Source organism: Alligator mississippiensis, chromosome 11, assembly GCF_030867095.1.
Source record: "Alligator mississippiensis isolate rAllMis1 chromosome 11, rAllMis1, whole genome shotgun sequence".
NCBI classification, from domain to species: domain Eukaryota; kingdom Metazoa; phylum Chordata; order Crocodylia; family Alligatoridae; genus Alligator; species Alligator mississippiensis.
In genome coordinates, this window is record NC_081834.1 from 6,241,267 (window position 1) to 6,312,307 (window position 71,041).

Here is a 71,041-nt window from a genome sequence, read left to right on the forward strand (position 1 = left end):
CTGTTCTGAAAATACATTTTAGTTATGGACTCCAAGAAACCTGTATTTAAAACTGATGAAAATTTCAGCGTGGGAGCTCTCAAACATGTTTAAGTCTGCCAGAGAAATAAATGAGTAGCGTGTACGTGTGTCCATTGGGAAGGAAGAACTCTCTTTACCACACATCAAGGTAACTTGCAGTAGGTTTTACCTGTTTGATTGAGAAGTCCCCCTCTGCATTTCCTGAAGGGAAAGTATAGTTTCTCATGTGATGATGCAGGATGGATCACTTTTAAAATCACAGGGGTGGAGGGGAATATTTGGGCACAGTGATTGTAACAAAAACACTACGAAATAAAATAGCCACCCAAGTGAAAGGACCTGAAAGTTGTTCTAGATGCTTTACAGTAAGTGGATAATGGATACTGAGTGCGTGAGATCACTGTTCACTTCTGCACACCCTAATCAGCCTGTTATTTGAAGGGCTGCTCTGTATGTCCAGCAGGTTAAATTAAAGTTTAGGATTAACACAGAATTAGGTCATCTGCTACATCTCAGGTCAGACCTCATCTCCTATGCCAGCGAGAGAGAAGGGGCACGTCTGTGCCAGATTCACACTGCTGGCAGATCTCGCAGTGGCACTAGAGCCACTGGGCACATGTATTTGTACCGTGGCCTAAGGTAATTGCATGATGCTCTGGGATCTTCTCCACATACATACATATGGAGTCCTGTTCTGCATCTGTTTATGACATGGCAGTACCTGCAGTGGGAATGTACCCAACATTTTTTAACACAATATTGTAAAATACTAGAACATGACAGCCAAGTTAATCCTGCCAATTGTGTGAGGACAAAGCAATATCTGCCTTTGGGTTTTCTCTTGATAACTCACCACATGCACATCTCTAATGTATTTTCCAGTCTACATAATTCACCAGAAAGATTGGTTTTCCTCTTTCAGAACTATGACAGTTCCATTCCCCAGGACAGAGTTTCAGGCTTAATGCAAGTGCAGAAAACAGCAATTCACATTTTGCTTTGAACTGAAGTTATAGTTAGGGCATCCCAGTTACTGCTAGGGTGTATTTGAAAACAAAGCCTAAGTTTGTGCAAGTTGTCTCTTGCAGCTTGTTCTAAACATCAATGGGGGGATCCATCCCTGTCTGAACCGTATGTAAAGCTAGGGATGCATAAAGATGACAGACTGAAAACAACAACAAAAGAAATCTGTTGCGCATGTAATGACACTTGGAGTACACTTAAGGTCATTGTTTCTTTCCTGCTGAAGAGATCCTTTTAAAAGGGCAGACAAGGGACCTGGAAAACCCATATAATATAGCCTTAATATAGCCAAGTGTTGCAGGAAACATTATTTTAAAAAAGATTGCCCTGTCAGAAGCCAGATAACTTTTTCAATTAATCAGCTTCACACAAGTCAAATTGATAGTCGGTTTTATAAATGCTAGGGCAGCGGTTCCCAATCTGTGGTACGGGTACCACCAGTGGTACACAGACAACCTGTCAGTGGTATGTGTCAACACATTTATTATAATTATATGACAAAAGTTTGCTGGTGGTACTTAAGGTTGTATCATTTTAAATTGGTGGTGCACACTCTCTCCGAGTTTGGGAACTGCTGTGTGAAGGGGTTCTTTGATCTCCAGGTGTGAGCACAATAAAATTTGGTGAAGTGTAACACAGGTGGTAGATACAACCCTGGTTTTTAACTGCAGATTGAAGTATAGTGAGGTGATGCAAAGAGGAGACCCGTAGCTCTGTTCCAATGTAGCAGATTGCCTGTTAGCTTTGTTTGTGCCTAACAAGTCTAGTCATTTCAAAACCCATCCATCTTCCCACCTATGCTCTACAAAGGGCAATGAAACCAGCTTTGGCACCAACCTAGATAGGGGACACAACACAGGTTGCTAGGGAGTCAGGAGAGGGGTAAGCTGGCCTGCAGCCTACCCAGCTTAATCCCGATGACATTAGTGGCATTTGCTATCAACTGTTTACTGTGGTATGTCCTCACTTTTCAGGAGATAGTTTATATTCCATAACACTTCTTTAATAGGACCTAGGATCTGAAAGCATTTGGTGCTTAGGATGGAGCCTCACAGGAACATCACATAGAAAAGCAGCCTCACCATTTGATGCAATTAAGTCACTAGCCTAAAGTTATGCACCGAAGGCCTTTGGGAGTACAATCCAGGTCTTGACCCAGCATCGAGTTAGTCATGTACCCACTCTATCCCACACGCCTTTCCAGTGCTTGTGCTGTTCCTGTGTGTTGGATATAAACAGTAAGGTGGATACGTACAACTGCTTTGCAATGTACATGCCACAAAGCCCGTGTAGTAACGCTTCATTCATCCTAAAAGGAGTTGCTCATATAAATCTTATGTCAACAGTACTTGGTAGCATGCCACATGCTACGAGCTGAGGCCAATTTAAGTGACTAATTGGCAGTGTGATTGAACCCAAGTGCTCAGTGGGACAAGAATATTAATCAGCTGGAGAAAGGAACAGAACATCTCATCCCCTCAGTCAGTGGTTTTTATGGTCTCTACAACGTACAGCATGAAATTCTGCCCAGTCGCTTGTATAAGCCAACACTTGTGTGCAACTTTCCACATTAGATGAACTGGTAACTTTTACACAGGATAACAATGCTAGTCACAATCCCTATTTTGAACTGGGGATGCTACTTTTTCACACACTTCAAGGAGTTTATGGCCTGCGGTTTACCAATATAATTTGAACTCACAGCTCCAAGGGAGATCACATGAAAGGCTGGGGTAGAGAGTGGCTTAAACCCCTGCAAGATCCATATGTTCAAGCTTTACTGTGAACTTCTGTCAAAGACTGCTTCTCAACTGACCTAGCTGTGAAGTGGGTATATGGTCATTTTGACTGGGGTGCCAAAGATGCAATGCTGGCTATATCACCATCACCAGCTACAGGCTATTGTGCCTTCGCCATGCTAATTCAATGGGGTTCTAGGCATGTGTGGCTCTTTCACCGTGTGTGAGCATATTCATAAACCTACAAGTACCAGTCAGAAGGACAGCCATTGCTAAACAACACTACACAGACAGCATTCAGAACCTGCGAGGACTAGAATATGGTAATGGATTTTAAAATACAACTAGGTCCTATCCTCAAAACACACACCACAGGCTTTTTGATTTTTAATACACAAGTTATGGAGCATGGAAACGTTGCAGAGGGCATGTGATCAAGCCTAATAAAAAGCCTAGATTCAGAGATCCGCCATCTGGGCTTGGAGTGCACCCACAAATCCAGAGACTTGGTAGGGAAACCCTGCCAGTGGTATTCTGGTTGCTAACAGGACAAGGAAGCAGGAGGAGCATGAGCCCCTTTGCTGGAAAACTGGTAGTGTTTTGATTTGGTTTACAAACTTGTTGGTTAGGCCTTAATCCACACCAGAGTTCTGTAACGTACACAACGTAGGAAGGTGTGGGATGAGGCATGCAGAGGAAATCGCAAACACACCAAGTCACAGTCAAGGATTTCAAACGGGAAAGGAAACCACCTTGGTAAGAAGACACAGAGGGCATGTGTAGATGAAACGAGGGCCCTAAACTGAAGCGGTGGGTTTTTAAAAACACCTTCTCCCCAGATAATACTTTGTTACTTAACTGCCAGAAAGAAAAAGCTCATGCTCAGTCCATTCTAACTCCAGCCTCACAAATAGTTCATTTGCAACAGCCTCTTTTCTTGGTGGAAAGAACTAGAACCATTTATTCAGGTTAATTTCTCCATCAGAACACATTTATACACCGTACAGACTGCAAAGCAACGTTATCACTTAATTCAACATTGCCTATTGCAGGCCATTAAAAAAAGTATTCAGCATTGGAGCATGCAGCCATTCCTGAGCTCATGAAATGTGCTAGTTATAGAGTCAATTTGAAATTAAAAGGATATATGAATTCACAATTTGCTGTTCCACAGATTGGAGAACTGAAGCCTCTTATTTGCTCTTTAAAGAGCAGCTTACTCATTTCTGCCCTACAGAAGTTAGCTTTTTAGATCTCGTGCATTTGTCCAGTTCTCTGGCACGTATCCCTATTATTTAGGCATGCAGTGCCATAGCTGTATCTAGTGATTCACGGACAGATTGTGCGCCAGAGAACTGTCCCTGCTCACAGGAGTTTGTTACAGGCTAAAAAGCATGAGTTGATTCAACACACACAGTTTTGTCGCTAATAATCACAAGAGCTAGAACATCTTGCGGACCAGATGGGTGTTGTTGAAAGAAGAGGGAAGTTAAGTGATATTAATTGTGAGCTTGTTCCAGTGTAAAGAACTGGCACAAAAAATGGGAGTGAGCAATTAAGATGCAGAGACAAGGTGGGAAGAAATGCAGCAAGATTTTGGGGCCTCGCTGACTAGGGGCTCATGGGGAAGTTATTGCAGCGTGCAATGGTGGTCATTTAACACGTAACAGCTATTCCACACTGACTGCCCCTGCAGACACTTATTCAGCATAAAGAATGCATTTTTGCAGTACGGTTAATCCACTTGGAGGTAGGAAGAAGCGTGTCCATGCAGAGAAGGAATACAGAATAGGCATTCTGGGCTATTTCCCCATGGAGACAACTTCTTAAAACGTCTGGTTCTCTATGGGCTAGGCGATGACCTAGAACTGCCAATGAAACCAGTTGAATGGGTGCTGTGTCCTAGAAGGAAGCAAAAGGTCTTGTTTCCCCGTCAGGCAGAGCCTTGCGTTAGGAGTGCCTGAGCATTCATTTACTCCAACCCCTCTCAGGCAGAGAGCATCCCCGTCTGAACCAGTGCAACCAAGTGTCGTCTAACTTGCACTTAAACGTCCAGTGATGGAGAGTCCATGAAGCAGTTCAGGTGCTTTACTTCCATGGAGGATCTAACTTATCTATAAAACAGGGCTAACAAGACTGCCCTCCCTCAGACATGAAGAGAGACTACTTTGAAGATGTAGGTGCTTAGACCCTACCATCATGGGGGATGGATAAATAGGCGTTTGCACTCAAGGACCTTCATGCCACCATTGCCCACAGTCCATTGATTTCAGTGGTAGAAGAGGTGTATTACACCCACACAATGCTACTGGTATTATTGAACCTTGGGTTCCCATTGGCATAGTAACAGTTGGCTTCTTGAGGGGTAAACTGATGGAGGTTTTACAACAGGATGCGAGCTGGCTGAACGATGGCAGAGTCACCCAGGGCTATCATAGGATCAGAAAGAGTAGGGCTGGAAAGGCTGTCTGGAGGTTGTCTAGTCCAACCCCTTACTCAAGGCAGGAACATCTCATCCAAACCATCCCAAACAAGTGCTTGTCTAAGCCTATTCCTAAAACTACAGTCAAACCTATCGCACAGTGAACAAGACACAATGCTCCAAAATACCAGCAACGCCCTGAGCCATCACAGATGAAGCAGGAGGACGAGGGCACTGCCAACATCCCACCACTGCAAGGGTTGTTAAAATACCCTTGAGAGATCCAAGGAAGAAGGCCATGCCCCCAGCTCCAGAGGAAGGAAGAAACCTCTACAGCCCATGCTGATCTGACCATGGCCTACAAGCCCTGATATTCTGGCCTGGCAAAAACAAGAAAGAGGCGGCTTGGTGACTGTAGGAGATCTAACTATTTATCTATCTATTAAAATAGTCAGTACATTAATGAGTTGCATATTAAGAAAATATTGGCAAGACAGAGACCATCCATCAGATGCCTTTTCCCAGTATACATTTTTTTTTTTAATTCCTTTTTCCCCCCCCCCCAGTTAAAAAAGTTTTAAACTTAAGTCTACAGTCAGTGGCTTACTTTGTTTTATTGTAACAAAGCAGCAGGGATGTTGCCTGGTGACATCAGGATTCATTTTTGGAAAACAAGCATCGTTAGAAAGAAAATAGCCATGACACATCCTTGCTCTTAATAAAATTCTCCCAGAATTTCTCTAAAATGAAAAAGCCTGCAGCAGCCTTCTGGAAACCAACTAGAAGCAAACTTGAAACAAAACTGCTCTCCCTTCTCTTCCCATGCTAAAATAAATGCAAACAGATGCTATCAAAAAGAAGAAAGGTTATTTTAAAAACTGGACTTCAACAAATTTAGGTCTGGAGGAAAATTAAAAAAAAAAAAAATTAAAAAAAAATCCAGGTATTTTTAACCCAACTTCCTTCTTTTAAAGGCTCCTCAAAGGCGCAGTAATTTTTTCTCGAATTTGATTAAAAAAAGACAGGTATCACAGCATTAAGAAAGTTAAATGGGAAATCTTGATGCCAGTGATCATGCAGCAGTCTGTTATATTTTTCTAGACACCAGAGCCATTACCTTTGGAGGACACAGTGACACTAGAAAATGTCAGTCCAAAGCCTGCAAGAGTAACTTAGTAATTCACCAAAAGGGAAAAAAAGAAGATGATAGCAATAAGTGTTTAGCAGGATGTGTGTGCAAGGTAATCGTTTAGCAAACCCAAACTTCAGCACGGAGTTAAAAATCTATTGAATTGGATTCTGCTAAAAAAAAAAAAAAAAAAAAAAAAAAAAGCCATGTGACTGCCTTAAAAACAACAGAGTTATTTTATTTCCTTTCTGGTTTCTAAGACTTCAGACTTAGACCTCACATCCCATTCCAAGATTTCCCCTGAAAAGAGGGAGAGAAACTTCGAGTGAGACTGTGGAGTAATTGCTCAACTCAAGGCACAGGGGCTTTAAGGAAAGACACCAAGGGTCTTGAGATTCCCAGTACAACTGGGAGAGATGACAGGTCTGATGGCACGCACCACTAAGTGTTTCTAGGAGTTTCAGGCCCGTTGCTCTTCGGTGGTAGTGGACATGGACAGTCTGAAGTTGGGTTGTGCTCTGCAGCAGCTCTGCTCTCTGACTTGTCACCTGCCAGCTAGACTGCCGCTTCCCTCAACCATCGCCTCCAAGTCCCACTCCCTTGCTACCCCACTAGCCACCCTTGTTCCCTCCCTGCTCGGAGCATCACGGTAAGGGTCACCAGAGTCTGGAACGGGCTCCCAAGGGAGGTGGTGCTCTTCCCTACCCTGGGGGTCTTCGAGAAGAGACCGGACAAGCACCTGGCTGGGGTCGTCTGACTCCAGTACTTTTTCCTGCCCAGGGCAAGGGGTCAGACTCGATGATCTGCCAAGGTCCCTTCTGACCCTAAAAATCTATGAAATCTTTATCTCCATCCATTTTGCCTGTAGAAAAATCAGCAATACATTTCAGCTGGCCAGAGGCTTGTGAGCATTTTCAACTCCTAGCTATTCAAGGCACTGGAGATGGGACTCAAAGACACCTGGCTCCGTTCCTGTGCCAGGACCAAAGCCTTAATTTAGTAACACACTTCCAGCGTATTACCTGCAGCAGGATAAGAGCCCTTGTTTAGCTGTGTAACCAAAAAGCGATGCAACTCAACTTAAAGTTAAATGAAGGTTTAATCCGAGTTGCTGAACTCAGGGCAGGATTTGTCGATTAGAAGGCAAGGAAGGAACATTGTAATAGCCTAGTTTTGCAGGAAGTCAGACATTAACCACAAAGCGTCACTAAATCAATCCTTATTTTGCGAGGGCAAGGGGGTGGAAAAGTTGATTTTAACAAGGCCCGTACTGGAGAATCCGTGATAACCCTCGGTACGTAGGGTCCAGGCCATTTAGAGCTTTATAAAAAGTCAACTCCCACACCATCCTTCTCAGCCACCACCACAGGACCAGTTGCACCAGTGCCATAAAACACAGGTAAATGCAACCTCCGGTTCCTACTCAGTCCACTAATACACACCCAAGAAACATTTGCTTCTTGGATTATGGAAGGAAATGGTCAAACGTGCACACACAACGCATCCCCCCACAACCTTCTCAATAAAAAGCTGCAGCGGTATAAATGCTGGTGATACAGTGATGGTGAGTGAGGGTGGCTGGACCCAAAGATTTCATAAGGTCCCTTCCAGCCCTAAACTTCGGTGAATCTGTGCATTAAGTTTGTGACTCCTTATCGGCCTAGAGATTTGTCAGATGCTTTTTGAGGACAAAAAACCACTAACCAAAACACATTCTAGCAAGGCAAAGCTAAGAAATCTAGCAGAAAAGATGAAAATACTTTCCAGCAGCAGAGCTGAAACTGTAGAGACTCGCGGTTGCTATTCTTTTAAGAGGGAGCAATTTAAAGCACTTAAATGCAGCTCAGCCCTGAACTAAGAGATTTTACTGGGACACAGAATGACTTTGGGTCAAGGAACTACTTAAGGATATTAATCAAATATATATCTGGAATAGATTATGTTTGAAGCCACTTAGTTGCTTTAAAAAGAACAGTCTTCAAAAACAGAGATGATACTTTATAGGCGGTTTACCAACGGAGCACAACATACAACAAACCCCATTTTCCGGTTCCAGATGACCGACACAAATGTCAAGAGGACTGAGACCGAGGGACGGGGTTGTGGGGGTTTTGTTCGTTTTTAACTGTGAGTCTGGCAAAATAAGTCGTATTTGCTTTACTGAAGCGAGATTGATTCTGAAAGAGAATTAAAACTTGGATTAAAGAGGCAGCGGAGTACCCCGGAAGAAATGAGTTTGGTTCCATCGCTCATCACGACGAGGACCTCGTCCTGCAAAAATGGATTTTAATCGCATCTGACAGGAGAATTGGATCCGATAAGACGATAAGGGATTGCTTGCTCAGTCATCACCTCTAGATTTTCTTGCTACATTGTAGGCAATTAATTGGGAGGGATTCAAAAGCAGTCATTGAGCCAGATACTCGACATCTTGGGTAGACGGTCCTTCCGATCAGTTCAGCTTCATTTGAACACATGGCAAGTCATGCTGAGACTTCCCCTTTTTTGTAACTTTTTGGGGAAGTGGCAAAACTTTGCTTTCCTAAAGGGAGCCACATTTGTACCGTACAACAGCCTGGGCTTTGCAGAGTTCATTCTTGGGTCTTGCTAGGTGAAAATTGAGGGAAAACATCCCAACTCTGGGATGACAAGACACTGCTACTTCCTATTATTTTACATGTATATGTAAACCTGGTACAAACGCTGAGATCCAAGCAAGATCCCAATAAGGATCCATGGAATAACTCTCAGTCTGGGTGCCGCACACGTGTTCATGAGTCTCAGCAAAGCTACCATGTTCCCGGGAGGCCATAGGATTTTGCACTCCTCGGAGACCCACTACGTACTTCAGCTCATTCATCAGCACAGCAGATATGATCTCTTACAACTGAAATGTGTCAGGACCAGGTCTTCAAAAGCGATGGCAGAAGGAGGTGCCATTCTGAACTGGATGCAGGTTAGGTTAGGGTAGATGCTAGAGGTCAAAGCAGGCTTAGGATGTGTGGGTGCAGGGGTGCATTCAAAGGTGCCAAGATCTTGAGGGCAGATCTCAGTGGCAGGACCTAGGCATGGGTTCACAAAAGCAACCCAGACCCAGGTACAGACCCCAGAAGAAATCCAACACCACTGCAAAACCTGAGCCAGGCCTGGCCTTTCTCCATCTTCTAGAGCAACGTGTTATCCAAGCTGGATGAAGACGCAGCTAGTCCCTGGAAAGTCATCCTCCTTCGGGCTCTGCTCCATTTCTACACTGTGCCAGGTGTGGGGGCCATTTGGCAATGCGTTATTTTGGTGCCATTTACTTTCCATCGTGAAAGCTGTCTCTTCAGGCTCCCTGCCTACACCCCAGCCTTCCTGCAACGCATAAATGTCACACTGGAGCCCAAGAGAAAACAACAAGGAGGAGCATAAAAAAAGCCTAGAGATGATAGAGGGAACAAGAGAGAAACAACCGATGGAAGGAAAGGAGCTGTTACTGCCTACAGACGAGTGGTGCCATCGTGAACCAGAACCACCGAGCCAGGAGCCTGGGCTTCAGTGAATTTGAGTCACATCTAGCAGAAAAGATGACAATACTTTCCAGCAGCAGAGCTGAAACTGTAGAGAGACTCGTGGTTGCTATTCTTTTAAGATGGAGCAATTTAAAGCACTTAAATGCAGCTCAGCCCCATTGAATTGTGAGCTCTGCAACCTGCCGGAGCACTTATACCTGACTCAAGCACCTTTTTGTGATTCTCGCCCCAAATTACTTGAGCAGCGGCAGTGGAGATGGCAGATATATCTTCTAAAAATAGAGGTCTATAGATGAACCAGAAAGCTGCCAGCACCACCTGTGGGGAGCAGCTGGCTGTGCTTCACACTCAATTTTAGACTCCGCTTTGCAGCGACCAAGGAAGGGAAAATTGCGGGGAGTTCTCACTGTTTTGGCAGGAGGTTTTATGTGCTGTCGCAGTGCCCCGCTGGTTGCTGACCCACCGGTCACAGCGGTGCAAAGTATTACTTTAGCATGAAAAGCAAACGCAGGCAAAAAAAGGTCACCCTCTCATAAAGCCTCAGCAGGGTGGTAGAGAAACAAGTCGCTTGAATGCAGAGTCAGTCGTCTACTCCCCACATCCAGAGGCAAGGAAGGGAAGAATGAAGGGGGTCCTTCAACTTAACCTGACTTATGCTCAAGGAGGAAAACAAGACTACCGTGATGAGATGGGAAAGGAAGGGAGCAAAGCCCAGGGACTCACCTCTGCAGACACGGAAGGTCTTCCCCAAAGAAGGACAAGAAGAGACCCAGGGAAGGCTGAAACAGGCCCTGATAGTCCTAGGGTAGGCATGCAGGTGGGCTGCTTGGTAAGGAGGGCTGCCACATCCAAAGGGTCCCTTGCATGTCTTGGTGTCCCAAACAAATGTTTTTGTTCTGCTCTGGCTTCGACGCTGGTGTGGCCCAGACATCCGGACTCCGCGACCCTGGGTGGGACATCATGCTAACAAAGCTATACTGCTCCCGGTACCCGACTTGGCTCATTTAGAGCCATCTCTACATGGCGCTGCTTTGTGCCACTGGCATGCCCACAATTTCTAAAGCACGTATCCACAGAACGCACCTGCAAGACAGGGAGCTGCTTTTATCCCCCTTCACAGCTGGGGAGCGGATGGTCATACAGGCAGTTTGCAGGGACGGATGGAGCTGAGCTCGCCCTGCCCCCCCGTCATCCGCCACCTCCGACGGGCTGTTGGAGAGTCGCAGTCCTTCCCATTTCTGCAGGGAGGCAAACCCAACAGCCCCAAACCCCCGCAAGACTTTTCCAGGCCTCTTCCAGCCCTTTTTATGTGTCAGGCTGGTGCAGAAACACTAAGAACAAGCCTGGTAACTAGAATAGACATGCCCTGAAGGCAAGGAGCCTGTATTTCACAGGCACATTACTTCATGCACATCAGGTCTTCTCTGTGAAGTTCTCTACCTCCTCTCTCCAACATGGAAATCCAGCATCACGCCTCAAAAGCTGCATTTTGTTGGCAGCGTTGTGTAGTTTTGGCAGGAGTGTAGTTTTGATGCGCTGAAACACCACCGTTCTGCTAGCCCAGTCATGTCCAAGTTTCACTCACTGCTTGAATGGACATCTTTTCATTTTTCCCTTCAGTTGCTTTCATACACTGATTTTTTGTTAAAAAAAAAAAAAAAATCTCCTGCAACTGCCTCAACATTTTCTTTTACTGCACTATATGTATCTATAAAGACAGCCGCTGCTCTAGGCCTCTTTTCTGAAGATCGCATTGAAAAAACTCCCTCATTTTCTAGACAAAAGGAAAGGTTTGTTGTTTGACTTCTCTTTTGTTTGGCTTTACATACATTTCACGTGTCTTTATAAAAGAATAAAACAGCAGTATTCGACTGCATTGCTTTTTCTCATTTCTCTTTCTAAGATCACTGTAAACAACAGGAGCAAATAAAAAAAAACAAACCAACAAACAAACCAATATTTTTCTATATTAACTTATTAGGCAAAGAAGAGGCAAGGTATTGATTGGTTCCAGATTCCTAGCAATAAATTACTGGAGGGGTGGATATCCACACTGACATTTTTGAAGCCACTTGTGGATGCTGGAGAGTAGGGAAATGAGCCTCCCGTATTTACACAAATTGAAGATGACCCTGAATTTAAGAAGACGCCCCAGCAATTAGATTCGATACAGGCAGTCCTCGACTTACAACGTGTCGCACTCACAACATTATAAATGGACACCCCGTTTCAACTTTCTGACGTCAGTTTTGACTTTACGATGCTTCATCCAACGTGATGCCATGCCAGTGAACAAGTTTGCTGCATCGCCCATCTCCCTGGAGAGCGTCTGTCCAAAATGCCTCGGACACTTTCTTTAAGAAAGCAGACAGGACTGCAGAAAAACCTGCAGCCAGGACTCCTGAGAAGACTCCAGCCAAGAACCCTTCAAAACACCCAGCAAAGTCTCCTCAAAGAAGTCCTTCCAAATCAATGTGATTGCCTTTTAAGATATCAATATATTCATGTAGCTATATTACTCATCTATAATTGATCAAGTACAAAATTCTGGGGTATTTTTGGTGAAAACAGGGTATCGAGCCTTGGTCCAGGAACCAACCCCCCATTTATGACATTGTTTCTTATGAGAAAATTGGTTTTGAGCTACAACGTTTCAACTTAAGGCAAGGTTTTCAGGAACCAATTGTGTTGTAAGTCCAAGGACTGCCTGTATATGGAAAATTTATAGATTGGTTATAATTTTTCAGGTCTAGGATCTAAGTATCAGAGGGTTGTCGCACGTGCACGCGTGCGTGTGTACTGTTATAGCAGGGAAAGTTGCGGCAGGGAGGAAAATTGGGGCCAGGTGCCCCCCCCTTGCCCTCTGCCCCTCCACACATCTTCATCCTGCAGCCTTCCTTCCCCCCTTGTCGTCTGCATCTCCCGCACCCCTCACTCCCCCCCAGTTGCTGCCTCTTCTCCCCCATTCCTGTCTCTACCTCTTGTCCCATATGCCCCATGCCTGGGAGAGAATCCAGCCCAGCCAGAGCCAAGCTGCCCCTGACAATAGGGGTGGGGGGGGGGGGGGGGGCAAAAGCTGCAGACGACAAGCTGAGCAGGGGCAGATAGCTGTTGCAGGTCCGACTTTGGCTTTAACTATGGTCCTGAGCAAAAGTTGGAGCTGCAGCAGCTGCCTGCCCTCACCCCGCTCCACTTCACACGCAAATCTAAGATGAGGGCATTTCCCCCATCGCTGATTGGAGGAGGTGGGGGGGATCCTCGTCTTAGATTTGATTAAATATAGTATAAAGGGTGCTGGAAACTTTTCCGTCAAAACTAGATTGTCAGAGAGATTGTTTTAAATACTTTTTTTTCCTCTATTAAAAAATTCAAATTTTCCATTGCAAACCCAGATGCCAGAACATTTCTGTTGGGCTATCCTGTCCTGCGGCTTCATGAGACTTGTTGGGTTTCCTCACATCCTCCTTGTACATGATCCAACAGGGATTCAAACCAGGCTTCCTTTCCCAAAATGCAGCTCAGATCTGGCCACTTCCCCTCGCTCCGAGGAGAGACCATGCGCTCACCGGGGAGCCTGGGCTGCTGAGACAAATCACTACAGCACCCTTTCTTAATAGAAAGGTTTCATTCCTCAGTGAGAAAATGCTGAGTTTTGTCACCAAAAGGCACAGCTTTTCCACCGGAAGTGCTATCAACATTTCCTCAACAAAAAGCAGCCCAGTTTTCTCATCAGATTTGCTAATATTTCAGGTCTTTGAAAAGAAAACAAGAGTGGGATCCTACTGTAATCCTATAGGGACCCAAGCCATCATGGCCATGCAATGAAAGGAAACTATTTTAGTAATCAAATGGCAAAGGCAAGTAGACAAAAGTGGCTTGCAATCAAGGATGATAACTTTATGACAACAGGACACTGGCAAGTTATTTCAATCATACAGTAAATGGAGGCAGGATATTGGTGGTGTTGCCAACTTGTTTTGCTGTATTGGAACAACAGGGCACATTAAAAGTTGAGCCATGATTCAAGGGCTGGATCTGAATAGTGGGAATAACTGTTTCTGGTCAGCAATCAGCTCCGCTTTTTGGTCTTCTCCATAAACTGTCCCTCTAGGAAGTCTTCAGGGGAGCAGGGGCAAGGGAAGAGATGCACTCTGCTTCCCACTCCACACCTAGCTCCCCCAATACTTGCAATAGCCCTACTTCCTTTGAAGTCTGTGGCAAAAACACCATCACGCACTAGACAAGAAGAAAACCGCAACAGCTAATGCTGCCCAGCCAGGAGTGATGCATGTCCTAGGCTAGTTATTTATTGTCTCGTCTCCTCCTGCCCACCTTGCCCTCTTTGTTCATCTCATCCACCTGCAGGCCTTGTCCCCTAGGCTGTAAACTTGATGCGGTCAGCCAGTATTGAGCCAAGCAGTGTTTAAATAGATCAGTACCCAACGCTAAGGTAAAATGCTGGCTATGCTGAGGTTAACAGTTTTGCCCTAGGGCCAAGATCTCACCCAAGGTCTCCAGCTGAACACAACTGGGATTGATATTACTAATGCTAATCCCTTGGTCTCAGACAGCCCTTCTCACCTGCAGGTCTCAGAGCTACTAACCAAGGAGGTTAGTACTGTTATCCCCATTTTATAGATAAAGAAAGGCACTAAAGAGCAGTGAAGTGACTTGCCCAGCATGACCCAGCAAACCAAGCGACAGAGCCCAGATCACCAGTTCGGGCCAGTCCACTACACTGTAACTCCTCCCTTTTCCAGCACTGCCCACCTAACCTATGCATGAGGCACTGGACTCTAAGGTAGCTGAAATCAAAATTATCTGCATTGAAGGTGCCCCTTCTTGGCTGTGCAGATGGAAGAGAGTTGTGCTGAGGAGCAGCCTTTTAGCGGAAATATTACTTTACTATGATTAACTCCTAATAGACTTTTATTACCTCCCCCCGCCCAGGTTTCTAACCTCAGTATTTTGTTGTAAAGCAGAGTTCACAGTGAAGCTTGGTGCCCATTATTTGCTTCCTAATTAAAAGCAGCAGGGAAATGGAGAATTACATTAATGAAGGACATAACTCTACAGCCTTCCAGTGAACTTTTTTTTTTTTTTTTTTTTTTGCAGTTAAGGGCCAGATTCAAGCCTGCTGAAGTCAGTGGAAGGACTCTGAACCCACTAAATCTCTCTCAGCAAGTTGGCCTTATATTTCAGCTGGTTGTCTTAGTAGCTCAAACTTTGAAATGAATGGGAAACGCAGGAGATTTACTAGTAGTGCTGTCATTTGGAAGGACTTATCGGAATAACCCCCCCCAGAAGATTTGTGATGTTAGCAGCAGAATAAAGCAAAAGCTAAGCTTCGAAGGAGGGTGTGAAACAAGAATCCCCTTTCAATAGAACAGACCGAGTCCAGGGATGCAGTGATGGAAATGTAAGGCAGGGAAGAGAGAAGACAGGTTAATGCATAGTAAACCACTTCTGATGACAAACTATTGACCAGAAGAGCAATCTGGCATATGCCTCTTCTTCAGTGGAATAAAAAAAATCACTACCCAGATATAACCCTCAGAGTTTATGGAAGCCCCAGCTCACCTCATTTGATGGGGTCTAGCACACTCACTTGTCTCAATTCCCGGTAAAAATCGGGCACATACTCACACGCACATTTTGGTGGAGATGATGGAAGAGACTGATGACTCTTGCAGGCACTTTTCATTCCGAGTTATGAATTGCTTTGTCTCCCACACACTTTTATTAACATTGCTTTGGTGCCAAGTCCTCCAGGAAAAGTCCCAGTGTTGCAGAGCAAGCGTGACTAAGCGTGTTAGGAAGATGGACCAAAAAGAAACACAAAACAAGAAGGGACGAGATGCAGCCATTATTATGTAGATAACTGGCCATCAGGCAGACGGAGAGCATCAACTCTTAGTCACTAGCTACTGACTTGACTTGCATTTGAGCCACTGCAAGTCTCCCTATCTCCCCACTTGTAGCCTCTTGGGTGGCTCTGCTCTGTTCTCCCAGCCCGCCAGGTTGTAACGTTTGTGCCTCGTGTAGTTATTCGGCAACACGGTCAAACAATCAAGAGCCAGTTGGCGGTAAAGCCCCAACCTTTGCTGCTCTCGCACCAACATTTCCAGACAAATCCAGCAGCGCGTTAGCTTTCCTGTGGCAGAAGTCACTTAGCAGCTTGCTCTGTGCATAAATAGCTGTCTGTCGCTTTTGGCCGCAGGTGGCGAAGGACGAGTTCTCCTACCAACCTATGGTTTGTCACAGTCCTGACAACCAGCCCACCCTAAAAAAGCAGCCCAAGAGGAACAAGAGAGCCAGGGGGAGCCCGCTTGCAGGGCAGGGGCCATGCACACAGACACAGCTGGAATGAGAGCCAGTCCTTTTAGTCTTAAAGCCAGCTGACCTCTCACCAAGCCAAGCTTTGAACATCAGGAACAAGGCTGGTGCCTTCCACCAGGTCTGATCAGAGCCAGTCTACCGTGAGCTAGCTTTGGTAGCTGAATATGCCAAGTTATGGGGGCTTATTCTTCCCAGGTATATTAAAAAAACCCCAACAGTGTTGGCACCGCAATCTCTTACGCTGACACCCCTGAAAATGCAACTCGGCCCTGACCCCTGGAGCCCTTCAGTGCCCCGTGTCAAGTCAGAGCGGCGAGGCAAGCCCAGCTCACAAGGACAGAAGGCAAAAGAGGGTTTCCACCAGGATCCTTCCCCTCCCACACAGCCCCATCCAGCCAGTCCCAGGGGGATGGAGACGAGGCTGACCAAAAGCAGAGGCCGATCCAGCCAGCAGTTCAACTGCCCAAGGCACCCGGTGACCCCCAGGAAACTGTTGGGAAGTCCATGCTGTTCCTTACAGACTTCCAGTCCATGTCATGCCCCTCAAAAGAGAAGAAAGAATAGAAGGGAAGAGGGAAGCTATTCAGCAAGGACAGAGGCCAAGGTGGGGAATCCCTATTCCCCTCAGGTCCTTGGGGCATGAAGTTTGCACCCCTTGGCACTACCCAAAGTCCACGACACCCTGTGTCCCGAGGGAAATTGCCCAGAGAGGTGTTTCAGAGCTCAAGAGTGGGCAGAATCAGTCCAATGCATAACTTGCATTCTTCACACCTACTAGCAAGTGGGCAGGGAGTCACTGCAGGAGATAGAGGCAACCTGTGCCTCTTGGCAGCTGGTTGGAAAACCTACAGACCGTAACAGCTTCTCTCCCATGATGTAACCTAAGTGATTAAAACAGCTGGAGGACAGGAGAGTCCAATGAAGTCATTATCACACTCATGTCACAAACTGCTCCCATCACCTCTGAGAAATTCTCATTTGCATGGGTCAAGGCAAGCCGGCCTGTGGTAGTTAGTGGTGCTCCCCATTAGCTTTGTGTAATTAACCTTTACAAGAATAAGCCCAGGAAAGCAGAGCGTTAATTATGCATCGCACTGGAGTTTGGGAGAACTTTAAACGAGCTCAGATGAACCCGTATGAGCCAAAGACGGCTCCTGCAGCAGCGACTGAGATTCTGCATTGTCCAGGAAATGCAGTATTGCTCTGAGATCAGCACGGGGAAAAGCTACGGTTGTGACAAGAGCTCTCACCAGCCCACCCACAACAACATAACAAATGGGCCGCAAGCCGTTTCTAAAGTGAAATAGTTCAATAAGCCCACACCAGTGTTTTATTTTTCAATATTTTCAGTGTATGAGGTTGCAGGTTCGCAGAGTAATTCAGGAGGCGGAAGCTGTTCAAGACCTGGGTAAAATTACTGTCAAACAAACAAAAAGTTATTTCTAGCCATTGCTACTCACCAGTTTGCAGCCAGTCGGGTGCAGCTCTTCCTTTCAGTACAGTCTTAACCCGACTCCATCTTTCTGTCCCTGGAGCAGCAATCAGATCTCTGCTAGGACAGACTCAGTCAGGATCAGCTTGTTCAGAAACTCTCCCAAATCTCCACGTCCTTCCCACTTCAGGTGGCTGTGCTGGCTGACAGTCTCCAGATCATGCCAAATACAACTGAGGACCTCGTGAACATATTTCTAATACCGAGTAACTCCCCTGCTACTAACACACAGCAGCCACTTGAGCTCTCAGCATGTGCAGTGGGTTAATGCAGGTCCTTTTGGGCAACAGGTGACTCCTATTGTGTTAATTTTAATGAGATAAATGAGCCCAAGAGTCAGGTGTTGGGCTGACTCAATTGCTAATGAGTCAAGCAAGGCTGAGGTTTCAAGAACGGAGACCTTGGCCTGCTTAGTTCTGTAACAAACACTCACCACTGAACATTTGAAAAACAATCTTTTATTAAAATCACAGCAAAAAGGCAAAATAAAACCAAAAAGCTTTGAAGTGCAAAGCATTTAAGTAAGGCTTTTCTGTTTATACCATTCCCCTCTTCCCTTTCCCTTTAGCTGAGAAGAGTTTCATAAGGTAACACCACTTGGGCAGTCCTGTACAGAGTATCACCGGCGGTGTTAACTATCCTTCGGGGCGGGGGGAAGAGAATATGTTCGTGTAGGCTGGCAGGAGCTGCTGTGGTTTGAATATAATCCCATTCTCCTGAGGACAAAAGATACAACACACGATGAGGAGAGGGGGAAGAAAAATCAACAGAGAAAGAAGCAGCATCTGTGGTTTTGAAGACTGACTCGCCGCCTTGGAATTAGAGACAAGACCACACGCTGTTCTTGCAGCTGCTGAGACCTGGCACGCTCGTAGCAGTGCCGGGCTGCTTAAGACCTTGCTTTTGGATGGTGAACCTTTTTGATCACGGGCTCACAGCGGTGCTGCAGAAGATGGGATTGTTAAGCAGAAAGAAATAGAGAGAGCTAGCGAAGAAGAGAAATAAGGTGGGGAATGAAACGAGGGTGGAAGGGAGCTGGAGGCAGAAAGGACCCGAGTCTCCTATTCCAGGCAGTGTTGGGGAGATAGCTGAAACTGCTGGAGGTGGCCAAGTCACCTAGCTCCATCCTTCTGGTTTGGCCTGGTCAGGATTTGTCTTACCATCAGGGCAATAGATCTGTTGCTTTCCACCCCTGCCCCAGACGTGATCTCAGCACAGGCCTTGGGGGACATCTGTGGGCCTTTAGTTTGGTCTAATCTGGTGGGTTTCTCTTTGACTTTTCCTGGCTCGTGTAACGGTCACGTCACGTGCTCAGTTGGAGTCTTGTTACCTTGCACAGTCGTGAGCCCACGCAGTGCTTTGAGAAAGGGCCTCTCCCTCTCTCCATGTGTAGTTGGCAACCATCGATCCTTCTGGATCATGGTGTATGCACAAGAGGTCACCAGGACCTTTGATGCGTGCTACACCTAGGTCGGAGTATGGAGGAGCGGAGGCTGCCCAGACTGTCCTTCCCCGCTTTAGGGCACTGAGACAAAATCCAAAGGCCAGACCCTGTCCGGACGTTCGGTGCCTCGAGGGCTGCAGTTACATGTGCGTCCAGGAGCCAAACCCAGGTCTCCCACGTGACAGGTGAGGAGTCAACCACTGAACCACAACAGTGGGTCCCTCCATGAGTAATACAGCCATAACAGCATTTCCCAGCTTGGGAATTGTAGGCAATTCTGTTTTTCCTCCCATTTCTCCTCTCCCATTTCTCATCTTTTTTACTGGGTTTTTTTCCTTCCTTTTTAGCACAGCTATTATTCTGTTCCTTTTACCTATTCCTCCTCTTACCACACCTTCCCCTTCTCTATTCCCTTGGTTTAAGTGAGGCTCTAATGGTGAACAGACCTAATTCTCACCCTTGGGGTTGTCACTGGCAAATGGGTTGGGCCTCAGTTTACCCTTCTGTCTCGGAGGAGTGTAGGCCGGGGAGTCGTTGCAGAGGTCACTGGAGGCAGGTACAAGTACAGTGTTACCGTTCACCTCACCTGCATTTTCCAGAGGGGAATCAGACTCCAAAAGACTTCTTCACCCATTGTATTTCCAGAGACATGTACTTTCCCCTCTGCTTCCCTCGTGTTTGCCAAGCTTCTGCAGATCCCGCGTGACTGGAGTTTCCTGGGTGGGGGTGCTGCTGTTTGAGAAGGGGAACAGTCTGATCATCTTCCCTCTGTTTGAACCCTCTGGGTGTGAAAAGTGCAAAGTTAGAAGTGACTTCGCACGAGCAGGACGCAGGAACGTGGCTGAGGAGCACAGGACAACGATGCCATCCCAAGGGCCTTCCTCTGATGGGAACCAAGGCCAGTGAGAACTCAAGGAAGGGCGGATGACATGGGATTAAGGAGCCTGGGGTTTGGACCATTATGCTCCTGGCAGAAGGAGATGGGGCGGTCTGTCCGTGCTCCCAGGGCCTTGCAGTGTGATTGCAATATTAGGTTCCCAGCTTGCACCCCTTTCGGCAAAGTCACGTCCATCCCTACCGACTCCTTTGACTTTGCCAGCGGCAATTTTGCCTGAGTAAGGATTGCAGTCTGGGGCCCCATTCTTTTCATCTGAATCTCTGCATCCTGAGTACGGACAAAAGAAAGTCAAGCACAGATGTCCAAATGTCAGACTAGAATATGGCTCTTATTGTCCTAAACTGATGCAATTATTCCTGCTTAGCTATGCTTTGGGCACCAGTCCTGGCGCTGGCTGGTGGGAGACTACCCTGAAACAAGGCACCACCGATACAAGCCGGGTAGTTGTGGCTGAAAGTTAGAGCACAGACACTGAAGGCATGCTAAGATTTCATTTGGCCCCATCCTGGCGGAGGGATAGGGAGAAAGGATGTTCCCCTGCCCTGCCTGGACGGAAAACCAGAAGTCTCGACAATCCTCAGATTGGTACCTTTGCTTTCGAGTCAGGCCAGCCCAAAGCAAGCATCTCTGAGGGGCACAGGTGCACTGCACAAATACTGGAAAGGCCTTCCCACAAACCAACTGGGGACAATTTATTTGTACCACACACGTTTCCAAAGCGAGCTGCCCCGTTATGGCACTTCCCAGGGAACAAAACAGTCACAGAACGGCAGTCACCGCAAGGTAACATTTATGCACGTTTAACACTGGATGGGTGTAGCAGCAGATGAGTTTGAGTCTGTGGAGCTGGGGAGGAGGCTGCGTGGGGAGACAAGGGAAAAAAACCTTAAATGTCCCATCCCATTTTGGTCTGGACAATCAGACCCATGAGAATTACAGCCTGATTCTGCAAAGACCTGCACTACTGAGTAACTTGAATCACGGGCATAACCCAGCAGGACTCGAAGGAAAAGCCGCTGCCTGGAAAACCGAGCCCTTCCTCTACGGTTTTCAGAAGCTACTAGACGTCCTCCGGAAAAGCAGCTGTTGGCAGATGCCCGATCCTAGGATCGCTGCAATGGCTTCTCAATCTCACCCAGCCGCAGAGCAGCATGAAACGGTCAAGGAGGAAACAGCCCCAATGAAACACCCAGGGTACAAAGGCTTCCCAGCCTCCGCACAACCGCTGGATGAGCAGGACGCAGGCCCCTCCGAACCCCTCCGGTCGTCCCGGGCGTGCTTGGTAACCAGACCCAGAACATGAGGGTACCTGTGAGTGCACTTACAAAGCCAGGGTGTTGCCCCTATCTGTGAAAGTAGCAGGTGTGCTACTGGTGTGTGGTCCATCCTGACTGAGTTCAGGAGATGCAAAGGACTCGATAACACATGGGCAACTATTGCGGGGTGGAAAATGAGTGTCCTTGGCCATCTCCACCATGCAACGCCCTCAGTTCCTTTCCTCCTCTGGGATGATTCCCCTTAGCAAACCGTGTGGACGGTCGTCCCATTGGACCCACCCGAAGCTGCCCCACCGTTTGCAACGTAGTCTTTGAAATTCACCTCAGAACTGGAGATGGGCTTGTGTCTCTCCTGCCCGGTGAACACAGTTTCAATTCCTCTCAGACACATCTTCATGTCCTCCCGGAAGGAAGGGGTATAGAGCCCATAGATCACGGGGTCGGTGCACGTGTGCAGCAAGCCGAAGAGGAAGAGGCTGTGGTTGATGTACTCTGGCATCCTCTGAATCATGTCTGGCTGAAACCAGTACCACAAGCCCAGGAGGTAATAAGGGGTCCAGCAGATAATGAAGGTGGCGACGATCACAATGGTCATCTTGAGAGTCTTCATTCGTGCCTTGGAGATGTGGTCGTCTTTGCTTCTTGCCAGACCTGTCAGGAGGAGTCAATGGAGTATTTATATATGCAGAAAACCAAGAAGAGACCAACATTCGTGGCCGTGCTTGCATCAGGGCTGGGCTGCAAGGCAATGGCTCTGATCCCAACAGAGCTGGGCACTCGCAGGAAGAATCGCGGTGGGCCTCTCGTTGCCTGGTGCCACTTGAAGGTCAAGGCGGGAAGGGGGATGTGCAATGGCCTCTTGTGGGACATGGGGGACAGCCCCACCATTCAGGCCAGTCCTGGAAAATTCGGGACAGCTGCTCCTTTCAGCTCAGTTCTGGCCCTCCCCATCTGGGCATATTCCCTCTCCAAGCGCTTCAGGGGGCCTCCCCCTGGGATGGACCGAAACAGGTGGTAGCCCGCAAGACCAGCACCCTTCACCAGTAGGGGCCTATTTAAATCATGGCGAGACAAAGGGATTTTTGTGTCCCACTCGTGCTGCGGGGAGCCAATTTCACGGGTATTTTATGCAGCCCCGCCCCTTGGTGTTGATTGGCAGATAGGCCCCACCCCTCCATGCTGATTGGTAGGAAGGCTGTGGGGGGGCGGAGTGAGGGACAAAGGGGTGGCTGCTGTTTTGATTGCTGGCTGCCCTTTGTTTCGCCCCACCATCCAGCGCCTTCCTCTCCCTGCAGTGAATACCGCTGGCTCCCACTGCGGAGCCAGCATTTTATTTTTATTAAGTTTTTTTGTCTGATTTTGCAGACAGTCCTGGATTGCATGCAAAACGTGTGAATTAAGCAGATCCATATTACTCATCATACATTACAGCCTGGCCATACACAGCCAGGAACAGTTATGGAGATGCTGTCTTTTCTCATCACCTTGTGCAGCCTTCCCACATCTCGAAGGCCCGGGGGATGCCTGCCTCACACCCTTGCCCCGTGGTCCAAGCCAGAGGAGGGAGATGTTTTATAGTCTAAGCCCTCTTCTTTACCTCCTGTATCATATCCCATCCCCCGGCACCTAGACGTTTGCCATTTTCCGTCAAGTCCCCCGTAAAGTGGTCGCTGAGCCTTGTACAGCCTCAGAGATGTCAGGCAATTAGGTTAATTAGACAAGCTAATTCTGTGACATCTGAAGACTTGGGCAGTGGAAATAACAGAGCGTTAAAGGGTGCCCATAAGATCCTGGGGAGGAGCGCCGAACGCTAGGTAAATGCCCCCTGCTCACCCTTGTTGATCTTCAGTTGCTTGCTGATTTCCCATATGATGCGGATGTAGCACACGATGATGACACTCAGCGGGGTGACGTAGAGGGTGGTGAAGGTGAACATGTTGTAGGCCGTTTCTTCCCAGTGTTCCCGGAAGCTCCCGTGGGTCACGCACTGGGTGAAGTTGACCCCGGGGACGGTGTGCAGGTGGAAAAGAAAAAGCTGAAACCAAGCATGAGACAAGCATTCAGAGATCTGCGTCGCGGGGACACGATCCAAATGGAAATGGGCTTACCTGTGGAACCAAAAGCGCCCTCCTGCAATCATGCTGCCTGGATAGCATTTTTAAGGAGGCCTAGTTGGGTACAGGATCCGCTGGCTGGGCTGGGTTGGGAGCAGCAATCCCTACTGGGGTCCCCTGGCCTACCATGGCTAACAACAGAGGAGTCGTAGGGAAGGGCAAGAACCCCATGGCGGGCAGACCTAGGATAATGTGACTCCACAGTGACTCTCAGCTTGGTCTCTAGAAACAGCCCGAAGCCTGGAGACGTGAGGCTGCATATTGACCGTGCTTGGTATCAGGCATGCTGTTTGCTTGCTCAGTGCCTCGCTCAGCTAGGAATTTAAACTAGACTGGTCTGTCAGAGCTGATTCCGGTGTCGAGGAGGTATGCGCTAGGACAACGCGGTGACATCTAGGCTGTGTTGAGTGCCAAGAGAAAGCAGACTGCGTCAGAATTAAGACTAACTGTTAGCATAATTTCCTCCAGTGGCTCGACAGCCAAACCCGGGCATTGTTTTAATTATTTCTCGCTATGTGCCAGAAGACAAAATTGTATTGTGTGCTGAATATTAACAAAAATGTTAATGATTCCCACAGCAGATTCTTAGAAATACAACTGTGATAAAGTCTCTGATACAAGGCAGGCTTTTCTGAGCTTTTTGAGAATGACAGTATTGTCTTCCAGGAAGAAAATTATTCCACCAACAAAAATTGACTTGGTTTATTAAGAAACATAGCCCTGAACAAGCTCTTCAGCAGATTTTTTTAAACACAGTGGTAGTTGGATAGATTCAGTAGGTGGCCAAGGAATGATTTATCCTTGTCAGAAACTTGGAATACACTCATATCGCTACAGCACTGTAGAGTAGGGACATGGGGCTGGAAAATGATCTCTGGGGTCACCACATCCAGTCCTCCAGTACTGGAGACAGGAGGGGATATTGCAGTCTAGCTAGAAACCCATCACCTTCTCCATCTGTCTTATGCTAGTGATTATTTCCTCCTGGGTTTTCAATTTTCAATGACCATACTGATAGAACGACTGAACTGAGAAGAGGAGCAGCTTCAAGCGGTGGCAGAAGCCGAGGAAAGAAGAGGCTGACAGTTCATTCTGGCCTTTTGGATCCAGTCTAGTCTACAGCATCTGTAGTAATAGTGCTTGTAGCTGTTCGCCAAGCTGGCTGTAGCCCAGTACAACTATAGCATGGCCTATATCTAGATCTGGGAACCAAATAACTCTACAGGTACCTGGAACAGCACTCTGTAGAGCTGGCCTTGCTGGGCTTTTCCTACCCAAACTTTTCACTGCTGTTACTGGCATTTCATTTCTCCGGGTAACATTTGGGAGTTTAAGGGCTTTGGGGAGCTGACGGTATTTGAATGACCATGCTGTTTGAATACGTGCTGGAGCAGGTCTCCCCAACACGATGGCTTAAGGATATCATTGACATCTTGTCCACAAAAGTGCATCCAGTGCTGCTAGCCCCAGTGGCAATAATTGTGGGAAATAATTGGCCAAATAGCCCAGTGCGGGCAAGACTGATTATGCAATCTGAGGCAGCAGGGTATTACAAATATAATCCCTGCGCCCACTGGATGGGGGAATCGGGATTGGTTTGATGGGGGTGCTCAAGGGCAGGATCTTCGGTGCCTCAGGCTTGTTCCAGGTGCAGAAGAGGGAGGGAAGGAGTTGTGCTGATGGAAAATGGTAGAGACAGAGACTCTCCTTTTGCTTCCCTTCACCCAGTCCCTCAGCATTAAGTGATGGCACTCCCAGCAGTTGCCTTCTAACAGTGGGCGCGGACACACAACACTACCATGGAGCCACCCCACTACTCCAGAGGAGAAGTGGAGCAGGCACTTAATGCCTTAGATGGGTTTAAGTCACCCCATGGTGGGGTGAAGTCAACCCTCAGCAAGTGAGGAGTGACTATACACCAGTATAAGTTACACCAGCGTACTGGCCATGTGTCTGCTCTTGTTAGCAACGTCACACTGAGGCAGTCTTTTGCTCAATGCAAACTGATTTCCCTGTCACTCGGTGGCCCGGCACTGGCATGGCACATACAGGAGGCAGGCAGCTTGGGAGTGGCTTGTGCGTCCTTGCCTTGCTACAGTCATTTTACTCCGGAGTGAAATTCTGGGCAAATCACGCTGCAGGATGCGTGTTGTGTCTCTGCTCTGTTTCAAAGGCATGTTTTACTTGCAGGTCGCAAAATAACCTGCCTTTCTCAGTTAAACAAGACATTGCAGCTGCTACCAATCATTTGATCAACCTCGTCATGCAGCTAACAACCTAAAAGCCATTGGACCAAATTCTGCTCTCAGACACATCTGAATAACCGACTGGTTTCAATGAAGAGGGTTGTCTGGCCATAAATGAATGCAGAATCTGAAGTGTCTGAGCTGTGAGGGTGATTAGCTCCTGTATGACTGGGCCTTTGTATCGGTACCGAATATGCACATAGCTCGGTTAAGTGAATTTCCTTGGGCAGGGAAGAAAGGTGCAGCTGGCCACTGAGAGAGGTTTTGCAATAGCAGATCCATCCCATTGAAATCTGAGGCCAAAGCCTCAGCTGGTATAAATCACTACAACTCCACAACATTAGGTCTGACCAAAAACCCCATAGGAAGAAGAGATTTCCATAGCAAATATATATTCCCATTTAAATGAAGAGAATTCCTTAGCCAAAGCCTCCCCATGGAAAGAAGGGAATTCAGGAGTTAATGAATTCCTATTGAAAACAGCTGACTCCAGGAGCTGACACCACCAACGCCAAGCTCAGCGGAGGTTTCAATTACCATTTCCTAACAGCTCCACACCACAGCATCACACGGCTTAACTCGCTCCTCTTCAGAAGCTGGAACAATGAAAGAGCGACAGGGAACAAGGGAGCATTGATCTGATCCTTCACACCAGCTGCCTGCGGGATGTGCTAAGCATAGAGTTTGGAGATGCTAGACTCGCAAGGGGATTTGGGTCAGCAAACAGGCATACAGTATTGGAGTCACAGCCAGAAACTCAAGTTGTAGTCCTAGCTTCTAAGACTGTTTCCTCCAGGGCTCTGCGACTTCATCTCCTGCATCTCACCTTCCTCGTGTGTAAGATGAAGGTCATCCCATTCACCACTTGCACCAGGAGTGGTGAAATTAGAAGAAATAACCTCCATAACCTGCTTCATCAATCCCCACGTTCTTACGACTAACTTGAGCATAGACAGGCTGGGCTTTGTCCAGTCTGAATGCTTCCCCATGTTCTAGGATGTGTTTTTACACAGACCAAGCTACAATTTTGACGGGATGATACGGTGCCACTTCTAAGATCTCATCTGTTTAGATTAAACGCTTCAACGTTCAGCAACAAGCTAAGACTGGGGTTAAGGTTGGAGAGTGCTGGACAAAAGACTGATGAAATACATTATTGTAGGCAGTTTTATGACCCCCATTCCCACAGCATCCAAGCACCTCACCTTCTTTAATGGACTTAACATCATGGCGCAGCTATAGGGCATGCAAATCCTTTTATCCTCATTTTATAGTACTCCCTGTTCCCAATTTTATCCCCATATATGGGCATAGAGGGACTAAGTAATTTGACCAACATTACAGGGAAAGCCTGTGGCAGAGGGGATGCCAGGTTTCCCAAGCATCATCCCAGTACTCTCCCCACCACACCACCCATCCATGGCTATCAGGCAGATCAGTCACTCTGCCCAAGCTGGGAATACCCGTTAACTTACTCTGAAGCCCAACGCTTCCCACTGTGAATGAGCACAGCTTTGGAAAGGTGTTGAATTCCTACCTGGGGTGAAGCCAGGAAAAGACTCATGACCCAAGCGACACATAGCATGAGTCTATTGCGCCGACTGGAACTGGCGAAGGTGAAGGGGTGGAGGATGGCCGAGTGCCGGTCAATGCTGATCACCACCAGCACCAGGGCTGCGGAGTACATGGCGAAGAGCTTGAGGAAGTTCAGCAATTTACACAACAAGTCTCCGGCGTACCACTGAACCGTCACGTTCCACACCGCGTCCAGGGGCATGACCGTGAAGGTCACCAGCAGATCCGCTGCCGTTAAGCTCAGGATCAGCAACTTGACATGGGACTTCCTCCGCTTCCTCAGGATGCTGTACAGAACGGCCGAGTTGCTGCACACAGCTACCAGGAAGAAGCAGATGGTGATGATCACCCGGACCCTTGCTGCTAGGGTGAAAGTGGGCTCGATCCAGGTCTCAGAGCAGCTGGAAATGGAGACGTTTTCTTCCATGGCGCCAGTGGCCTGAAGAGTTGCCCAGAGGTGCTGTTCTTCAGTCATTCCCTAGAGGAGAACAAACAGCAAACTCAATCAAAGAAGCAAAATTGCTGTCGGGTACCCATTTAGAGTGGTACATGAAGAAGGAGATGGCTCAGTGAGTTGACCAAAGGATTCATAAATGTTGTTGTTATTAAACAAACAACAGCAAAGCCATATACCAAAAGCCCAGTCCAATTTTTCCCAGTTTCCACAGTGTGGAGCACCTCTTCATAGATGGATCATCTTGGCAGGTCCTTGTCCCCTTCCATTGACAACTGCACAGACTGTGTTTTCCTCCCCTTCACAACCGCACATCATCCCGGTGGTAACTATAGCAATCGCCCACATGGTTGTGTATTTTTAGTGGTTTTCAATGTAATTCCACCATTGGGAACAAGGGGGAGTAGCCAGTACCATCTGACTGGCCAACTGTGCAGCTCATGCCCCACACACCTGCGTGGATGGACTTAATGGTCCTTAGACCACTATTACAGCCACTCTGTCCCAAAGAGAGCTGCAACTGGACCCCAAATACCCTAGAGCCAGGGTCTTCTACTGGCTGAAGTGGATGGATGCATTGAGTTTTAAGATATTTTACTGGTAAGAATGGTCTTTCTGGTAGGACTTAAAAAAATGGGGCACCTGACTATCTTCTATAATCTTTAAAGACTATGTGGTAGTTCTAGGTACAGCAGGGATGTTAAACTAAGAGTCCTTGAAAAGTCTTCCCTCTCCTGGTGTTGAGCAGTGCTTTTGGATCTGTAGTTTCTGGAAACAGGAACTACTTGTTGCACCATGGTATGGGGGGATAGGTGGAGAAGAGGCCATTCCTCAACCAAATGTCCCCAAGAGAGCTCCAAGAAGAGGAGCTAAGGAGTCTTCCTTCCTCTCCAGACCAAAATAGCTACATACATGCACCATGAAGGTGCGATACCTCAATCATGTCCACATGGCTCTTTCAGATACGAGTAATAATACAGTGGCTCAACTGCAAGGACTCAGCCTTCACCTTGGGGAACAAGCAGGAGGAACATGCACTCCTGCTTGCAAGCAACAACTTCAACCTGGTTGAATTAACTGAAACCTGGCGGGACCCTACTCATGATTGGGCAGTGGGCATTGAGGGCTACAGGTTGTACAGATGGGATATAGTGGGGGAAAAAGGGGGCGGTGTTGCTTTCTATGTTAAAGAACAGTATACATCCTCTGTAATCAAGATGGGATCAGAGGAGGGCCAAACCGAGGTCCTGCGGGTCAGGATACAAGGAGGTCCAGGGGAAAAGGACTTGGCGGTGGGGGTCTATTACAGACCGCCACACCAGGAGGATGAGCTGGACCTGGAATTCTCCAGGCAGCTCTCAGAGGCCATATGGTCACGGGATATGGCTGTCATGGGTGACCTAAACTACCCAGACATCTGCTGGGAGGAGCAGCCAGGCAAATCTAACCGCTCACATAGGTTCTTAACCTGCCTATAGGACCCCCAGCTACCGCAGGAGGGATACGGTCCCACTAGGGGAAACGCCTTGCTGGACTTGGTGTTAGCTACAGGGGAGGACCTGGTGGAGGATCTGCAGGTACAAGGTAACCTAGGGTATAGTGACCATCGGTGGATTGAATTCACTATCCGGTGCAGGGTGGGTAAATTAACCAGCAGGGCTGAAGTGCTAGACTTCAGAAAGGCGAAATTCAATGTGCTCAGGAGATTAGTTATTGAGGCGTTAAAACTCATGAGCATTGGTGAAATGGGGGTCCAGGAAGGGTGGTCGTTCCTCAAGGGAACAATCCTATGGGTGCAGAAGGAGACAATCCCATTGCACATAAAAGGGGGCAAAGGGGCCAAGAAGCCCTCTTGGCTGAACAGGGAAGTCCAGGAAAGCCTAAGAGCAAAGCGAGAGGGATACAGGCTGTGGAAACTGGGGGTAGCTACCAAGGAGGAATATACCTCCCTGGCTCGCACTTGCAGGGAATCAGTTAGGAAAGCCAAAGCAGGATTAGCACTTAGGCTGGCAACAAAAAATAAGGACAACAAAAAGTCCTTCTTCAGGTATATAGGGAGCAAAAGGGAGGTGCAGGATAGCATAGGACCCCAACAGGACAAACTATGGCATTGGTGACAGAGTGGGGACAAAGCTGAGCTCTTCAATGAGTTCTTTGCATCTGTATTCCTAGACACAGACCAAGACAAATCTCCCAGTTGGATTGCAGATAGACACAGGAGGGACACCAGCCCACCAGCTGTTAGCACAGACTTAGTGAAGGGGCTCTTGGAGGGGCTGGGTGTGTTCAAATCAGCGGGCCTGGATGAACTTCATCCAAGGGTGCTGAAGGAACTGGCCAGTGTCATAGCAGAGCCACTGGCACGGCTGTTTGAGCACTCGTGGTGCTCCAGTCAGGTCCCAGGGGACTGGAAAAGGGCCAACGTGGTCCCCATTTTCAAGAAGGGGAGGAGGGAGGAACCAGGAAACTATAGGTGAGTTAGTCTCCCTTCTATCCTTGGGAAACCTCTCAAAAAAATCATTAAGGATCACGTTTGTGGGAGCCCAGCAGGGGAAATAATGCTAAGAGGAAATCAGCACAGGTTCATCGCAGATAGATTCTGCCTGACTAACCTTGTTTCTTTTTATGACCAGGTCACAAAATGTCTAGATGCAGGAGTCGAGGTAGATGTCATCTACCTAGACTTTAAGAAGGTCTTCGATACGGTATTGCATCCTGTTCTCATAAGTAAACTGGCAGGCGGTGATGTAGATGATTACGTGGTCTGATGGGTGGCAATTGGCTTAGGGGTCGCATCCAGAGAGTGGTGGTGGACGGGTCGGTATCAACCTGGAAAGATGTGGGCAGTGGAGTCCCGCAAGGCTCGGTCCTTGGACCAGTGCTATTCAATGTCTTCTTCAGTGACTTGGACAAAGGCATGGAGGGCACCCTGTCCAAGTTCACAGATGATACTAACTTACGGGGCAAAGTTAACACACCAGAGGGCAAGGAACGGATCCACGTGGAACTGGATAGATTGGAAAAATGGGCAGAACAAAATGGGATGCAGTTCAACAAAGACAAGTGCAAAGCGCTGCACCTGGGGAGAAGGAGTCTCCAACACAGTGACAGGCTGGGGGACAACCTTCTCAGCAGCACAGCAGTGGAAAGGGATCTTGGAGTCATAGTTGTTGACTCCAAGATGAACACGAGGCGTCAATGTGACGAAGTGATCAACAAGGCTAACCGCACTTTATCGTGCATTAGCAGGTGCATGGCGAACAGGTCCAGGGAGGTGATGCTTCCCCTCTATGCAGCACTGGTCAAGCCGCAGTTGGAGTACTGCGTCCAGTTTTGGGTGCTGTGCTTCAAGAGGGATGTGGACATCCTCGAGAGGGTTCAGAGGAGGCCACTTGTATGGTTAGGGGGCTGCAGGCAAGGCCCTACGAGGAGAGACTGAGGGACCTAGATCTCTTCAGCCTTCACAAGAGAAGGCTGAGAGGGGATCTTGTGACCACCTACAAATTCATCAGGGGAGGGCAGCAGGGACTAGGAGATGCTCTATTTACTAGGGCACCCCTGGAGTAACTAGGAACAATGGCCACAAACTGATGGAGAGCAGATTTAGGTTGGACATTAGAAAAAACTTCTTCATGGTGACGGTTGCCAGAATCTGGAATGGGCGTCCAAGGGAGGTGGTGCTCGCCCCTACCTTGGGGGTTTTCAAGAGGAGACTGGACATGCACCTAGCTGGGGTTGTCTGACCCCAGTACTCTTTCCTACCCAGGGCAGGGGGTCAGATTCAATGACCTACTGAGGTCCCTTCTGACCCAAACATCTATGAATCTATGTCCACAGAAATGCCTAACAAACAGAGCCAAGGACCTATTTCAAGATGGTCATTTGCAGCTAGTGAGTCCCATTGAACAAGAGCATTGAGATGGGTTAACCCAATGAAGACAACACTCACAAGAGTTAAACACGGCAGTCCACTTTTGAGACGAACCCCTGCAGCTAGCTGACATTGCACCAGGAATTCATTGGGTCCAAGGTGTACTTTGAAAACTGATCCAGATCCAGTTCCTGCTCAGGGGAGATGGAGCTTTGATCTGAGTCCTCTGAACTCTGTACGGCCCACTAAAATGGGCCTTGTGCTGAACCACACAGGGTTTTCAGACCCCTCAAGGAGAAGGCTTAAAAGACCCAGCCCAGGCTGACCTTGCCCTTTCCTGTCTGCAATAGAGAGATGAGGACTAGAAGGAGTTAAGCAAATCCCTCCTTGTACAGAGATGCTCAAACACCGTCCCTGAGTACTTTGCATTTTGACAGAATAAGGTCTCACACTGAATCCCTCCTGGTTTGGGATCTGGTTTTGCAAAACACAAACCAGATGGATAAGGTTCTTCCAACCCCAACCAGCTCTGGATTTTTCCCCTTCTCTCTTGTCAAGATTCATGTCCCTTTTCTCAGCTCTTGTGAATCCAATCCCCAGGGCTGTATTTACATTTTCAGTGCAAACAAACCCACAGACCTCAGCTGCTGCTTCGTGGAACCCGGACACACTGCACAGCTCTGACACAAGTGAGTAAAGGATGTAAAAATTGGGAAAAACAGTTCTCTTTTTTTCCTCTGCTCATAACACACACACACACACAAATTACTCACAGATGTGGAGAAAGAAGCACATGCACTCCCACAGCTTTCCTTAGCCTTGACGGTGAAATGTGAAGTCACCCTCCCGTCAGCAAATACAACCGTCCCTACGCATGTTTAAATGTCTATTTTTTTAATCTAGAGAAAAGACGTGCCTCACACAGTAATGCAGTTAAGATGCTTTCCCAGGTAACTCTCCAGCCCCCAGAGCCACCTGGCAGGTGAGCCCTTGAAACAGCCTCTTGCTCCACAAGAGAAACCTATTGTGAATAAAGCACATTTCAAGGGCAAAGATTTTACAAAGTTGGGGGACCCCAAGGCACAAATACTGCTCGATGCTAGTTGCTCGGAAGCAGCCAAGGATTCTTTGTAGTTTCATGTGCACAGAAGCACTGCACTTTCCCTGGCTGATGATACTGAAATAAGGCAATCAGCCCAGATCTAAGCTATATCACATGGCTGCAGCTAATTTAACGTTATTATACACCTACACCTGCCAGTCCCCCTTGCCCTTAACATGGTTTGCTCTGTAATCCTTGCCTACTTAAAGCTCTTCTCTTCACTGCCCCTCCACTCACAAAGTAAGCGCAAATATTTTCAGATTCTTAAAGCAAAGCCAAAAAGCAAGAAAACAACTACAGAAATACCATAAAAAATACCAAATGGGTTGTTCCTCTTCTTATTACCAAGACGGAGACACGCTATTGAAAGATGCTTAGTATCTATGTTGATTGGAGGTGTTGATTCAGTCCATCAGATGGGCGCTCACCTGGAATATACATGCCCTAAAGGAAAAGAAAAATGCTCCTTTTTTGTTATCCCTCTGCTAAGTGCCAAAAAATTCAGCCTGCTCCTCTGCAGCATTTAGCCAAGAGCCTCCTGATGCAAATCTGTCTCCCAGTAAAGAGAAGATGTGGAAAGATAGCAGGGTGGATGGGAGCAGCGTGAGACTGCTTTGTCTATGCAAAACAGGAGTGCCATTCAAATCAGAGTCTCCCTGCTCCTGTGATGATGAGACAGACTCCTGCACCCGGTGTCATTCAGCTGCGCTGAGCCAGGCTTCAGCAAGCGGCAAGAAAGTTGCTTTGATCAGAGCACTGTGTGGGAAGAGGGGAGCGCGGTTCCTCAGATCCAGTGTACCTGGGGTTAAATATTGTATTCTATGAGAGTGCCTCTGCACTGGGACGGGTGCTCTCTACATTGCATTATCATTGTAGCTTGGTGGCTAGTGCCAGAGAGGTCATGCACTGTATTAATTAATCTGATCCTGATACAAATTGCTTCAAAGCGGCAGGACGCCCTGGGCCAAATCTTGAGCCTTTTACTCCATCTCTACCTGGTCCACACACAGGCGAAACGTGTAAGAACAGAATAAGGACTTCCTGTTTTACAGGTATCAGGCAATGAATGTCTAGGCACCGTTGTGTGTTCAGTAAGGAATTGGTACCCAGAAATAAAGCTGGACAATGTGTTGAATTCATGCATGCAGGAGCTTTTGATTTGCAACCATTAATGACTCCATTGGCATCCCTTTCCTTCTGGACTTAATGAGCTACCCACTAATGAGAGGCAGACAGAGACAATGACAGATTTGCTGTATTCCAGGAAGTGGCCAAATTACACTGTTGCACCTACCAGCGCGGCTGGATTTGGCCTCATCAAGGATCACATCACCCTAGTGCTGCATCCGTTTTCTATAAATACAGAAAAATGAGTAATTATCACTGGAATTTGTGTTGGACGTGCGGTTGCTTAGACAACTGTACAACGTGCGCACAAGGACACCCACCCACCCCTCTATATACACGCACATACGTAGGCATTTATGTGTACATGGCAATGCTCCTGGATCAGACACTGCTGTATTACTCTACCTGGTTGGGATTTGTTAGGAGAGGATGGATTTAGAGTGGAAGGCCATTCACTGGGGATGTAAAGAGGGAAAAGGAAGGTAAGAATAAAAAGTCTTGGGGAAATTTTGCAAAAGATCCCAAGAACCAGATCCTATTTCACCCATTGGATATCTACATGGTACTTCAGCATCTCAGTGCATTTCCATCCCACCCTACTCGAGTCGCTCGAGAAATATTAATACTCTTCTTTGTTCTGAGCCATCACATTAACCGTGGGACGAAATAGCAAAAAAGCAGCAAAGAGGAGCACCCATGCACCTTTTGCATGAATGGAGTAGGACTGCACGTAGATGCCTAAATCTGCTTAGACACCTAATACATGCAATAGGATCTAGCTGTAAGTTCCCCCAAAGTCCATTTTCAAAAGTGACTTGCAAGGAGATGTAGGTTTCTAACCCACTTAGGCAATGTTTTTTAAATAATATACCTTACCAGCTCCTATGTTCCTTTTCTTTACTTTTTTTTGGGGGGGGTTATATTATAATAGCACCTAAGGGCTCCAGTCAAGAATAAGGCTTGATTGTGCTAGGGGCTGTGCAGGCACTTTAAGGGCGAGATCGTGCCTGCCCTTAAAAATGTGGAGCTGTTTAGAAGATGGAGCTTCTAAACTAAGGAGTGGGATTGAGAGCTGCAAGCCCTGCTCTCCTGGAGCAGGGGGGGAAGAGGTACTGTAAAGAGAAATGAGGAAAAGAACCACTGTGAGAAGCCAGGCAATTATATCCCCGTGGGTCATTGTAAATCCAATGCACGTGCCTGCCGAAAAGGGTCAGTGCTAAGAAGGAATCGGTGCTGCCCTCGACAGTCGCGTGAGCCTCCACCAGATGGCATGTCCGAGCAGCCAGCAGGAGATGGTTCAGCTGTCTGCACGGGTCAACCCTTTGCAACAACACCTGCGATGGACTGATGCTCACATACTTCCAGGCTTCAGTGCAAGCCTCAAATGTAGGCCAGGCTTGCTGAGATCCTGAGACCTGGGACGTACTAGGGAAACCCAGGCTGCGTGATGGCTGCAAACGGGCAGCAGAACAAGGTTGTTTCATGCAAAACAAAGCAGCTTTCACCTGCGGGTTAGACAAAATATGGTTGGCCAGGTTTCAGTGTTGTTTCTGTTTTGTTTTTGCTTTTATTAATTTTGTGTCTCAGGCCAAATTAGCCAAATCAGGTCCAAATTCCACCGACTGAGCAGAGCTCAATCGTTCAAGTTTGCATGGCACTACCACCAGCAAGTAGCCTACCGCCCAGACTCTTCAGCTTGGGGCTTCGGATACTCCCAAATACATGGCACTGGCAGGCATCCTACATGCAAGCCCCAAGACTGGAGGCCCTGGAGTTCAGATGCCCCCTAGTCTCGCTTGCCCCTAGCCCAAAGGCCAACGAAGCAAGCTAAAGGGAAAGCCCATGAGCCATCCCCCATCACCATAAATTGTGTAGCCCACATCTCCACATTGGGAGGACATAGCAGACTCCTGCAGAGGTGCCTGCCCGCAGTGCAGTGGACAGGTCTCTACCCTCATCTACACCAAGTCATTCAAGAATGGGAAGAATGGGATCTCCCCTTTCAGGTACGTAAAACCACCTGGACTGACACAATCATCATGGTGTCTCCCCTGCCAGGTTTCAGCGTTATGGACCAGGTGATTAATTCAAACCTGCACGTCAAAGCAAACCACAGGTGTGCAAGCCCCATGCAAAGGGCTCTGCCTGCTTGCCCTGTGAGCAAGCACAGAATTGCAAGCTTGATCCAAACACACAGGCAAAGTCCCATTCCTATGAGAGCAAAGGGTGCTGTTCTCACCTGTCTCCATGGGAGCAGGAGCAGGTCGAGTCATTTTCCTGTATTATGAGATGAAAGCGGAGACCTTTAGAGGAGCTGCTGCAATACCAAGGAGAAGAGGAAATGATCATGCTTATGTACACCCACCACCGCAGCACCAGCAACCCAACACAAAATGTTCCCCTCCAAGGAGGCCTGTAACTGGGTCATATGCAAAACTGCACATATGAATGGAGGAAATAATAGTGAGGAAGCTGTACTGTGTGTGTAAAATGCACCTATATTTGCACACCAAATGCATGCATGGACATACTGCAGCTGTGGCCATGAATTGGGTAGTGGTATGGCAATGCTTTGGGGCATTTTGCTAGGCTTGTGGACAAAAGCATGGTTAATTGCCCATACAAACCTGTGAAGAAAGGAGCAGGGGGAAAGAAACATCTGCGAGAAAAAAATGAATAGCCCACCCACCAGGCATAATGACCCATTTTGAATACAGGCTATTCTGCACCACAGGCCATACCGTTATCACTTGAGCCTCATTAACAGGAGAAGGCTGTTGGCTTCTACATAAGGCAATCGTGACAGGGAGTCCGAACACGCATGCGACAGGCATGCTAACCATTCAGAGACGCATACTTAGAGTCACTGAAGCATAGAAATCGAGTTGGAAGGGACCTCAGGAGGTCACATCTCATCCAACACCCTGCTCCAAGCAGGACCAGCCCCAACTACATCATCCCAGCCAGGGCTTTGTCTACCTGGGTCTCAACAACCTCCAAGGATGGAGATCCCACCACCTTTCTGGGTAATCTGTTCAACTGCTTTATTAAGATCCTCATGAGAAAGTTTTTTATAATATCTAACCTCAGCTTCCCTTGCTGCAACTTCAGACCATTGCTCAATTATTATAATTGCTCAAATAATAATTGTACTATTATCAGCTTAGCTTTGTACGGGCAGAAGAGGCATTCATCGGGGAGCTCTCTAACTGCCTTGTGCTTTTTAGAACCAAATCACCCTTGAAAACATTAAAGCTCCTCTCCTGACAGAGATCAGCAAACTGGAAGTAGTGGCACGACACTACCCTCACATCCCCACCCCCAGTAGTGGGAGCCCCCCTCCCATTGAGAGGGTAGCTCACCCAAGTTCGATTCAGGCGACTGTCCAGAAAGGCTCCACGTGCTCACTCCCGGGTACAAAGACCAATCCTAGCCTGACCTCCCATTTTTAAAGGGTGTTACATTTAGCTGGATGACAACAGCACTGAATGGACTGGAAGTGACTGGCCCTAGAGGCAGCAGCCTCTGGAATCGCATGGAAAATGTGACCTTAGCGTTTCCAACAGCACCAAGCAAAGCAGGGAAGAAGCCAGGCTGGTGCCCTGTGAATACACCGCGCAGCACATGGCGCCTGGGCAGAACGGAAAAAGCAACCAAGCCAGGGAGATACCAATATTGACCTAAGTGAGAAAGTGTCTCTTGCTAGAGGAAAGGGAAGAGAGAGCCAGCAAGCTGGGAGAAGTGAGCACCACCGGAGGGGCTGCAACCAGGGATGGAAACATCTCTCTGGAGCCACACTGAAATGCCTAGAAAAACAGGTCTCTGCCAGACCTCCCTCCCCATGTGCCTTGGGACAGCCTGGGCATCACGCTCTTCTCACGCACACGCAGGCAACCTCACTGAGCTCAAGACAGGAGCAGAACGAGACCCATTGCTACCAGCATGACCGCTCCAAATGTCCTGGGGCTTACGTCCAGAGGGCCCGACCTGGTGTAGGGGACAGATGAATCAAGCAACTGGAAAATGGAAGTCAGGGATGCCGAAAGGAAGCTGCTGAGCGCCGTGGAGCAGGATGAGCTGTGGCGGGGGGGTGGGAAGTGAGAAATACGAAGGAGAAACCAAAGGAAGCAGAGTTTCCGAGGTGGCTCCGTGACAACCAGCATCCATCGCTACCAACCCTTGCCACCAAGCCAGCTAGAGGACGTGCTGTGGAAGATGTGCAGGATCTTGTTAAACCAAGGAGAGGTTTGCCAGCTTGGGGCATGTCTACACTGGGTCCCCAGCACTGCGGGGAGGAGAGGCTCTTGAGTATGCCCCTCACAACCACTTCTTTTTCTGAGGTCTTTGTCATGAACTAGATGTTTTTCCAGAATCGTGCATAAGCGATGGCTCTTTCCATTGCTGAAGTGAGGTCCTTTTCCATACTGCTGTCACCAAGCAGGCGCTCCATGGTCTACAGTTCACTGCACTCGCACGTATTCATGTCATTAGAGTCGCTCCGTTTGATCGTGTGTGTTTCTGATCTTCCAGTTTGCACGCGCAGACGTTTCAGGCACTGCCGTGTTGACCAGTCTGTAGCAGCACCTCTGGGAAGGTCGGCTCCAGGCCCATTTCAGGGCATCTGGTCGCACATAATCTTTCCTTCCACATCACAACGACTGAGCTGGGAAACGAGGCAGGGAAGCTGTGCCAGGACTGCTCCCAAGCTTGATGCACAGAGATCTTTAGAGCAGCCCCAGCGCCAGTCTCACCCCTGCATTTCTGCACTCGGTGAGTGCAAGCGGGAGCGCTCCTCTCCCCTTAGCATTAACTTTGCTTTGCCTTGGTCCTCAAGAGCTTGGATTTGCGGTGTAGACTTGAAGGCTGTGGTTGAGACGGCAGACAGAAAGTTCATGCAGCAGGCTCACCTTTCAGAGCTTGGGTTGAGTCCCAGGCTTGAGATCCTGCCGTTTTGATTGGAGGAGCCCATCCACCAATCAGGAGGCAGCATGAGGAGGGAAGTCACGCCCCTTTCCTGAGGGGAGGGGCAGAGGAGCACATCCGGACCTGATTGCAGACTGCGACACTGTCAGGTCCGGAAGTCTGCAGGGGCGGAGCCCTGGAGCGTATAAAAGGAGCTGCGTGCCCAGCACGGGGGAGATGCATTGGGGACAGACAAGAGGGAAGAGCAGGGCTTAGAAGAGCCAAGGAGAGCTGCTCAGCACGGTGAAGCAGTAGCCCGTAAGTGCCCCTGAAGCAGGGGACAGCTCCAGTGGTCAGACTCTCGGTGCACAGCATGGCACATGGCGTCCAGACCCTGGGAGCTGCGTGAGGCGGCTCGGGTCTGCAACCTCTGGCGTGTGGCCAGAGACACGGTGCACAGGCTGGTGCACGGAGCTGGATCTTTGGAGCCCCTGGGGCGGCTCAGGTCTTCAACCCCCGGAACGAGGCTGAGAGCTCGGTGCAGGAGGTGCTGCGTGGAGGGTGAGAGACCCTGGGAGCCGCTTGAGGTGGCTTGGGTCTACAGCTGCTGGCACGGGGCAGCGGCTCAGTGCAGACAACACTGCACAGAGGGCCCAGAAGCAGATGGAGCCCCGGTGCTGCACAAGGCTGTCCTGGCCTCCAACCCCGAGCACAAGGTGAAGCACCCACTACACACAGCAGTGCATGTGGCCCTAAGCCAGGATGGTGGCAGCAGAGTCCGGCAGCAGGAAAACCTGGCGGGGAACAGAGCTTGACCTGGAGAACAAGAGGCAACCCTCTGGGACAGTGGAGTAGAGGGTCCTCACAGGGGAGGGACCTCCGAGGGTTGCGGAGAGGCACTATGTGGGCTGCTCCTGGGTGAGAGCGGGGAAGCTTAGGAGTCTTTGAGGTCTTCCGGTCCTTTTTCTTTCCCTCCACCTCCTTTCCTATAGTGGTGCCTTGGGAGCAGGGCCCCCGCCCTGGAGGGCACCCAGGTAGTCTAAGGACTGCTGATTATATTTGTGGACTGTGCCTTACAGTTTATGTGAATAATTTAAAGTAAGGGTTTGTATATGAATAGAGTTATAATGTTGCCCAATCAATATCCTTTGGTCTGGTTTGTTCTATTGTTTATCTGTATTTTTAAATGATAACTGGGTGCGTGTATATATATATATATATATATATATATATATATATGGTATAGGGTTTATTCTTTTGTAAATTTGTACGTATATATATAATCTATGTCCTTACCCTTTAATGGTTTTGCTGTAATAATAAATCTATATATAGTTAAGTAATTGATTGAATGGACCTGACTCTATAGGGGATGGAAGCGGCTGCTGGGCTGTTGTGTTCCTCTGCAGCACACTGCCCTGCCAATAATCCCCTCAACTGGAGAGGGAAGTACAAGCCTGTGTACACCCAGGCTACATTCATAAAACAAGAGCCCTGCCAGCAATGAGTATTTGGGTGTTTTGGCTACCTTGCAGCTTTTCAGTTGCTTTGCATGCAAAGAAAGAGAAGCGCGCTCTATGACTTCAGGGTCAGGTTCTGCATTACTGCATGCAATACTGTAAATTGGAAGGAGCTGCATTGAAAATTGCCGGAGTTGCTCACAAATTCCACAATTGGAGCTGAGATCAGAAATTGTGCCCTAGAACGGCAGAGGATTCCTACTGGCTCGTCACCAGTGCAGTCTGCAAGTAGCTAGATCCTGGGCTGAGCAATGCTCCATCACCAAAGGATACCAGATCCAAACACTCTGCTCACTAACCCTGATGGTGATTGGGTTTTACACTTACTCTGCACAGGAGTAAACAGCAACACAGGATGAAAGACTATGGAGACTCAGATCCATGGCTCTGGTTCATATCAGAGCTGGAATCAAAATGGACGAGTATGAGTGAGTTTAGACTTAAACCTGCAGAATCAAATCCAAAAGCAGCAGCAGCAGCAAAACCCCTGTTGAAGTGAAAGGTCTGTATCCTGATCACAATCTTCACGTGTGTCTGCCTCCAGACTGACACAAGCAAAACTCCCTGCTGGATCTTGGTTGGGTACTTCAGGGCTTGGTTTGTCTGTGCTTCATTTCATGCTGATTTCCCTTCTCATATTATCTTCCTGGAAATGTCGTTTTGTACAAACTGGGGACATAACTGTCTGGTACCTAAGGGACTACCTTCTAGGGCTGTGCGAAATCTCGCTGGCTGTTTCAATTCAACAATGTTTCGACTCATTTCAAGCTCAAAACAGAGAAATCAAATCAAAACGAAGGGCTTCAAAACAGCCTCGAAACAAAACAAGGCTGGTCAAAATGTTTCGAAAGTTTCAAAACGTTTCAAGTTTCGAAGCAGCCAGCAGTGAGGTGGTGGGAGACAGGGGAGAACCAGGGCTGTGCCCCCAGCAGCCAGGAAAGCAGCCCTGGCTCTCCCTGTCTTCTGCCACTGGGCTGTGGGAAGCCGATCACAGCACAGGGGAAGGGAACTGAGCCTGGGCTCAGTTCCCCTCCCAAGCACTGTGATCGGGCTGGGAAAAGGAACTGAGCCCGATTGCTCAGTTCCCCTCCCCAGCCTTACGATCAGGCTGGGGATGGGAAGTCAGCCCAGCTGGGCTGAGTTCTCATCCCCCCCCACACTATGATTGGGCTGGGGATGGGAAGTCAGCCCAGCTGGGCTGAGTTCCTTTCCCCAACATGATGGTCGGGCGAAACATCAAAACAGCCTCACTGTTTCGATGAAGCGAAACGGAAGAGCTGTTTCAACTCAAAATGAAATTTGAAACAAAATGCTGTTCTGTCCAAACCTTGAAACTCGAGTCGAAATGGAACAGTGCCATTTTGCACAGCCCTACTGCCTTCTCCTTTTTACTCCTAAGGCGATTACTAAGGTCCCTTGAGAACAACCTGCTGCTAGGACCATCAGTACACCAAGCCCATCTGGCAGAAACGCATGGAAGGTCTTTCTCAGCAGTTGCTCCTTAACTCTGGGACCCGCTCCAATTGTGAGGCCCACCACAGCCCAAGACTGGACGTCTTTCAAAGCACTGTGAGACCTTCCTATTTAGGCAGGCATTTAGCATGTAAAGTGAAGTTGAGAAATTTTGGGGGGGGGCCTCTATTTGATGTTGATTATCTAGTTCCCTTTTCAGCTTTTTTGTTCTCTTGTCACTCTCCTGTGCTGGAAGTTATTCTGTCCTCTCATTGTAAGCCACCCTGAGCCTTGGCTGGGAAGAGCAGAATAAAAATCAAACGTGTAAATATTTGACTATACCCCCATTCACACCAGAGCTGTACTCCAGAGAAGGCAAGGCTTCCTGAAGGTAGCTGCGGAAGTGGCCTTCTTCCCACTCACAATATAACCTGCTTTCCTCAGAAAGATAAATACATGCAGAACTCATTCAGGAGATTAGATAAAATAGCCCACACGTGGCCCCTCTGTTTTCATTAGTGTCAAAGGTGTTTGGCTTTCTGGATTGGAAAATTGTTACCATATTTCACTCTGGAGGGCCTTTTTATTTGCATTACATGTGGGGGAAAGGCCAGGCATTCCTGCAACGTTATTTTGGGCAGCTATAATTTATGCATCATAAAGGACTTCAGTCATACTGGGCCAATGCAGTAGGCTCCTTGGTCACCAAAGAATTACGAAAAGATATGCTGAGTTAACAAAACCTAATCATAACACACACCTCTGTTTCCCCCCAACACTTCTTTTGGAGGAGGCACACATCAAGATTTCTAGTGGGAATGATGACTTCTCATGCAAATCACTGGGATTCAGGATGGCAGTCTTGAATACAAAGAGCTACTTGGAAGCAGCTGGCACTCAGATACGGTCCCAGTGATAGGTTGTTTGTATGCCTGTGTGGTGATTTCTTTTATTGAACCAACAGTCTACTTGGGAGGGATGTTAGACAAGCTTTCAGGCACAAAATGCCCGTCCTCAGACACTGGAAAGAAACAGATGCCACCTAAGCTAAGCCCCAGGGAGAACAAATACTTTTCTTTAACTCCATTATGCAAGTGAAATAGTCACGGTCATCTTATGGAAGATGCCTGTGCATGATTTCTTTTACTATGGACACTGTGCTTGCACATGGTTCTTGACAGACTAGGACCATAATCCAATGGCAAGGAGGCCAAGACATTTGGAGAGCTTGTCTTGCTGCAGCCTTCGTCTGCCTTCGCAGCCATTGAGATTCTAATGTCTTTTTCCTCCTGCTCCACCATTGAGGACTTGTAGACCCATGGCTAGGGGCTGGGCAGACTTATTATAATGGTAACCTGTACTCGCCATGTCACAGCACCGTCAAAGGATATACGTGGCTTTTCAGCAAGGAAAGCATTGCCTCAGCTGCCCCGTTACGTCCTGGTGGTGCTGCTACTGCTTGGTCCAGGACTGCTTATTTGTCAGAGTTACCCCTGCTTATTTCGCAGCTAACCTTCCCTGAAGGTCATTCCTCTATCCGCCACCTGTGGATGCACTGGGTAAAAGTGCAGCTCTTCCACAAGGTTATGCCACTCAAACTGGCTCCCAAATGATGGCTGCAGTAGAAGCAATGCCAATGGAAGATCAGTGTTGAAGGACTCAAGGACCCAATCAAACAAGACTTCTTCCACCAGTGCCTCAATGAAAAACCGATGAAATCCAATCAAAATCACCTCGCTGTCCACCAGAGGAAAGATCATTGAGCGAACCCTCCTGAGCCATCTCCTTCCACTTGCTGAAGAGGTCCTCCCAGAATCTCAGTGTGGGTTTAGGGCATCCAAAGTCACAACTGATGTGATCTTCACATCTCACCAGCTGCAGGAAAAATGCCAGGACCAACATATATCTCTTGACATGGCCTTCTTTAACCTCATGAAAGCTTTTGACTGTCAACCAAGAAGCATTGCGGAGGATCCTTCTGAAGTACGGATGCCCACCAAAATTCATCACCCTTCTTTGTCTGCTCCATGATGGTATATGAGTGGTAGTTCTCCGTAATGGATCTATCACAGATCCCTTTGAGATTAAGACAGAAGTTAAGTAAGGCTGCATCATCACTCTGACACTCTTCTTGATATTCCTAACTGTGATGCTACATCTAACCACCAACAAGCTTCCAGTTGCAGTGGCGCCAAACCACTGAAAGAATTTGTAAGATGTTTAATTTCAGCTGACTCTGAGCCAAAACCAAGGCCGCCCCAGCATCAACCATTGAGCTCCGGTATGCTGATGATGCTGTATCCTGTGCTTACTTGGAAGCAGACCTTCAGGCATTCATCGACCTCTTTACCAAGGCATACAAGAAAATGGGGCTGACAATATTCAGAAGACTGAGGTCCTCCATCAACGAGCTCTTAACAAGCAGTCCCCAGCTCCAGTAATTTAGATTCATGATGAAACTCTGGAGAAGGTTGAGTACTTCCCGTACCTCAGAAGCCATCTCTTGCAGAAGGCTGTCATCAACAAAGAAATCCAACATCACCTCAAACGTGCATGTGCAGCCTTCAGATACCTGAGGAAATGGGCAACATTAGATCTGAAACCAGGCTCAGGATTTATCAAGCGGCTGTGGTCCCCACCAGACTGTATGGAGCTGAGATGTGGACAACATACAGGAAACACCTCAAGTCATTGGAGAAGTACCATCAATGCTGCCTGTGGAAAAGCCTTTGAATCCAATGGGAAGACAGGCACACCAACGTTAGCTTCCTCTTGCAAGCAAATACCATGGGCACTGAGGCAATGATCTTCCAACATCAACTTTTCTGGGCTGGCCATATCATTAAGATGTCCGACTCCAGACTCCCAAAGTAAGTTTTATGCTCCCAGCTCAATCATGCCATACACTCAAGAGGAGGGCAGAGAAAGCACTTCAAGGACATCCTCCAGGTCAACTGGAAAAAATGCAACATAGACATCAACTCATGGGAGAGTAGCACCCAGGACCACTCAAAATGGGGAGTCTGCTGCAAGGATCTCAGTACTTTGAAACTTTAAGATGACAACAGGAGATGGAAAAACAGGAGCAGCAGAAACAGTGTGTCATGGATTGAATCAAGAATCCAGAGCCACCCACCCCGCATGAAAACACGTACCCAATTTGCAATAGTTGGTTGATCCCGGATCAGCCTCATCAGCCATCTTTGGACCCACAGATAAGACAAACATGGAAGACGATGATCCTCGACTGCGAGGGAGTGCGGAAGAAGAAAAATGAAATGATCACTTAAAAAGGGGAAAGAGAGTAGTGAACTTGTGGAGCAAAGGGACGGTAGCAAAAGTAGCTACAGAGCATGGAAAGGGCAGTTGAAATAAATAAACCTAACTTTGTAAAAGGTTATGTAAGAGCTTTCAGTTCTCTCACTCTCCTCTCTGCTCCTCCATGGCGGCAGGGGAGAGGGAGGGGAGAGCTAACGGCCTAGCGGGAGGGTTCGTTGAGGCTGTGAGCACTGGACTGAGGTCCCATGGAAGTGATGCTTGTAGTACTGGTGAGGATACCCTTCCACATCCATATGTGACCAGCTGTATAAATACAGTGAAAACATCTACTCGGGGTGAAATGCAGCCCCGGAGAATTTATGGAGAGAGGCTCACAAGTGCCAGTGGCAGATGCAGCCTGTGCACAGACCGCGTGTGTGCACCCAGGAACAAGCCCTAGGACACAGTCAAGGGGTCCCACAGACAAAGGTGCCATCGAGACTCAAAAGCTGAAGCAAAAATAAAGTCCAGCTAGAGAGAGCACAGCTTTTTGTCATGAGAAGGATAACTGACATCTTCCTAAAAGAGCTGGTGAGTTCTCCACCATTGGATGCTTGTAAGTTCGAGGCTGGTGACATATAGCCTGTGGGCCAAATCCGGTCCACGGAGCCTCTGGATCCAGCATGCAGAGCTAGGAGGATTTCCTCTACTCAACCCTGCGCTGGGGCCAGGCGATGAGGAGCCGAACTGAGGCCAGGGAGCTGGAAGCTGCAGCTGCATCACCCCTGCTTCCCCCTGCCCCTGCTCACTGTCTGCAGCATGGGCACAGCTTCCAGTTGCGGGGGGGACTGAGCTGGAGCTGGGTGGTTTCCAGGTGGGGCTGTGGGGATAAGTGGTAGCAGCAGCATGGGCACAGTTTCCAGGTGCCTGGCCCTGTTGCAATTCCTCTCTAGCTAGAAGTTGCGCCCACACCTTAGCTGGGAAGCAGGGGCTGGGAAAAGCAGTGGCAGCACGGGCACAGCTCCCAACTTTCTGGCCTCATCAGCTGTATAGGCAAGCGCCCCACTGCTGATGCGCTGCTGGAGACACCCACCCCACGCCGGAGAGAAGCCAGGTTGTTCCAGCCCCTGGCTTGGAAAGGTTGCTGGCCCCCGTTATGAGCCAAATCTAGATGTCTTACTGAAAACTGTGCCCTAGCTCCACCAGAAGTTAGGGGTCAGATTGATACCCTGGGATAAAATCCCATGGTCTGAATCAGGCAGGAGACTTGAGTGGAGAATCCTAATGGTCTTGTTGGCTTTCCAGCCTATGAATCTATAGTCTATAAGCATCAGGTAAAAATATATTTACAATTGTGTGTAGAAAAATCTCGGCATCCCCTCTGCTTGCCCGTGTTTTCTGGTAGGAGGTGACTTTCTCTGGGAGCAGTCATCCCTGCCGTTAAGCGCTTTTCCAGCAGCCTGGCTCTGCTTTCACATATTTTTACAAGGTAACACATGACGTCCTCTGAAAGTGAGCTTGTTTTGTCTCTGATGACCCCTTGCTGGCAGAAGATTTCCTTGGCAAATAGTCTCGTTATGGAAATAAAGGGAGATTTTTATCCCTTGTGATAAAAAAAATAAGCCAAGCTGCCTTGACTTGCATGGATTTTGTCAATGGCTTTATCGGGTTTGAAACAGATTCTATTGCAGAGGCCAAATACACCCCACACTGAGCACCGGGGTCTCGCTTGTCCTCATTGCCTTCGGCGTCTCTTTAGGAAAAACGCTGGGCCTGAGCCCTGCTCTCACAACTGAAATCAAGGGAGTCGCACACAGAGGTGAGCACCGGGCTTACACACTTCATCATCAGTTCTCAGCCAGGGAGTTAGAGCCACAACCCTCTTCTCCAGCTGATACATGAGAAGGTGTCCCTGGCCAAAGAGCGGGGAAAGCAGCTGGGATCCACTGCCCTGTTATCTGCTTGCCGAGAACGGCATGGGTTTGCAGCTTATAGACACTGGAGCGTGCCATGCTCTTGGTTCAGTCTCTGGACAAATTCCCGACGGCTGCAAACACCAGCAGAACAGCTGACTCCATAAGCTTTTCACCAACAGGGGCTGGGCCGGCAGGGGTGAAGGTCATCATCACCGGGAGGCAGTTCGATGACCTGCAGGACATGAGGCTGGGGGGAAAGTCTCTTCTATAAAAATCCTCACCACTAGCACCTTCCCTGGCAGTGCCAGCAGAGATGCAAATAAAAATACGAACCAAGGGAGGAAGGAGGCCAGCTTCTCCCCCTTCAGAGCAGAGAAGATAATGATGCTTCATAGACGTTATAGGGATCTCGTAAGATCATGGGGTCCAGCCCCTGCCCCAGGGGCAGGAAGTCAGCTAGGGTCCAAAGATCCCAGGAAGATGGGCATCCAATTGTTTCTTAAAAGTGTCCGGAGTCGGATGGCACCGTGGTGTCTGATCTCAGCTGAGGCCTCAACAGCTCTTTAGCATTTATACACATCAATACTACAGAGAAGCGGGAGGCAGCATGGAAGGTTTCTCAGCTACACCTGCATGTTTGAAGAGGTGAGGAAACAGTTACCGGGAGGCTCTCCTTTGCCTCTCTCGCTTCTTTTTAAATAGACACCAAATGGAAATCTTGAGGAGCGTTCTTCCCACTCGGTTAAGCTGACCTGCTTTCTAGATCATTTCTTGTTATGAAACCTCTCTTGTCCCATCAGAAGCAGGGCTGTCCACGCTGGAAAAATACATCTACCGCCGAGACAGCTCGTCTCTGTCCTGAACCATTTTACTATAAATCTGGAAGTGAAGCAAGTGGAGGCCAGAAGGCTCCTGCTCTGTTTGCTTGTGGGCAAGTCTGGGGTCTGTTCCAGCCCTAAGAGCCAGCGAGGACAAGCAGCAGGCATCTTTCTCCTGTGTTACCTCTGTCAACACACAGGGACCTATTTCTCCAAGGCTCCTACGTGCAAACAGCTCAAGAATCACAATGTGTTGATGGAGAGGATGCTGGAAGGGGGCTCACATTTTTAGGGTCTGAGCACATGTCCAGTGAATCAGTAAAGGGTTGTTGACCTCAACGAGCCATGGAGCAGACCTTGGTTTTGCAGAAGGAGATGGCCACCACAGCCAGCTGGACAATCTAATTCAGGGGACAACCCGCCCTTGGTACCTGATTTGCAGATTGGATGGGATGAATAGCACCGCTCTACTACATCTGATTGGCCTCAAACTTATGGTTTTCATTCCCTCTCCCACTGGTTTTGGAGATGACGTGGTTGGTGGTGTGTGTGTAGAGCGAAGCACCATTGCATGAGGATATGACATGGGGATTGGCATCACTTGCCCACATCAGCAATGGACATGTCTGATGGACAGAACGGACTTTCCCAAGGCCTCTGCTTTCCGTTCCAATTCTGGAAGGCGATTCTGTCTTTCCTAGGTATTCCCTTCTGTGTCTCGCCAGGCTCACATCACTGTAGTAGGTGCATGCCTTACCATCTTTAACACCTTTCTGCCCACAACACCTGTGAGACAGTGCAGAGATATTTCACACGTGCAGAACCGAGGCCCAGGGAGGAGAGGGGATGGACAGATGAGCAAGTCACTGTGGCATAAAAGGGGCCAGCCCAGGGCTTTGCTGTGCATCAGCTGCTCTGCAATACCTTCCCATGGGTGCACTCTTACCCTGTGAGAAATAAAAGCTCAGCCGTGATGCTTTAGCCTCTAATGAAAGAGAAGTAAATTTCCACATTTTACCTTCTCCTTAGCACGAAGCCAGACCACACCGTCAGCATACAGCAGCAGGTAAGCAGTAAAGCCACTCTTTACACCGCAGTCAATTGTTTGTAAGTCCGTACCTCAAGTGACTTGTGCACCACACAGCCAGCCTGTAACAGAGCAAAAAACCAACCTTCTCCCCATCTGTGAGATCCCCAAAGAATAACTGCCAACCAAACTCAACCAAAAGACTCACTCACCCTTGCACCAGATACTATTTTTATGCATTTGACCAGCACATTGGTGTTGTGGCTACCCCTGCTCTGCCCTGCTGAGAGAAGTCCACGAGTTCACCAAAGTGATCTCCGCTCAGAAACGCCCCGACCCCGCAGATTGCCTCTTTCCTCCCACAGCTTTTCCTCCTGCTCCCCTTGTACGTTTTCAGCTTTACTGAGAACATATCCTGCTGGGTGAGGTGTGTGCCAGAACCAAAATAGCCTCCATAAAAGTTTAAAGAAAAAGACTATCTCGGCGATTGCTGCTGAACCCATCAGGAGCAGCCATGGAGCTGATATGCTTTTCATATGCAAAGAGAATGGCTTGGCTAGAGTTCAGCAATCCTTTCCTCAAAGCATCAAAGGCTTTTTATAGTGATCTTTGCAGAAGAAAAAGCCAACTGGTTATTGGGCATATGGATTCAGCTGACAATCTAAACAAAGCTCACTTACATGACTGTACCCGCGCTAGCTAAACCAAGGTTCACAGTTAGTTTAGCATGATGGTGGCTGTCGTTTTGGAAAGACATCACTGAAGCCCAGCCGGGCAACGTTCAGCCTGTGTGGCCCTCCAGGGAGGTTCAATCCAAGAGGAAAGGAGCACGTCTGTATTTCCTGTTCCATTTAACCCCCCTGTCCAGTTTGTAGGTGGCTTTCCAGAATACTTGGGGCTTCCCTGCCAGGACACTTGTTCAAATCCCTGGTCACAGTCCATCAGAAGGCGTTACCGATTTGAAGGCTGTTCGCTGGCTTCTGTGAAGTGAGCATCGCTGCACTGGTACGAACCTGTCAGCTTTGTTGTCTCCCATGTCAAGGCACCAAATGTGCCCAGAGACTGAATCATCCTCTCACCAGCTCCAGGGGCACGGGGCTGCAGTGTAGTGGCAGAGCAGGCCTGGGCACTTGAGTCTCTGTAATGCTGGGCAGGAATCTCTGCTTCCCTTTGGGGTCTTTATACAGTGCAATATGGACTTACACTGGCTACAAGTTCCCCTTGGTTAGAAGAGCTGGCAGAAAGGCAATCAAGACGGTTCTGCCCCCTCCTGTGCTAGCCTTGCCACGTGCTGCTTCTGTCTCTAGTGCCGAAGCTGCGCCGTCCAGCTCCTCGGCACGTCTAGAGAGGAGGTACTGGGCTACGAGAATCAAGGAGCGACGATCAGCTGTCTGCTACAACTTGCACCGTGAATGTGAAACACTTCCTTGCAGTCACATAACCGTGTCCATGCGGCTCCCTCCAGATGTGGGGTGGGCCCTGGTAAACAAGGAAGATGAAGCTGGAGCATAAAGTGGGTGGATTGCAGCTTTTTCTTCAGCAAAAGCCTTTCAGCATGGGCCTTGAGATCCATGCAGCATAACAGTCTAGGGGCTTATTCATTAATTAAGCCATTTTCTTCTCTATTAAGCCCATTACAAGGCTTTATTCTCTGTTTCTTCTTCCTCCCCTATTGCATACTTCCTTGCTTGCAGAACACCTCTCCATTCTCACTGCTGCATGATGCAATCAGAGACCAGGAGTCCTTTTGGGGGAATTTCAAGCCATGATCTTGGTGAAAAAAAGAAGACTTCAGTCCTGGTTCAGAGAAGAATTTTTTTAGCATGCTGTCATGCAGACATGTTCAGGACATGGATTAATATTAAGTCTCAGTTTAAGGCGTGGTTGTGTGCATTAAAATTATTATTTTCTGGCTGCGGCACAATAGCTCTCTTGTCTGATTTTTCTCACCTCCTCAAAGATCTTCTTGGAAGCTGTCTACTCTGCAACCCTCAGCTGAGTCTCTGGACAGATATTATTGAACTGGTTTGACGATCAGATTTGTGGTCACCAGCATAATGAAGCCGTGTTGGACAGCTGATACCGTTTCCATATTGCAGGAGTCTGGTATCTTCTAAATTATCTCACTTTGGGCTACTGCCTTGTCAATGCTCGCATGCTCCGAGACTGATCTAATGTTTGATCGAGTCAGCTGGAGCTGTGCACTGAGTGCAGTGGTGTCTGGACCATGGAAGTGGAGGGCCCTGTCAGAGCCTGAAGAGATGATCCTTTTCTCCACAGTTCAGCGCTGTGCTGCTGGCTGACACACAGGACTGAGATCCCAAGTACTCCCAGCCCAGAAAGATCCAATGGTAAACGCTGCACGAGTCGATGTTAATTCAGACACAATTTCCTGATAAATGTGCTTGTTACACCGATGACACTGATACCTTTTGAGTGTATATAATACCCATATAACACTTATGTCAGGAAGCGTGGAGGGCTAGAACGGCCAATTTCTCACCTGCTGCTCTGACAAGCGTTGGCATTGACAGTAATGAATCGACAGAATTCACTCCTCTTTCCACCAATGCAATAGAGAGAAGATTTTAGTTCTCAAACTTGAGATAATAATTACATTTTAAAATATTTGTGGTTGCAAGTGGCAAAGGCTGAGGTGCTCAATGCCTTTTTTACCTCAGTCTTTGCAGGCAAGGTCAGCTCCCAGGCTACTGTACTGGGCAGCACAGTTCGGGGAGGAGGTGAGCAGCCCTCAGTGGTGAAAGAACAGGTTAGGGACTACTTAGAGAAGCTGGACGTGTACAAGTCCATGGGGCCAGATGTAATGAATCCAACGGTGCTGAGGGAGTTGGCTGATGTGATTGCAGAGCCACTGGCCATCATCTTTGAAACCTCATGGCTATCGAGGGACGTCCCGGATGATTGGAAAAGAGCAAACATAGTGCCCGTCTTTAAGAAAGGGAAAAAGAGGATCCAGAGAACTACAGACCAGTCAGCCTCACCTCAGTCCTCAGAAAAATCATGGAGCAGGTCCTCAGAGAATCTATTTTTAAGCACCTGGAAGAGAAAAAAGTGATCAGGAAAAGTCACCATGGATTCACCAGGGGCAAGTCATGCCTGACCAACCTGATTGCCTTCTGTGACATAAGTGTGAATGCGGGGAAAACAGTGGGCATGATACACCTTGACTTTAGCAAGGCTTTTCATAGATTCATAGATGTTAGGGTCGGAAGGGACCTCAATAGATCATCGAGTCCGACCCCCTGCATAAGCAGGAAAGAGTGCTGGGTCTAGATGACCCCAGCTAGATACTCGTCTAACCTCCTCTTGAAGACCCCCAGGGTAGGGGAGAGCACCACCTCCCTTGGGAGCCCGTTCCAGACCTTGGCCGCTCGAACTGTGAAGAAGTTCTTCCTAATGTCTAGTCTAAATCTGCTCTCTGCTAGCTTGTGGCCATTGTTTCTTGTAACCCCCGGGGGCGCCTTGGTGACTAAAGCCTCACCAATTCCCTTCTGTGCCCCCATGATGAACTTAAAGGCAGCCACAAGGTCGCCTCTCAACCTTCTCTTGCGGAGGCTGAAAAGGTCCAGTTTCTCTAGTCTCTCCTCGTAGGGCTTGGTCTGCAGGCCCTTGACCATACGAGTGGCCCTTCTCTGGACCCTCTCCAGGTTATCCGCATCCCTCTTGAAGTGCGGCGCCCAGAATTGCACGCAGTACTCCAACTGCGTTCTGACCAGCGCCCGATAGAGGGGAAGTATCACCTCCTTGGATCTATTTGTCATACATCTGCTGATGCACGATAAAGTGCCATTAGCTTTTCTGATGGCTTCGTCACACTGCCGACTCATGTTCATCTTGGAGTCTGCTAGGACTCCAAGATCCCTTTCCACCTCTGTGCCACCCAGCAGGTCATTCCCTAGGCTGTAGGTGTGCTGGACATTTTTCCTCCCTAGGTGCAGCACTTTGCATTTCTCCTTGTTGAACTGCATCCTGTTGTTTTCTGCCCACTTGTCCAACCTGTCCAGGTCTGCCTGCAGCTGTTCCCTGCCCTCCGGCGTGTCCACCTCTCCCCACAGTTTTGTGTCATCTGCAAACTTGGACAGAGTACATTTGACTCCCTCGTCCAAGTCGCTGATGAAGACATTAAAGAGTATCGGTCCAAGGACCGAGCCCTGCGGGACCCCCCTGCCCACACCCTTCCAGGTCGAGACCGACCCATCCACTACGACTCTCTGGGTGCGACCCTCTAGCCAATTCGCCACCCACCGGACTGTGCAGTCATCCAAGTCACAGCCTCTTAACTTGTTCACCAGTATGGGGTGGGATACCGTATCAAAGGCCTTCCTGAAGTCTAAGTATACAACATCCACCCCTCCTCCTGTGTCCAGGCGTTTCATAACCTGGTCATAGAAAGAGACTAGATTGGTCAGGCACGATCTGCCTGCCACGAACCCGTGCTGGTTTCCCCTCAGCATAATTTGTCCTGCCGGGCTCTCACAAATGTGAGCCTTGATAATTTTTTCAAAGACTTTGCCAAGGATGGAGGTTTTGATACAGTCTCCCACACCATTCTTGCAAGCAAGCTAAGGAAGTATGGGTTGGATGAATGGACTGTAAGGTGGAGGGAAAGCTGGCTGGATCATCAGGCTCAACGGACAGTGATCTAGTTGGCAGCCAGTATCAAGTGGAGTGCCCCAGGGGTTGGTCCTGGGGCCAGTTTTGTTCAGTATCTTTATTAACGATTTGGGAGATGGGATGAAGTACATCCTCAGCAAGTTCACAGATGACACCAAGCTGGGGAGAGTAGTAGATATGCTGGAGGGCAGGGCTAGGATTCAGAGTGAGCTAGAGAAATTGGAGGATTGGGCCAAAAGAAATCTCATGAGGGTCAACAAGGACAAGTGCAAAGTCCTGCAATCCCATGCACCGGTGCAGGCTGGGGCCGACTGGCTGGGCAGCAGCTCTTCAGAAAAGGACCTGGGGGTGACAGCTGACAATAGGACGAATATGAGCCAGCAGTGTGTCCTTGTTGCCAAGAAGGCTAGCGGCATCCTGGGCTGCATTGGTAGGAGCATTGCCAGCAGATCAAGGGCAGTGATTCTTCCCCTCTATTCAGCACTGGGGAGGCCACACCTGGAGTCCCGTGTCCAGTTTTAGGCTTCCTACTACAGAAAGGGTGTGGACAAATTGGAGAGAGTCCAGCACGGGGCAACAAAAATGGTTCAGGGGCTGGGGGACAGGACTGGTGAGGAAAGGCCGAGGGAACTGGACTTATTTAGTCTGGAGAAGAGAAGACTGAGGGGGATTGAATAGGAGCCTTCAACTACCTGAAGCGGGGTTCGAAAGAGGATGGATCTGGACTGTTCCCAGCGGTGACTGATGACAGAACAAGCAGCAATGGACTCAAGTTGCAGCAAGGGAAGTTTAGGTTGGATATTAGGAAGAACTTTCTCATGAGGAGAAACAGTTTCCCAGAGAGGTGGTGGGAGCTCGATCCTTGGAAGTTTTTAAATGCTGGCTCGACAAAGCCTTGGCTGGGATGATGTAGTTGGGGCTGGTCCTGCTTTGGGCAGGGGACTGGACTAAATGTGAGCTCCAGAGGTCCCTTCCAGCCCTCATTTTCTATGATCCTATGATTTTAATGGGAAACCGTTGTTCTTATTCTGAAAGGAAGATGATCAAAGCAAACAGAAACAACTTGCATTTCATCTGCTAAACTTTTATCTCCTGCATTTCTAAAAGCTGGCATTCCTAAATGTTAGTTTTACCTGCACGATACACGTAGGGCTCCACACTCGGAAGAGCTAATCGTCTTCACCTTTCTCTAATTACTGCAGAACGGAGACTGCTGGGAACCTCACCAGACCTCCTCTCCCCCGTGACTATTTCTATGGTACCTAGCAAAGCAGAGTAGCATTGCATACACATGCAATTGCATACACATGCAGTCCATCAGCAGTTTTTAGGACTAAATCTAAAAGTAATGTGGAATGAACGGCAAAGATTACCAGGACACTGGTCTGAGCCAGTGAACTTAAAGTTAATCGTGCCAACATCTTCTTTTTGTTTTCTCTGTGAGACCTGACAAAGAACATCTTGCATTCAAAAGCTTGTCTAACTAATCTCGGCTATTGAGCCGGTCCAATAAAAGAGATCACCCTAAGAAATCCTTTCCTTTCACTTAGTTTTAATAGGACGAGTCACTTGCAGTTTATTCACAGAGGTATTTCTGCTTGTTCAGAATAACATCTGGCTTCAGCGTTTCGGATCCTACACTTTTCCTATGAATTCTTGTAAAGGTTTCAGTTGTCTCAAGAGGAACTTGTCCAAGGAAATTTCTGCCTCATGTTGGATTTGAAACAGAAAGTCTAGTCAGGGGTACATCTGACATACAGTGTTTTTGTGAGTAAATACCAGTGTCCATTAAGTCATTTCCTTGGGTTAGAATGGAAATGAAATCACCCCTGGAATGGATGCTTGATACTGGCCAAAAAGTTCACAAGTTAAATATAAGTTCATGAAGTTCCCTTTTATTTCCCTCGCTTTTTCCAGTTATCCTAATAAACAGTATCTGGGCTCTGACTCCAAAAAAAGTGTGCTGATGCAAAGCAGCACCTCCAGCTACTGAGAAGCACCAGCAAGTGTAATCACGCACCTCCACAGTGCCCGGTGTGCCAGGATCTCCAGCCCCCTGGAAGCATCCATTAAACAGCATAATACTCCCACTAGAACTAACCTCACCCTCGTGTTACAGCTAGGGAAACCGAGGCACAGAGAAGTAAAGCAAGTTATATTACACAAAACCATCTAGTATCCTGAGGTCACAAGTAAAGCAATCAATAATCCTGGCTCCTAGACTTCTGCTCTAACCTCTACCCCTTAATTCCTGCCCTCCAATCTCCACTTATGTACGTGGATAGAAAAGGTCCTTTCTTTTAGGACGAGCTGGATGCCAGTATACATAGAAATGGCCATCAAGGCTCAGATCTGGATTTATGCAACTCATATAGGGAGCAAGGGGGTCTGAACTAGCGGGGGAGAGGTGGAGGGGTCTGAGATCAGCTGAAAGAGTAAAGAACAGGGCAAGGGTGAATCAAAAAAGAAATGGTGACCATTAGATAAAGCAATAGGTATTCAGATCTCCTAGCTCAAAACCTCAGCCCCATTCTCTGCTTGAGAGATGTGGAAAGTGAAGGGACTCTTTCCACTGCGTGTCTGCTACATGCTCCTAGCTCTGTGTGATAGCAATAGCCACAGCCTGAACACAGCCCATGTGCAAGCAGGAAGAGCAGAAGGATCGTGATAGAGGCCCAAGCCTCCGGCCCACCATGGCCCTGTTCATTGCTACCAGCAGAACTTTACACGGGTCAACAGCAAGGTTTAAAATAAGGGCTTCATCCCTGAAGGACAAGGTACAGCCACTTGAGCTAGAGGACTAACTCCATGTCAGCAGCTATAGTAGGTTTGTATCTATCAGTAGGGTTTTTATCTATCAGAGCACTGCATCCAATTCTGGGCTCCACACTTTAGGAAGGGCGTGGAGAAGCTTGAGGGAGTCCAGAGGAGAGCCATGCGCATGATCAGAGGTCAAGAGAGCAGGCCTGATGAGGAGAGGCTGAGGGACATGGGACTCTTCAGCCTGGAGAAGCAGAGGCTCAGGGGTGACCTGGTGGCAGCCCATAAGTACATCGGGGGTGTGCATCACGAACATCTGTTCACCAGGGCACCCCACGGGCAGTAACGGTCACAAACTGCTGGAAGACTGTTTTAGACTGGACACAAGGAAAAACTTCTTTACCGTCCGAGTCTCCAGAGTCTGGAGTAGACTCCCCCCAGAAGTGGTGCAAGCACGTACTCTGGAGACCTGTAAGAAACGCTTGGATGCTTATCTTGCTGGGGTGACCTGACCCCCGCTGGCTTCCTGCCCCTGGGACACGGGGCTGGACCCGATGATCTCACGAGGTCTCTTCCAGCCCGAATGTCTATAAAATCTGTGCAATGCTAGCAAGGGACACTGCACATTTTCCTAGCCCATTGATGAAGGATAGAAGGAGCCACCTCAAACACACTTTAACAAGAGGAAAAGCAAGTGCAGAGGGTATTTAATTTTGTCTAGGTGAGCAGTCCTTTTTTTATGACTCTTATTCTGTAACGTGCTAGAACCCCAGCAGGAACCTGTGAAGAGTCCCCCCTCTTCTAAGGACAGGTTTATGCCTCCTTTGCTGTAAAATCTTCCAGAGATTTTGAAATTTTCCAGAGGGGTAGAGAGGGCTGTGATCTAAAGAAGCATTTGAGAATGAGGGCGGGTCTATTCCCATAGACTCTCACCGGTGTGGTGCCTCAGTTTCCCCTGCTGGAGTCAACACTTACTCATCACCTCTTTGGGATGCCCCAGACTCCTAGCTTCCAAGGTTGGTATCATTTTTAGCAGAGGGCCATTTAAAGATATAAGGTATGGAGAAATGCTTTAGCAGATGGATAGGACCATTCAGAGCCCAGTCTGCATTAAGGTTTAGATTAGGGTTTGAGGTTTGGGCAAGAGAGGAACCATGCTTAGAGTATGAGTTAGCCAGCAACTGCATCTCATCAGATGTTGGCCCCAAATGATGAGAATCTCACCATATCAGCTACTCGCGTGAGATCCCCATGTTCAGAAATGAGTGTTGTGGTCTGAGGGCTAATCTAGAAACAGGATCCAGGATCAGCTTACAGCCGTCCTATCCCTAACGGGTAGCTGGGTAGAGGGAGTGGAGAGCGGCTCCAGCCCCGACCATCGGCAGGCCTCACAGATGTGAACTACCGGAGGGAAGACACTGCAGCTCCAACAAATTCTCCAAATCCTCAGATGCCAGAAACCTGCACGTACTACACAGCTCGCATGGCCTTGACCAGTTCAGCTCAATGGACTTGTCTTGAACTTCCAAACCGCCAGAGCTGCCGTCAAACCCGAAACTCACCCCTGAGACCAGAACACCCCTCCGGGTTGAGGATGCGGAGCAGAGGATGGTAGCACAGGTCCATCAGGAACAGGATTAGTTCCTCCAATTCCTATTATGCAACAATCCCCAGCCGTGAGCTCCTCTGGGCAGTCTCACCGATCGGCACTGCAAAGCACATGCCTCCATCACAGATTACACCTAACTGGCCCAGTGTGGATAATGAGGCCACCTGCCTGAAACACTGAGTCATCAATGATGTTTTCCTCCAGCCTGGGCCAGACTGGGAGAAAATAGCTATTTCTGTTCCATGTTTCAGAAGATCCGTTGCTAGGGAACTACAAGACCTGGCTAGGAGACGGAGCAGGAATCCAGTCACCTGCAGATGCATCCCAGCATTGTATATTGGGATGCCGGGACTTTGCTCTAGTGTAAATCAGGGACTAGGAGGCCTTTGACCTGTGTGCAATCACCTTGTCAAGGCATAAAAGGCTCACATGGTGAACTAGAGACCCTGCAAAGGTTAATAGCTGGACCAGGAGCTGAAATGACAGTGAGATGGTAAGGGGCTGTCCTGGAAGTCTGTGTATAGTTCGGATTTGCTTCCATCGCACAGGATGGAAACAGAGAAGGGCCCAGTCCAGAACCGGAGAGCCCACTGGAGACGGTGGAGCTTTGGGGAAGCTCAGCTGCCAACCTGGGCTCTGCACGCAGAGCTCTGCTCCCGCTGGCAAGGCTTCAAAGCAGCTGTATCCTCCTACAAAAAAATTGAGCCATCCAGTCCCCTGGCCTGATGAGCAACAGGGGGTACTGGGGCACTGGGACTGATCTCTTGCTAGTGTGCGCAGACCCAATTTAGGGAGCACTGGGACCCTTTCCAAAGGAGCAGAAACCCCACAGAGACAGGCCTCTCCCCCTGGCCTCACAAACTCCCATGGACCGAGCGAGATTGGCTGTGCTGGTGCTCTGGTTACACCTGGAGTTTGATCTCCGTCTTCCACTGCAAGCGCTCAAGGTGCAAACCAAATCCCATAACCTTTCTGCATGTTGGTTTTCCCCCGCAGCAAAGCAGGGATCAGAAAGTGTAGCTGGTTCAAAAAAAAACCACCTCCCATGATTTAGTAACAGCTGCAATGAGCTGCGAGTGTCTTGGGTAGCTTTGGAGAGAAAGAAACACAGAGCTTTATCATCGTCACCATGAACTATCATCTCTGCGTCTTAATCTCATGCCCTAAACTGTTATACCAGCTCCACCACCACTCCTGGGAGAGGGGCACAAAATGCTATTGCAAAGTGTTTGGTGCACCTGCTGGAATATGAAGGCACCTTCTGAGTAGAAACACAGAAGCAGATCCTTCATGGCAGACGAGCCCAGCTGGTGTGCATGGCAGACCCGGATGCATTTTCAGCATGGTGTCCTAGATGTCCACATGCTTCACCTGGGTCTAAGGCTGCTGATTTTCAGTAGGCACCAGATTCCCTCAACTAGCGGTTCTGCCGACACACCTTCCAGAACACCTCTCGCACCTGCATGAACGCGCTGTAGGGATAACCTAGCACCGCTGTGAATGCACACATGTTGGGCACTTCTCACAGCCAGACAGAGTTCTCTTTGAGCTAGCATGAATTTTGCTGGTCTGCAAAACCCTCCCCCACCTATTCTGCATGAGGCTGACCTTAAGGGAGGCCAAATTCTGCTTTTGGTTGCACTGGTGAGAATCCAGAGCAGCTCCAGTGACTTCAGTGCAGGTCTGAAGGGTTTACATTAGTGGAACAGCACAGCACTGGGTCCAGTGATGGGTACTGAAGCTCAGTAAAGACAAGTGCAAAGTCCTGCACTTATGATGGACCAGTCCTGTGCACCGGTGCAGGCTGGGGGTGACAGGCTGGGCAGCAGCTCTGCAGAAAAGGACCTGGGGTGACAGTGGACAGTAAGCTGAATATGAGCCAGCAGTGTGTCCTTGTTGCAAAGAAGACTAACGGCATCCTGGGCTGCACTGGTAGGACCGTTGCCAGCAGATCGAGGGAAGTGATGCTTCCCCTGTATTTGGCACTGGGGAGGCCACACCTGGAGTCCTGTGTCCAGCTGTGGGCCCCCCACTACAGAGAAGATATGGACAAATTGGAGAGAGTTCAGTGCAGAGCAATGAAAATGGTTGGGAGGTAGGGGACCTGACTTCTGAGGAGAGGCTGAGGGAGCTGGGCTTATTTAGTGTGGAGGAGAGAACGAAGTGGGATTTAACTGCAGCCTTCAACTCCCTGCAGGGGGGCTGCAAAGAGGATGGGGCTGGGCTGTTCTCCGTGGTGTTAGATGACAGAAAAAGAAGCAACAGTCTCAAGTTGCAGCAAGCAAAGTTTAGGTTAGATATTGGGGAAAAAAAATCACTAGGAGAGCAGCGAAGCACTGGAACAGGTGACCCAGAGAGGTTGTGAAATCTCCATCCTTGGAGGTTTTTAAGACCCGGCTCAACAAAGCCCTGGCTGGGATGAAATAGTTGGGAACGGTCCTGCTTTGAGCAGAGGGTTGGACTAGATGTGACCTCCTGAGTCCCTTCCAGCCCTCATTTTCTACGGTTGTGTTGGGCTTGACTGGTAGAGCTGATTCTGATGGGAGCAGAATCTGGCTCACCGGCTCCAGATATGGGAACAGCATCTCATGCTTCATCCAGCTGAAGACGCTGAGAGATCAGGTCAGAGTTAAGCTGCTCCGAAGCCCACTGACATCAGAGAGGCTTTCTGCTGACTTTAGAGGGATGCAGCTCAGGCTCCTGAAGAGAAGGACAACCCTCAAATGGCACCGTTAGTCCAGCATTGCAAGTAAATCGCACAAGCCTAATGCAAAGCCCATGAGATCAACAGAAACCCTTGCATTTATTACAATGGGCATTGGATTGGGCCCAACAGGGAGTTAAATGTTTCAAAGGCAAGCATGGTGCAGCCCTCTGCCATTGCTCCTTTTCTTGGCATAAAACCTAAGGGCATTTATACACGTGCTGGGGGTGGGAGGTGTTTTAATTAGAGCGGCTCTCAGAGCCACTCTAATTAAAACACCCAGAGCATCTTGTGTATCAGTGTCCCCATGCTTATATATGGCGGCAGGGGCACTTTAGCTAAAACTCATTGAACGAGCCTTAGAAAAGGTGCCCCATGCCACTGTTTTTCAGCACGGGGACACTGATACCCCAAACACTGGCGTCTGCTGGAGCGTCTACCACGCTCCAGCCAAGTCGGCTCCGACGCACTGGAATTACAGCGCATTGGAGCAGCCTGGCTGCTCGTGTAAAGGCATCCTTAGTGCTGTCAATCTGATTTATTTTTAACCCTTTCCTTTATCCCCATTGCTCCTTAATGCAAATAGCACGGCAGAGGTCTCTGCTGCCTCTGTCACAAGTTACAGAAACGCAGCTTCAAACCACTCCTGGCGCAGCGATGATGTTAGTGGCACAGTTTGAAATGTGAGGAGGCCGCTTGATGCTGTGCTGGAAAGTGATCTCTACCTGGAGGCCAGCACCTCGTGACTCCAAAGTCACCTTTGATGTGTGGATGTGTCTAATTCAATTTGTCCATACCATTTGATGGGGAACTAAATGAGCATGAAAACGAGCCTTCTTGCAATCAGCCTGACCTCCACAACAGGAGCAGTAAGGTGGGAAGTCTTTGGCAGCAGAAGGACACTTCCTGTTAATTTGTAGTCCTCACAATTCATCTACAGCCACTGCAATGAGTGCTTCCCTTCCCTGGGTAAGTAAGTAAAAATCAGACAGCAGGAAGCGAGCACTAATCCCAGAGCAATGCCATGCTCTTTTGAACCAAGTGTGCTGCGAGAGACCAAATGGGGGAATAATTTGCAAGCTACTGCATTGCAGCTCCCAATAAACCCAGGAAATTACTGTTAACCAGGAACAGGACAGTCTGAGCAGGCATACCAACTAACCCCAGTATTAAGCATCTGCTGCAGCTTTGTTACCGCTGCTGACTCAAGTATTTTCCTGCTCAACAACAGTAACACTGCCTGTGCGCAGCTTCTCCATTGCAAAGATCTCAAAGCGCTTTTCAGACAACAATGAACAAAGCCAGGGCTCTGCAATGGGCAGCCTGCGGGCTGCATGTAGCTCCCAAGGAGTTACGCTGCCCCCAGGCTCCTGCCCAGCTGCCATTCCCCTCATTGCTGCAGCCAGAGTCTCAGGGCTTCCCTTCCCTCCTCCATCTTTCATTGCCTGCCCCCTCTCCTGAGGGGCAGGATCGTGCAGCAAGGCATGGCCAGGGGAGCTGATGGCGATCCTGCGGACATGCGTGTGTATGGTGAAGCGATGGGGGTGGCGCACACAGGCATGGGGTGCAGCAGTGGAGGAGCAGGGGACATCTATGTGGCATATGACCCAGAGGGCCCATGGTTCACTCTGGTGTGGCTCCGGGATGTGAGGTCCCTGCTGGTGCAGCTCACAAGACATTCAGCCTCTGGTTGCTTCGAAGTTGGACAGCCCTGAATTACACCTTGCATCTAGAGATGGGGCCAAAACACAGCCCAGCTGCAAGCACCACTGAACACGGGCTGCTCAAAATCCTGCACCAGATGTTCTGGCTTGGGAACCCTTCTGCTCCTCTGGGCATCTTGTACTGTGAGTGTCATTATCCCCATTGCACAGATGGAAAAATGGAGAGGAGGTCTACACGGTAGTCACAGCAGTGACTGCAGCTTAGTGTGACAATACCTGAGCCAGCTCTAACCCAGCTAGCTTGCGTACTGCTAGGAGTCTAGATGCCTGGAATGAAGCATGAGCTAATTTGCCTTGCTTCCTGGCTGGGTTGTAGAGCCCACATTGGGCCCTGGTGAATGTGTAGACTGCTACTACTACCCTCACTTGCTATTTTCAAACTTAGATTGAATATTTCAATTGTAGAATAATATAAAATGAGGGTTGGAAGGGACCTCAGGAGCTCACATCTAGTCCAACCCCCTGCTCCAAGCAGGACCAGTCCCAACTACATCATCCCAGCCAAGGCTTTAGCTGAATCTTAAAAAAAACTCCAGGGATGGAGAGTCCATCTCCTCTCTAGGTAACCTGTTCCAGTGTTTTACTACTCTGGTAGTGAGAATTTTTTTTCCTAATATCCAACCTAAGTTTCCCTTGCTGCAACTTGAGCCCATTGCTCCTTGTTCTGGCATCTGCCCCCACTGAGACCAGCCCAGCTCCATCCTCTTTGCAACCGCCCTGCAGAGAGTTGAAGTCTGCTATTACAATACTGCAGTGCAAATGCACCCTGAATGTCTCCTGTGACGTGGGGCAAGAAATTAGCCATCCTGTGAAAGGAAAGCCAGGGCACTATGAGAACAGCCATGGTTTTAATAGCCAGGTGCAGACATTACACTTCTGCGGGTATAAGTGATCAGAAACCAGTCTATACCCATAACAGAACAGAAGTTCGGCACACAGACTGGTTTAAAAATGGTGGGACCCAGTTTAAGATATGTCCCCTCCTCACCAGAGGGTGAACGTGTGCTCTGTTCGCTACCAGTCTAAACTACGCTGCTCACAGACAACTGCAAAACTTAGACCAATTCCGCCTCGAGCTTTTTGAATGTTGTACCTAGCCAGTGTTTGCTCGTGGAACAAACTCCCAGATTGCACACTCCACCTTGCCTCGGAAAGGGGAAGAGAACAGCCACAGCTAATAAGGTCCTTACAGAAACTCTGCATGCCCTGAAACATGGTGCACAGCAAGGCTAAGTCTTGACACGGTCCTTTATTTCATGCAGGAATGGTCCAGGAGGAGTTGACTGCCAACAAGTTAAACTTGCTTGGCCAAATTTATCCCTGGTATGGAACAGCTGACAGTGGAGTTACACCAGAGATAAACATTACCCCCTGGGTTAAAACAGGTCCTTTCTGCAAGGCGACTGATTGACCCAGAATTTCAGCACTGGGATAGAAAAAATCCAGGTTACCAATGAATCTGGTCTGGAAGAGTAATTATTTTCCCTCTTGGCAGCCACAGCCAAGAGGCTAAGGTTGGATGAGCATGGAAAATGAATTCTGCTTTCAGTCCGAGACTCTGGTTGGCAGGGCCTCCAGGGGGAAATCAGCAGCGCCACTGCCCATTCAGGACCTGTTTTGGGGATGACTGGAAATGGAGCTTGGTATAAGGGAGGCAGGATAGTCTATGGGAAAGGTCTGCATTAAGACTTACCTATTTTTCAGCTCAAATGGAGATTTCGTAGGGACCCAACTAGCCGCTCTCTTCTCCCCCTTCTAGCATCTAACTTGTTTGCTTCTAAAGCTAGGACACTTTCAACATTAAAACTCACGGCTATTCCTATGCTTGAATAACCTACCGTGCATGTTACAGGGCCGTCTCTTTCCCAGGCTCATTAGCAATCCAACCGGAGACTTTTCCTAGGACGGCTAAAAGGCTCAGCACCGCAACCCATCTTTACACAAGATCCTTTAATACAGATTGAGAGTCCTCACCACGTTGTATAATGCTGGCCTAGACCTTTCCTCGCATGGGAGCTGCTTCCAGTTTGCAATGAAACGCTCTGAACAAGCAAGTCCAGGGACAGCACAATAGCTGCTGAAAGGGCTGTTTCCAGAGGTAAGTGGCTCTCCCAGATTTATGGTTTCCCATGGGGAGCAGCTGCACGGTGCTGTTTTCATCCTCCCCCAGGCCACCTGCTCCTCTAACTAACTCGGTCCTTTCAAAGCGATGGGAAATGCCACGCGCCCGCCTGAACAACCAAAGCAGGAGCTTTGGAGTGGGGCTCCCACTCACAAGACGTGCCTCGCTTAAAAACCTGATGTTAACTATCACAAAGCCGGCCTGTTTCATTGTGTGCAACATCGACAGGACTGTATTTCTGGCTTTGATGCCTTTCCCCCCACTAACTGATAAACTTAATTAATGATGCTGATTGTAAGGATCAGACTGGATCTAGATTGCATACTTTCAAAAGGCCTCCAGCTTGCCTTTTCTGTCTCTAAAACTTGAAAGAGGCAGAGAAAGAGACTTGCCACCATGGGCTAAACCAGTGATTCTCGACCAGGGCACCATCGCACCCTGAGGGTGCCTTGCTAGGGTGCTGTGGAGTGCCGTGCCGCGTTATCGCTCTTCAGTGTGAAAGCGCTATTCACAAAACAACCCCAGAGATTTCAAACAGGACTCGAAGAGTGCCTGTGCAGGTGTGGGGATGCTTCTCTGACACGCTATAATTACAGCATGTCGGAGCAGACTCAATATATCAAGTTTGCTGGAGCATGCTAATTAACACACTCCAGCGGGCTCTGCATCTCATGAATTCAGTGTTCCCATGCTTCAAAATGACAGCAGGGACACTTTAACTGAAGCTCGTCAAATGAGCTTTAGTTAAAGTGCCCCCCCCTGCCATTTTGAACTATGGGACACTGAATACACAAGGCACTATAGATGCTTTATTAGAGCGGGTCTTGGAGCCGCCCTAATTAAGGCATCCCCTCCCCCCACCTCTGGAGCATGTGTAAAAATGCCCAATAGTGTTAAAAATAGGAAGATCACAACAGGTCAGGATGAGTTCTTTGCAACAGATGAATTGCGCTAGTATTTTTCTGTAGTCTAAAAACAAGTGAAAACTAAGACCTGACATTTTCGGGGGGGAGCCTCGAGTCTAACCAGGGGCATCAGAGGTTTAAAAGGGTTAAGAGCCGCTGGGCTAAACACTGGTGTCCTGACTCGGGCCAAACAACCCCTGGAGCCAGTGGGGGTTTGGCTGATCCAGGAGAGAAGGTAAAATCAAGGTCCCAGTTTTCCAGGGGCTGAGTAACTCGCACCCTGCAGAGTCTCCCCTGAATCCCATCTGTGGGGATGACTGCGCCCCTCGGGACTTGTAGGATGACTCTTGCAGGAGTTTCTTGGGACTCACCAGGCAACTGGTGCCCCGGCTGCACTGAGGGAGGTGCCCAGGTAAATACAGGCAAGAAACCAGCCAGCTCCCACCTCCCATTGCCACCGGGTTTGTGTGAAGCACCTGTCATAATAACCTCCTCTGCTTTCCCCCTTCTCCTTATGGACCTCTGTCAAAGGCACTTAGTTGGATCCAAGGCAGGCAGGGATGGTGCCGTAGGAGAAGTGGCAGGAATTTGGCACCCATGACCAGGATAAGGACTGGACCCGGGATTTCATTACTTCAGGACCATCATGCATCCAGACAACATGCAACGGATCTGCCCCTTCTCCAGAAACCAGCACAACTCTTCCATGGGAAACCTCCTGCCCCACATTTCCCATCCAGCCTGGTCATCCTGGCCCCACGTGGCTGCACTCGCCCTGCAACGCGCTATTGCTGTTTGCTTTGGAGGAAACCGCCCGGGAGCATCTTCTATACACCCTGTTCCAGCAATAACTTGGAACACCCGGCAAGACGGGGCCCCGGGGAGCCGCCCTCAGCAAGACTTAAGAGGACCTTCTTGGCGAGCCTGTGAGGAGACGAGGGGATTTTTGTAAGATGTTAAACACCGTAGCACGAAACCTGGCACGAGGTTTGTTTGCTGGTTTTGCTTTCATGCCTTCCCGACGGGATTGCAGAAGATTGTTGAGCAATGGAACGTCCCCACCAGCTGAGACTGCTTGGCTGTCGCAACCAATGTCTAAACAGCTGAGGTCCTCGTCGGTACAGTTTTGGCCCTCGGCATCCCAGGGCAAACAGATGCTGGAATGGACCCAGAATGACCTGGATAGACTGGAAAAATGGTCCGTGATCAACCAGATGAAGATCAACACAGACAAGTGCAGAGTCCTGCGCTTGGGGCAGAATAACTGCATGCAACATATACCGACTGGGGAATGACTGGCTAGGTGACAGTGCTGCAGAGAAGGACCTGGGGGAATATGAAGGACCGTAAGCAGAGGAGGACCATAAACTGAATATGAGCCCGTATTAACGGGAGCGTCACTTGCAAATCAAGGGAAGTGGCTCTTCTGCTCTATTCAGCAGGAATGCAGGTTCACCTGGAGTCCCGTGCCCAGCTTTGGGCCCCATGCTTCAAGAAGGATGTGGACTGGTTGGAAAGAGTCCAACGGAGAGTGACAAAGATGATTAGAGGCCTGGGAAGCAAGCCTTACAAGGAAAGGCTGAAAGACCCAGGGTTATTTAGTTTGGAGGAGAGAATACCGACTTGATAACAGTCTTCAAAGACTTGAAGGGTGATTATAGAGAGGGGCATTTCTCCAGACTAGGAGCAATGGCCTCAAACTGTGCGCAGAAGAAATTTAGGTTGGAGACTAAGAGAAGCTTTCTGATTATGAAGGTGGCTAGGCATTGGGACAGGCTGCCGAAAGAAGCACCATCCCTGGACATTTTCCAGAGCAGGCTGGACAAACACTTGGCTGGGCTGGTTTAGTCAGGGATGATCCTGCCTTGAGCACAGGGCTGCATCAGATGGCCTTGGGAGGTCCCTACCACCCCATTTTCCTACGAGCCTAAGGAATGAAGACCTCACTTGGCCCGACAGACCCAACGATTCGTTCTGGCGCCCGGCACCCCTCTGCAAAACCAGATTCAGAGTCCATCCGCTAAACACGGCTCTCTGAAATCCACGGGCACTGTCTTTGGTGACAAGAGCTTGGACCCGTGGACGGGCGACAAATCAGGGGAAGTGGATCCCACCCCTGCTTCGGCCACTGGCCTGCTGTGTGCGACGCTGGTGCCTGGACCAGGCCTGCGATGGAGTCGTGCGGTGCCGTCAACACGCGGCGAGCTCTGCCCGCCACATCTCCGGTGGGGATGGGATGGAGACACAGACCCGTGGTGGCAGTGTGAGGCGCGACACAAAATTAGACGCAACATTCAGAGTATCGCTGTTGCTTCAAAAAAGGCTCTTCCCTACCTTCCTCCAGCCCAGAGCCAGGAGCGCCGCTTGTGAATATAACAGCCACTGCCTTTCCTCTCAAAGCAGGTCCCCTGCCAGATCTCCGCTGCGGTTTCTTAAACAGCACCCATTGCCCAAGGTGCAGGGTGCCCCCACACCCCACAATGTTAAGAGAAGTGCGGGTCCCTGCCAGGGAGTCTCACAGTTTGCACAGGATATTTCTCTTAATCTGTGACAAAACTATGAAATCATCTATTTTCACTGTGACGAACCCATGAAATCGGGCAATTTTATCCTTGATTTCCATGGATCTTTAGTTGCCATATTACTTGTCTCCCTTTCCACTCCCTCTTCTCTCTTCCCTTCTTAGTCTCTTCTGCCACGGCCGTACTTTCTCCTCTTGCGTTGTTGGGTAAGCCGGTCTGGAGCAGGGCCCGGAGGGACTTTGTCAAGCCAGCCTGCACTGCACCGGTGCACTCCCCCAGCGGTGCGTTAATGCCGTAAGAACAGTACGTTCTCACACGAGTTTCCAAAGGAAAAAAAGAAAAGGCTTCATGCCCCAGCCAAAGATCACATAGTTTCAACCCCGCTTCTCAGCTACCAGATGAGCAAATCTCCCACCCCCTCTCTTCTCAGAACGCCGGATTTAAGACTGCAGACTCTGACTTTTTTATGCCTGCGATTACCACAGCCATTTCACATCCATTTCCCTAGCTCCACTTGCTGAGGCTGTGAAATGGGCCCATCCTGGAGAGTTGTACAAAATCTTGACTGCAGGCCAGATCTTTAGCATCTACCTGCTCAAGCACAGCCAAACCTTTAGCAATTGCTGCTCCCCCAAGCCTCCCACTGCTGCAGCAAGGTCCTTACCGAGGCAACAGCAGTGCAGCGAGTGCAAAAATAAGGAGAGGCATCACCCCAAATTGAGCTGGGTCCATTCGACCAAACTAACAGCAGGAGCATCAGCACGATTTTGTCATCAGAGCTTCAGAGCGCAGAGAGAGGGGCTCTGTTTCCCTTTCCCTTTGCACAGTGAGTTTAAAGGGATACTATCAAGTTTCTTTAAATAGCGTAGACTCGGAGGCTGGAAATGAGCAGCTCTACACCCTGGGTATTTGGCTCCAGGAAGTCTGACTGCACTGCAAGCAATGGGAGTCTTTCCATTGTCTTCAGCAGGGCACAGATTTTTCCTCTGAACTTGAGGAAAGTTTTGATCCACCTTCACGCTGTGCACAGACTCGCCTTTGATGTTTTTTAATTCAGCTGTGTAACTCCAGCTTCTTCAAAGCTTCAGACTGAAGTCTCCTTGCCTTGCCCAGTGCTCTCTTGCCTCCATTACATGAGCACACTGCACTGTTATTATAGGACTGCTTGCAAACCCTGCTCTGCTGGCCCCAGCTGATTGATACACAAAAGAAAATGTGCCTAACCCATCTAGCAGTCTGGCACAGAGGCACTTCAGTGTAGGGCTGTCTGCGAGAGCCGCTTGTCAGCAGTCTGTCTGGCGCAGGACATAACTTCACAAAAGGCTGCATAGAAAGAACCCAGCTGACACCCCTGCCCTACAGCCGAGGTCATTCCAGGTCTTTGTAGCCTTGTCATGCTAGGGAAAAAGCAGTCACATTAGGGGATAGGATGGGGATCCAAGCAGACCTGGACAAGCTGGAAAGGTGGGCAGAGCAGAACCAGATGCAGTTCAATAAGGATAAATGCAGAGCGCTTCATCTGGGGAGAAGTAACCAGCAACATGAACATAGGTTGGAAGGAGAAGTCCTGGCCAGCACGATGGCTGAAAGGGACCTCGGGGTAATGGTTGATCACGAGCCGCCAGTGCAACGCTGTAGTCAACAGGACTAATAGCATCGTGGGATGCATTAGCCGATGTGTCGTGAGCAGGGATAAGGAAGTGATGCTTCCTCTCTACGCGGCACTGGTGAGAGCCCAGCTGGAGGACTGTGTCCAGTTCTGGGTGCCACACTTCAAAAAGGATGTGGACAATCTTGAAAGGGTCCAGGGAACGGCCACAAGAATGATTAAGGACCTGGAGGACAAACCTGATGAGGAAAGAAGAAAGGATCTGGGACTGTTCAGCCTGGGGAAGACAAGACTGAGGGGGACGTGGTGGCTGTCTATAAGTATGTAAGGGGTGAATATCAGGATACAGTTTAGCCATTGCCCAAACAACAGTTTAGCCATTGTCCAAAGTGATACCCGAGCTAGCCCCAGCCTAGCCACAGGGCCTCCAAGCTCAGCATGGGCTGCAAAACCTGCCTGAGAAGCTGGGTAAATGAGCCTGCATTGATGTCTAGAGCACGCCGGGGAAGGACAAGGAGCAATGGCCATCAACTATTAGCAGATGGTTTCAGGTTGGATGCAAGGAAGAACTTCTCTATGGTAAGGGTGACCCAAATCTGGACTAGACTTCTCCAAGGATGGGGTGCAGTGCCCAACCCTGGAAGTCTTCAAGAGGAGACTGGACAGACACCTTGCTGGGATCATTTGATCTCTACAGTATTCCTGCCCAGAGCAGTGGGGTTGGACTCGACGATCTTTCGAGGTCCCTTCCAGCCCTGCATTTCTGTGATTCGATGATTGCGATATGCCATGGCTCTGTTCTGAAGGGAGATCACAGCTTCCTCTAGGCCTTTGATCTGGCTCGCAGATAATTACCAAGATGCCCTGGGAAGACCATACCTGGGTATGGAGAAACCCTGGTGGCTCAGAACAACCTAACAATTGCTCCAATGCCAGCCGGTACAATGGTGAGCGGTGCAACGGGTACTGGAGGAAGGAAAACTATCCTGCAGCTCCATTGTCTAACCCCAGCCCGGCACACAGCCGGGCCACGATCAAGAGAGAACAAAAGGGAGATGTAAGCTGCTTTCATCACAGAATGAAGTCATCGAAACAAAGGACCAGAAGGGACCTGCTGGGTCATTGAGTTCAGCCCCCTGTTCTCACAGGCACGGCACTGTTTAAATAAGCTGCAGCCCTCCCAGTGACTGCCACATAACAGTGATACCCGAGCTAGCCCCAGCCTAGCCACAGGGCCTCCCAGCTCAGCATGGGCTGCAAAACCTGCCTGAGAAGCTGGGTAAATAAGCCTGCACCGATGTCCATCCCTCACAGATACGGGACCCAAGCCAGCTAGCTTGCACTAGCTCAGGTGTGTCACTCCTGCACTTCAGCAACCGCTGTGACCACTGTGCAGATGTATGCACTGCTTCCTCCAAGCTGCGTCACAAGCAGACATTTAGAAAGCTGGGTGCTCGATTGTTTTTCCCGTGTGTTCTTTCCTATTGTGTTTAGCTGGGACAAGTTTCACGGATAGGTCAGCATTTAGAAATAAAGAGTTAATAAAAAAAAAAAAGAAAACAGCTACATTCATTACCTTTTCCTCTCTCTGCTTTAAAGACAGACCACTGGCTGCTGCTGCTTTCTTTCTGGCAGGTCGCACCATCTGTAAATCCATTTTAAAAAGGCGCTATGAATTATCCAGATGTTGGCTTTGAAACGCAGTCCACACATCCTCAGCTTGCAGAACATGGTTCATTCCCCAGGACTGTGCTGCTCTCCCTCCAAACAGC

At 48.8% G+C, this 71,041-nt stretch overlaps 2 protein-coding genes and 1 long non-coding RNA gene across 4 annotated transcripts in view; 1 reads left to right on the plus strand and 2 right to left on the minus strand.

Moving 5' to 3' along the window:
- PARP16 (poly(ADP-ribose) polymerase family member 16) overlaps positions 1 to 359 on the plus strand; it is a 7,365-nt gene extending 7,006 nt beyond the window's left edge. The window contains exon 6 of the mRNA XM_014605918.3: positions 1 to 359. This exon is cut by the window's left edge and continues 385 nt beyond it. The gene's annotated coding sequence lies outside the window, so the exon portion shown is untranslated.
- Positions 360 to 13,727: 13,368 nt separating this feature from the next.
- Positions 13,728 to 17,960, minus strand: LOC132243966 (uncharacterized). The gene is made up of 3 exons (XR_009455531.1): positions 17,646 to 17,960; positions 15,499 to 15,649; positions 13,728 to 14,082 (listed from the first exon to the last, which is right to left on the minus strand). It is a non-coding gene; the product is annotated as an uncharacterized LOC132243966 (long non-coding RNA).
- Positions 17,961 to 18,125: 165 nt separating this feature from the next.
- LOC102559040 (gonadotropin-releasing hormone II receptor) lies at positions 18,126 to 51,761 on the minus strand. Of its 2 annotated transcripts, XM_059714552.1 has the most exons (7): positions 49,360 to 51,761; positions 48,671 to 48,801; positions 44,816 to 44,907; positions 36,026 to 36,103; positions 27,194 to 34,011; positions 23,130 to 23,331; positions 18,126 to 21,947 (listed from the first exon to the last, which is right to left on the minus strand). In XM_059714552.1, the coding sequence occupies exons 5-7, from the start codon at positions 27,704 to 27,706 to the stop codon at positions 21,538 to 21,540; spliced, it is 1,125 nt and encodes a 374-aa protein (XP_059570535.1). In that variant the 5' UTR covers positions 27,707 to 34,011; positions 36,026 to 36,103; positions 44,816 to 44,907; positions 48,671 to 48,801; positions 49,360 to 51,761; the 3' UTR covers positions 18,126 to 21,537. The 2 variants fall into 2 exon arrangements, with proteins under 2 accessions (XP_059570535.1, XP_059570534.1); XM_059714551.1 differs by having other exon boundaries at positions 48,671 to 51,761.
- Between the last annotated feature and the right edge of the window lie 19,280 nt (positions 51,762 to 71,041).

Coding starts and splice junctions, on each gene's coding strand:
- LOC102559040 (XM_059714552.1), bottom strand. CDS start 27,706: ATGACTGAAGAACAGCACCTCTGGGCAACTCTTCAGGCCACTGGCGCC. Junction 23,332..27,193: donor TTTTCCTGGCTTCACCCCAG/GTAGGAATTCAA, acceptor GCTTGGTTTCAG/CTTTTTCTTTTCCACCTGCA. Junction 21,948..23,129: donor GCAACTGAAGATCAACAAGG/GTGAGCAGGGGG, acceptor TCCTCCTGACAG/GTCTGGCAAGAAGCAAAGAC.